The sequence below is a fragment of the Nerophis lumbriciformis genome, linkage group LG20 (assembly GCF_033978685.3).
Source record: "Nerophis lumbriciformis linkage group LG20, RoL_Nlum_v2.1, whole genome shotgun sequence".
In the NCBI taxonomy this organism is placed as follows: domain Eukaryota; kingdom Metazoa; phylum Chordata; class Actinopteri; order Syngnathiformes; family Syngnathidae; genus Nerophis; species Nerophis lumbriciformis.
This window is the reverse complement of record NC_084567.2, coordinates 1,596,995-1,669,083: the sequence shown is the minus strand read 5'-3', so window position 1 is coordinate 1,669,083 and position 72,089 is coordinate 1,596,995. Positions and strand designations below refer to the sequence as shown.

Below are 72,089 nucleotides of genomic sequence, written 5' to 3'. Positions count from 1 at the left end.
GTTAATATTTGCTTACATGTCCCTTGGCAAGTTTACCTGCAATAAGGCGCTTTTGGTAGTGTTGCGTTTTGGACCAGTTGTTCCTCCCAGGGAATTCAAGTCACAATTCGCCAGAGGTGGGACCAAGTCATTGTTTTGCAAGTCACAAGTAAGTCTCAAGTCTTTGCCCTCAAGTCCGAGTCAAGTCCCGAGTCAAGACAGGCAAGCCCCGAGTCAAGTCCAAAGTCAAGACTGGAAAGTCTCAAGTCAAGTCCTAAGTCCTGCATTTTGAGTTTCGAGTCCTTTCAAGTCCTTTTAACCACAGACTAATATATTAACACAGATTGTGTATGCTTTTCAAACGCTGTATTTATTTATTAAAACAAGTGCATTTGAAATTGCAGGAAAGAAAATTGTGCTGACATTGCACTTTATAATAGCACTATTAACCAGTCATTTGAAACATTAACTCATTCCTTTACAGAACAAACACATTGAAAAATAAAGTGCAAATGTACTTATTTGTACAAAAGTGTTAACATTGAAAAAACATGACATATACGTGAACATAACAAAAAAGTTGTACTTTTTATATGTCAGGGCCCTATGCTGCATTGCATTTGCAAAAGACCAAATTAGCCAAGAGTCTGTCAGTCATTTGTGCACGATGGGGGCGTAGTATGATGCCACCATGGCTGAAAACTCGCTCCACTGGAGCACTGGAGGCAGGCACTGCCAAGACTCTCATGGCCACTCGGAACAGTGAAGGAAGAGTCTTCATGTTCAATGCCCAGAACAAAAGGGGGGAGAGAGTTGTTTTGGGTTGGTGCACTACTTGTAAGTGTATCTTGTGTTTTTTATGTTGATTTAATTAAAAAATATATATATATATATTTCTTGTGCGGCCCGATACCAATCGATCCACGGACCAGTACCGGGCCGCGGCCCGGTGGTTGGGGACCACTGAGGTAAACAACCAACAGTATGTCAGAAAGCTAGCTAAAACGGTACACATATTCATAATATAGTATACATTTTAACTGACCTTTATTTTACTATTTTTGTCTTTTTTTTAGGTGGCTAAAATACGCGGTGCTGCTGACCGCCGTCTAACGTTACGTGTGATGTATTGACTAACGTAACCCTGCTTAAAAAAATCACTGAACAAAAAGTATGAATAAGGTAGTGAACTGCAACAGATTCCCGTGTTTGCAATAACGTTATAACGTTAGCAGTGAGTTTACAGCCTCACTGATTTAACTACACAGCAAATAAAAGTCACGTTACTTAGCCAATAAACGTTATCTTACATTCAAAACTTACCCTTCTTTGTGCAACTTCAAATGCCGGACGAAGTTGGAAGTTGTTGCCTCTCCATCAGTCATTTTGGAACCGCATGTGTTGCATACTGCAAACCGTTTTGTGTTGACCACCTCGTAATTTTTATACCCAAACAAAATTATTTTAGGTATCATTTTTTGTTCACTGGCGTGTGGTTTGGACATGTTTTCTTCGTTGGTTGTCCTGCAATTTGATTGGATGAATGCTGTGCGATGAAAACAAAGTAGATCTAATTTGATTGGCTGTTGTACTGAGAGCACACCAGCTGACACACGCAACGCTGATAGACAAGTACACAATGAAAAATACGGAGCGCTCCCGAATAACTTTTTCATCTTTGGGTTTTGGGGAAAGTAGCAAGTCATGTCAAGTCATGTCAATTCAAAAGGCTCAAGTCCAAGTGAAGTCACAAGTCATTGATGTTAAAGTCGAAGTCGAGTTGCAAGTCTTTTTGCATTTTGTCAAGTCGAGTCTAAAGTCATCAAATTCATGACTCGAGTCTGACTCGAGTCCAAGTCATGTGACTCGAGTCCACACCTCTGCAATTCGCTCCCAAGCTCTTTACGACACTTAAAGCTGAGTTGAAAAACCACCAGAGACAGAATAGGTATTTTGTTGTATATTTTCAAAGCTTTGCCAATATACATTTTGAGACCAGTCTAACCCTAGAACATTCTATTGCGCCTCCCAAAATGGTCTGTCTTCCCAACGCCAAAAACCCCTCTTTCCTTCCCCCTCCCTAGCCATAATACAAGCACAATGTCTCCCTAGTCATAATCCATTCCAAAGAACTCAAGGTTAACACACACAGTTTACTTGCTGACAGAGCATCAAGAGAAGAAATGGAAAACACGAGCTGTTTTCAAATATGACAAAGAAATGAAAGAAGTACAACTTAAATTCGGATATATGTAAATATCTGCCTCCGACAGTAGCCATCCACAAGCTTCTGCTTGACCACTTGACCACTAAATTGCTGCAGTTCAGCTAAATGTGTTGCTTTTAATAATAATAATAATACATTTTATTTAGTATAGCGCTTTTCAAAGCACTCAAAGATGCTTTACAGCATGGGTGTCAAACTGGCCCGCCGTGTAATTTCATTTGGCCCTTGAGATAAGAAAATTGAACTCATTAGAAAGGAGATTAAAGACAATGCATCGCAGCTACAACTGGGTTCTATTAACACAGATACGACTGTATCTACGACGGATACCGCCCTCCAAAATAGTTTCTCTCTCTTTGATGAACATTAGAGGAATTGTTAAGATGTGTTAAGGGGACAAAACAAACAACATGTTTACTTGACCCACTTCCTGGGAAACTTATCAAGGAGCTTTTTGTATTATTAGGTCCATCAGTGCTAAATATTATAAACGTATCACTTTCCTCTGGCACTGTTCCCCTAGCATTCAAAAAAGCGGTTATTCATCCTTTGCTCAAAAGACCTACCCTCGATCCTGACCTCATGGTAAACTCCCGGCCGGTGTCCCACCTTCCCTTTATCTCGAAAATCCTCGAAAAAATTGTCGCACAGCAGCTAAATGAACACTTAGTGTCTAACAATCTCTGTGAACCTTTTCAATCCGGTTTCAGGGCAAATCACTCTACGGAGACAGCCCTCGCAAAAATGACTAATGATCTACTGCTAACGATGGATTCTGATGCGTCATCTATGTTGCTGCTTCTTGATCTTAGCGCTGCTTTCCATACCGTCCATCATAATATTTTATTAGAGCGTATCAAAACACGTATTGGTATGTCAGACTTAGCTTTGTCGTGGTTTAACTCTTATCTTACTGACAGGATGCAATGCGTCTCCCATAACAATGTGACCTCGGATTATGTTAAGGTAACGTGCGGAGTTCCTCAGGGTTCGGTTCTTGGCCCTGCACTCTTTAGTATTTACATGCTGCCGCTAGGCGACATCATACGCAAATACGGTGTTAGCTTTCATTGTTATGCTGATGACAGCCAACTCTACATGCCCCTAAAGCTGACCAACACGCCGGATTGTAGTCAGCTGGAGGCGTGTCTTAATGAAATTAAACAATTGATGTCCGCTAACTTCTTGCAACTCAACGCCAAGAAAACGGAAATGCTGATTATCGGTCCTGCTAAACACCGACATTTATTTAATAATACCACCTTAACATTTGACAACCAAACAATTACACAAGGCGACTCAGTAAAGAATCTGGGTATTATCTTCCACCCAACTCTCTCCTTTGAGTCACACATTAAGAGTGTTACTAAAACGGCCTTCTTTCATCTCCGTAATATCGCTAAAATTCGTTCCATTTTGTCCACTAGCGACGCTGAGATCATTATTCATGCGTTCGTTACGTCTCGTCTCGACTACTGTAACGTATTATTTTGGGGTCTCCCTATGTCTAGCATTAAAAGACTACAATTGGTACAAAATGCGGCTGCTAGACTTTTGACAAGAACAAGAAAGTTTGATCATATTACGCCTATACTGTATATACCTTTATATACATATATACATATATATATACCTATACTGGCTCACCTGCACTGGCTTCCTGTGCACTTAAGATGTGACTTTAAGGTTTTACTACTTACGTATAAAATACTACACGGTCTAGCTCCGTCCTATCTTGTCGATTGCATTGTACCATATGTCCCGGCAAGAAATCTGCCTTCAAAGAACTCCGGCTTATTAGTGATTCCCAGAGCCCAAAAAAAGTCTGCGGGCTATAGAGCGTTTTCTATTGGGGCTCCAGTACTATGGAATGCCCTTCCGGTAACAATTAGAGATGCTACCTCAGTAGAAACATTTAAGTCCCATCTCAAAACTCATTTGTATACTCTAGCCTTTAAATAGCCCCCTCTTTTTTTTAGACCAGTTGATCTGCCGTTTGTTTTCTTTTCTCCATAGAGCAGGTCAGCAGCAGGAAGCATGAAGTGCTCTAAAACTTGCTGGTAGACGGCTGCGTTGACCCTGGATCTCAGGAAACAGAGTGGACCGACACCAGCAGATGACATGGCACCCCAAACCATCACTGATGGTGGAAACTTTACACTAGACTTCAGGCAACGTGGATCCTGTGCCTCTCCTGTCTTCCTCCAGACTCTGGGACCTCGATTTCCAAAGGAAATGCAAAATTTGCTTTCGTCAGAAAACATGACTTTGGACCACTCAGCAGCAGTCCAGCTGGTGTCGGTCCACTCTGTTTCCTGAGATGCAGGGTCAACGCAGCAGTCTACCAGCAAGTTTTAGAGCACTTCATGCTTCCTGCTGCTGACCTGCTCTATGGAGATGGAGATTTCAAGTTCCAACAGGACTTGGCGCCTGCACAAAGCGCAAAATCTACCCGTGCCTGGTTTACGGACCATGGTATTTCTGTTCTAAATTGGCCCGCCAACTCCCCTGACCTTAGCCCCATAGAAAATCTGTGGGGTATTGTGAAAAGGAAGATGCAGAATAGAATGCCAGACCCAAAAACGCAGAAGAGTTGAAGGCCACTATCAGAGCAACCTGGGCTCTCATAACACCTGAGCAGTGCCAGAAACTCATCGACTCCATGCCACGCCGCATTAACGCAGTAATTGAGGCAAAAGGAGCTCCAACCAAGTATTGAGTATTGTACATGCTCATATTTTTCATTTTCATACTTTTCAGTTGGCCAACATTTCTAAAAATCCCTTTTTTGTATTAGCCTTAAGTAATATTCTAATTTTGTGACACACGGAATTTTGGATTTTCATTTGTTGCCACTTCAAATCATCAAAATTAAATGAAATAAACATTTGAATGCATCAGTCTGTGTGCAATGAATAAATATAATGTACAAGTTACACCTTTTGAATGCAATTACTGAAATAAATCAAGTTTTTCAAAATATTCTAATTTACTGGCTTTTACCTGTACATTGAGACCAGTCCAGCATAGCACATTCAATCCCCCCGACAAAACCCTCTCCCCTCTTAAGTCTCTCTTCCTCCCCCCCTGGCAGTCATGTCTCTCCAGCCAAAACACATGCTTATTCTCTCTCTCTCTCTAACATTCCTCACTCAAGGTTAAGCACACAGTTTTGCAGACAACCAAAAGACCACATTTGGAAGAAAAACACTAGCTGTTCTGTAATATGATTATGAAATAAAAAGAAGTAACACTTAAATTCGGATATATGTAAATATCTGCCTCCGACAATTCCCCCTTCAGATCTTCTAAAAAGATCTTTATCGCTAGTACAACACTTCTAAAATACGCCCCTCTTTGAGCAAGCTAGTAAAAAATTAAAAGCATAGTTACATGGGGGATAAACGGAGGGAATCTATGTCAATGTCGTCACTGTCAGGGAAGGAAACGAGCATTTCTCGAAAGTCACCACTTTGCTTGACCCCCTTCAGTGACATAGCAAACCCAGAAACAGGGTGGGGTTGTCCTTCTACAGCTCTAACAATGATGCGGGTGCATCATTGTTAGATCGCCCTGCCCATGCTCACACCTGAACCCAATTTATGGAGGCTACCATGGTAACCGCACCATAGCAACAGTCCCCTCCCTGTCAACACTTCCTGGTGCTTAACGGGAAGTGGGCGGAGCAATCTGCCGAAAAGGAAATTAAACATGCTGAACCCCAACAATCAATTAAAGAAAATAAAATAAAAACAATATACCGTATTTTCCGCACCATAAGGCGCCCTGGGTTATAAGCCGCGCCTTCAATGAACGGCATATTTCAAAACTTTGTCCACCTATAAGCCGCCCCGTGTTGTAAGCCGCATCTAACTGCGCTAAAGGAATGTCAAAAAAACAGTCAAATAGGTCAGTCAAACTTTAATAATATATTAAAAACCAGCGTGATGTGGGCGCGCATGGAGTCGTATATCAACATGGACGGAGCTGCGTGAAAAAAGCCACCCGGCCTCTTCGCGTAAACTTAAACTTACCTTAACCACTCGCTCATCTTTTCTTCATCCATCCCTTCGAGTTAGCTTTTATGATGACGCCGGCTGGAAAGGTCTCTTTTGGCAAGGTCTTCCTTTTGAATATCACCATGGGTGGAAGTTTCTGGCCATTAGCATGGCAAGCTAGAACCACAGTGAAGGATGACTTCTCATTCCCTGTGGTGCGAATATTCACCGTACGTGCTCCCGTTGTATCCACAGTGCGGTTCACAGGAATATCAGTTGCTGTGAAATAGTCATCCGTGTGCGGATGGAGAGATTGCGTCTTTTCATGAACCGGATCCCTGTCGCTTTGTAGGAGCCATTTTGTGGTCTTTACAGATGTAAACACACAAAGGAAATGATAATATCCGCGCGCTTTTTCTTCTTCTACGTGGGCGGGTGGTTGCTTACAGTAGAAGAAGAAGCGCTTCCTGTTCTATGGGGGCGGGTGCTTACCTTGGCGGTTGCTTGCGTAGAAGACGAAGCGCTTCCTGTTCTACCGGGAAAAAAGATGGCGGCTGTTTACCGAAGTTGCGAGACCGAAACTTTATGAAAATGAATCTTAATATTTATCCATATATAAAGCGCACCGGGTTATAAGGCGCACTGTCAGCTTTTGAGAAAATTTGTGGTTTTTAGGTGCGCCTTATAGTGCGGAAAATACGGTAAACAAATAAGGAATTTTGGCTCCAACAACAATTACAAGACACAGAACACTAATCAGTTTTCTGACATGGACTTGTTTCTTCAGCATTGTCCACAGGTTTATAGTCAGGACTTTGGGAAGGCCATTCTAAAACCTTCATTCTAGCCTGATTTAGCCATTCCTTTACCACTTTTGAGGTGTGTTTGGGGTCACTGTCCTGTTGGAACACCCAACAGCGCCCAAGACCCAACCTCCGGGCTGATGATTTTAGCTTGTCCTGAACAATTTGGAGCTAATCCTCCTTTTTCATTGTCCCATTTAAAGCAGCAGTTCCATTGGCAGCAAAACAGGCCTCAGAGCATAATACTACCACCACCATGCTTGACGGTAGGATTAGTGTTCCTGGGATTAAAGGCCTCACCTTTTCTCCTCCAAACACATTGCTGGGTATTGTGGCCAAACAGCTAAATTTTTGTTTCATGTGTACGTAGACTTTTGACCAGGAGTGTGTGTGTGTGTGCGTGTGTGTGTGTGTGTGTGTGTGTGTGTGTGTGTGTGTGTGTGTGTGTGTGTGTGTGTGTGTGTGTGTGTGTGTGTGTGTGTGTGTGTGTGTGTGTGTGTGTACCTGAGGGACCACGTTGCTCAGGTAGAAGGTGTCTTCCATGGCTTTCTGGCTCCACTTGTGGTTGGCTGCTGCGGCCATGTGACCCCTGTCGAGGCCACTCCCCCTGTAGTCTGCGTTGGTGGCGCGGTGGTAGACGTGCAGGCTGCGGGGGACAAACGGCGGGGGGGCTCAGCGATCCGCCGCCACGCCACGCCACGTCCCGGGGACTCACCTGTCGTCCTCCTTGAAGTCGCAGAACTTCCTGTCCGCCGAGCCGCTGAGGGAGGTGCCGCTGAGCCGCTCGATGACCCACGACGGCGTTCTGGTCCGTGGGTCGTACGAGCTGACGTACGACTCCCTGGTCCTCACGTGGGTCAGCGACGGGAAGCCGTACTTCATCAGCGCGCCAGAAGAACCTGGACTCACCTGGACGGCACCAAAAAGTATTTTGAAGTATTTGTTCATACCTGAACCATGAATATACCTTATTATTACTCAATGTGTATTACTATTATTATTGTGTATTACTATTATTCAATGTGTATTAGGAACATATTCATGTTTAAAGAGAGAATTAAAGCGCTCTAATAATGAATAAAAGTCATCATCCACCTTGTGACAAAGCTATCTAGCAATATAAAATATATAATTTATCTTTTGACATAATACTACGTCAACACTAATGCGTGACGTCATCGAAGGCACGCACCGTCAGTTCGGCGGCGTGGACGCGCGGTACCGGTACCACCGGAACTTGCGCCAGGAGGCCGTCATCTCGGTGGTGCTGGTCGCCGGACGTGTGCGTCCACAGGCGGCTCGCCGACGCCCCGAGGACCGCTCCGAGCGACAAGGTCGCGGCGGTGCGCCACCAGCGTCTCATGGTGCTCGGGCGGGCGCGCGTAGATGACGTCACGAAAGGCGGCCACCGTTGATGACGTCAGGATTTCAAAATTGGGCGGCAATCGTCTTTTTAGCAAATGTAACTAGCTAGCAGCAATGTCGCCATGATTCATTTGATGAAGTATACTTAGAACTTCCCCAAATTAGTAACCGATTCCCAGCATGAATGTAAGTATTTTAATGAGTTTTCAGTCTCGTCTTAAGACTCACTTTTATTCTCTACGTGAGTTGTGTGGTCGTCTGTGTTTTTTAGGGACCGCAATGTCCCTTTGGGACAGAGGACCCTATTGTAATTGTAAGGTTTTATTATTATTCCACCGCCTCTTTGAGCTGTAATTTGACCCCCTTAACATGCTTCAAAACTCACCATATTTGACACACACATCAGGACTTGCAAAAAAACAACCCAAAACTCAAAATTGCGCTCTAGCGCCCCCTAGGAAAAAACACAGACAAAACTGCGTGAAACTTCCGGTAGCAATGTCGTAGAGACATGAAACTAGTGATGGGTTGATGAGGCGTCATGAAGCGTTTCGACACATTGCAAAACTGTATTGATACTGTGTCGATACTGTGTCACTAAATACTGACATCTGCTGGACATTAAAAATCCCTACAGGCAACCTATGGACCGACTCAACTGACACTGATTTGATGCCCTAGTACAGGGGTCACCAACCTTTTTGAAACCAAAAACTACTTCTTGGGTACTGATTAATGCCAAGGGCTACCAGTTTGATACACACTTAAATAAATAAATATATTGTCATTTGTAAGTTACACGTAAGTGTGATTTAAACAAGAATAGCTAAATAAATACATTTATATATATAAAAAATGGGTATTTGTCCGTCATTCCGTCGTACATTTTTTTTTCCTTTTACGGAAGGTTTTTTGTAGAGAATAAATGATGAAAAAAACACTTAATTGAACGGTTTAAAAGAGGAGAAAACATGAAAAAAATTTAAATAAGATTTTGAAATATAATTTATCTTCAATTTCGACTCTTTAAAATTCAAAATTCAACCGACAAAAAGAAGAGAAAAACTAGCTAATTTGAATCTTTTTGAAAAAATTCAAAAAATAATTTATGGAACATCATTAGTATTTTTTCCTGATTAAGATACATTTTAGAATTTTGATGACATGTTTTAAATTGGTTAAAATCCAATCTGCACTTTGTTAGAATATTTAACAAATTGGACCAAGCTATATTTCTAACAAAGACAAATCAGTATTTCTTCTAGATTTTCCAGAACAAAATTTTTAAAAGAAATTCAAAATACTTTGAAATAAGATTTAAATTTGATTCTACAGATTTTCTAGATTTGCCAGAATAATTTTTTGGAATTTTAATCATAGTAAGTTTGAAGAAATATTTCACAAATATTCTTCGTCGAAAAAACAGAAGCTAAAATATTTATTATTCTTTACAATGAAAAAAAAAAATTTTACTTGAACATTGATTTAAATTGTCAGGAAAGAAGAGGAAGACATTTAAAAGGTAAAAAGGTATATTTGTTTAAAAATCCTAAAATCATTTTTAAGGTTGTATTTTTTCTCTAAAATTGTATTTCTAAAAGTAATAAGAAGCAAAGTAAAAAAAAATAAATGAATTTATTTAAACAAGTGAAGACCAAGTCTTTAAAATATTTTCATGGATTTTCAAATTCTATTTGAGTTTTGTCTCTTTTAGAATTAAAAATGTCGAGCAAAGCGAGACCAGCTTGCTAATAAATAAATGACATTTGAAAAATAGAGGCAGCTCACTGGTAAGTGCTGCTCTTTGAGCTATTTTTAGAACAGGCCAGCGGGCGACTGATCTGGTCCTTACGGGCTACCTGGTGATCGCGGGCACCGCGTTGGTGACCCCTGCCCTAGTATATACAATAATATAAACCAAGTCATCGTATTTCATTTAGGATTATTTCATATCTTCATTTAAATAAAAATATATTTTTATCTTTTTTAGATACAGTCAATAAATAATGTGAACATGTATCATAACATGGAAATCTAAGAGAACGTGTTGTGGATGATTGTGGACTGGGAATTTTTTTTTTTCTTTTTTTTACACATTTTTATAAAAAAAATTTAAAAAAAGTTTTTCCGACGTATTACATTTTAGACGCTTTCTCTTCTTAGTTATTATTTCTCGGGCTGTAGAAAAGAGCCGCTCACAGGGCACAGAGGAGGCGTCAGTGCGACACAGTTGGCATATCGGTCACGTGACCGAAACAGCTCATGATCGGTCACGTGACTTTCTAAAAGCGGTACGCGCACCGACACAGGGTTTCGCTCTATGAGCTCGACGCATGCGCCGATGCATCGGTGTTGCCGGACCCATCACTACATGAAACGAAAACCTCTATGTAGGTCTGACTTAGACCTAGATTTCATACGTTGACATCCTTCAGCAAAAATCAACAAAAAGTTGGCAATTCTCCCTTCAAAACAAAAGTTTCGTAAAAACAGTCACTTTTGCCTCTTTGAGCTGTAATTTGACCCCCTTAACATGCTTCAAAACTCACCAAACTGGACACACACATCAGGACTGGCAAAAATTGCGATCTAATAAAAAAAAAAAAAAAAAAAAAACTCTAAATTGCGCTCTAGCACCCCTAGGAAGAAAACACAGACACAACTGCTCCCAGGAAGAAAACTCAGACAAAACTGCCTGTAACTTCCAGTAGGAATGTTGTAGAGACATGAAACAAAAACCTCTATGTAGGTATCATCTATACCTACATTTCATATCTTGACAACTCCCAGCAAAAATCAACAGGAAGCAGAGGTGTGGACTCGAGTCACATGACTTGGACTCGAGTCAGACTCGAGTCATGAATTTGATGACTTTAGACTCGACTTGACAAAATGTAAAAAGACTTGCAACTCGACTTCGACTTTAACATCAATGACTTGTGACTTCACTTGGACTTGAGCCTTTTGAATTGACATGACTTGACATGACTTGCTACTTTCCCCAAAACCCAAAGATGAAAAAGTTATTCGGGAGCGCTCCGTATTTTTCATTGTGTACTTGTCTATCAGCGTTGCGTGTGTCAGCTGGTGTGCTCTCAGTACAACAGCCAATCAAATTAGATCTACTTTGTTTTCATCACACAGCATTCATCCAATCAAATTGCAGGACAACCAACGAAGAAGACATGTCCAAACCACACGCCAGTGAACAAAAAATGATACCTAAAATAATTTTGTTTGGGTATAAAAATTACGAGGTGGTCAACACAAAACGGTTTGCAGTATGCAACACATGCGGTTCCAAAATGACTGATGGAGAGGCAACAACTTCCAACTTCGTCCGGCATTTGAAGTTGCACAAAGAAGGGTAAGTTTTGAATGTAAGATAACGTTTATTGGCTAAGTAACGTGACTTTTATTTGCTGTGTAGTTAAATCAGTGAGGCTGTAAACTTACTGCTAACGTTATAACGTTATTGCAAACACGGGAATCTGTTGCAGTTCACTACCTTATTCATACTTTTGGTTCAGTGATTTTTTTTAAGCAGGGTTACGTTAGTCAATATATCACACGTAACGTTAGACGGCGGTCAGCAGCACCGCGTATTTTAGACACCTAAAAAAAGACAAAAATAGTAAAATAAAGGTCAGTTAAAATGTATACTATATTATGAATATGTGTACCGTTTTAGCTAGCTTTCTGACATACTGTTGGTTGTTTACCTCAGTGGTCCCCAACCACCGGGCCACGGCCCGGTACTGGTCCGTGGATCGATTGGTATCGGGCCGCACAAGAAATAATTTTTTTTCTTTTTCTTTTTTTAATTAAATCAACATAAAAAAACACAAGATACACTTACAAGTAGTGCACCAACCCAAAACAACTCTCTCCCCCCTTTTGTTCTGGGCATTGAACATGAAGACTCTTCCTTCACTGTTCCGAGTGGCCATGAGAGTCTTGGCAGTGCCTGCCTCCAGTGCTCCAGTGGAGCGAGTTTTCAGCCATGGTGGCATCATACTACGCCCCCATCGTGCACAAATGACTGACAGACTTTTGGCTAATTTGGTCTTTTGCAAATGCAATGCAGCATAGGGCCCTGACATATGAAAAGTACAACTTTTTTGTTATGTTCACGTATATGTCATGTTTTTTCAATGTTAACACTTTTGTACAAATAAGTACATTTGCACTTTATTTTTCAATGTGTTTGTTCTGTAAAGGACGGCGCGTGTAGGGACGGCGTGGCGCAGTGGAAGAGTGGCCGTGCGCGACCCGAGGGTCCCTGGTTCAATCCCCACCTAGTACCAACCTCGTCATGTCCGTTGTGTCCTGAGCAAGACACTTCACCCTTGCTCCTGATGGGTGCTGGTAGCGCCTTGCATGGCAGCTCCCTCCATCAGTGTGTGAATGTGTGTGTGAATGGGTAAATGTGGAAGTAGTGTCAAAGCGCTTTGAGTACCTTGAAGGTAGAAAAGCGCTATACAAGTACAACCCATTTATCATTTATCATTTAAAGGAATGAGTTAATGTTTCAAATGACTGGTTAATAGTGCTATTATAAAGTGCAATGTCAGCACAATTTTCTTTCCTGCAATTTAAAATGCACCCAACCATGCAAATTTTGCATTTCCTTTGGAAATCGAGGTCCCAGAGTCTGGAGGAAGACAGGAGAGGCACAGGATCCACGTTGCCTGAAGTCTAGTGTAAAGTTTCCACCATCAGTGATGGTTTGGGGTGCCATGTCATCTGCTGGTGTCGGTCCACTCTGTTTCCTGAGATCCAGGGTCAACGCAGCCGTCTACCAGCAAGTTTTAGAGCACTTCATGCTTCCTGCTGCTGACCTGCTCTATGGAGATGGAGATTTCAAGTTCCAACAGGACTTGGCGCCTGCACACAGCGCAAAATCTACCCGTGCCTGGTTTACGGACCATGGTATTTCTGTTCTAAATTGGCCCGCCAACTCCCCTGACCTTAGCCCCATAGAAAATCTGTGGGGTATTGTGAAAAGGAAGATGCAGAATGCCAGACCCAAAAACGCAGAAGAGTTGAAGGCCACTATCAGAGCAACCTGGGCTCTCATAACACCTGAGCAGTGCCAGAAACTCATCGACTCCATGCCACGCCGCATTAACGCAGTAATTGAGGCAAAAGGAGCTCCAACCAAGTATTGAGTATTGTACATGCTCATATTTTTCATTTTCATACTTTTCAGTTGGCCAACATTTCTAAAAATTCCTTTTTTGTATTAGCCTTAAGTAATATTCTAATTTTGTGACACACGGAATTTTGGATTTTCATTTGTTGCCACTTCAAATCATCAAAATTCAATGAAATAAACATTTGAATGCATCAGTCTGTGTGCAATGAATAAATATAATGTACAAGTTACACCTTTTGAATGCAATTACTGAAATAAATCAAGTTTTTCAAAATATTCTAATTTACTGGCTTTTACCTGTATCTTGTCTTTGCAGTCTATTCAATTGAAAATAAGTTGAAAAGGATTTGTTGTATTCTCTTTTTATTGACCATTTACACAACTTCACTGCTTTTGGCTTTTGTATTTACATGTACATTTGGTACACTATAATAACAATATTGTGTTACAGAGAAATGTTTGATGTGATCAAAATGTCAACAGACACACTTTGACATAATACAGGATATACTTTATTTATACCACAATGTAGATGTGGTTGCAGTGCAGATAGAAAAACGCCACAAAAATGAAGGTTAAAACGTGAAAACAAGATGGATAACATCAAAGAACACAAATGACATTTAAAAAAAACCCGAGCTGACGCAATTTCAGCGATGCCATTACTTCATACAGCTACAAATGTAAAACACATTGAAACCCCCCCCCAAAAAATTGCAAATAATAATAGGTATTATTGCACCATGCATAGAGAAAACACAAACACCATTTCAACACCTACATAGACCACGGTGGTCTCTGCACTGCTCTACGCCATCCTCTGCTGGGGCGGGGGCTTGCACGGCACAGGAACACACCCAACAAAGCAACCAAGAGAGCCGACTCCGTCCTAGGCTGCCCACGAGCCCAGCAGTGGCACTCCTGCAACCAGCAGCCACTACGCATGTGCCATCTTAGAAAAACGATAAGCATAATAATATATATAAAGTATATTTTTATACATCAATGACATGCTAGTAACAGTAGTAGTGTCTGTACTTTGTGGAGAATGCATATATGTTTAAGACTTCTTTCTTTATTCATAGTCATGTTTGGAATATATAGTACTTTTCCATTGTATACTCTGTATACCAGTTCTCTTTGTCTGCAGAGGTCTGTTTAGTGTTTTAGACTTTGGAATGTGAAGAGGATACATCCCCCTTCTTGCCTTATCAGTGTTGGGGAAAGGGGGGGACTGCTTTCCTTTTCAAGAAGTATTTTTTTTTTCCGTTTGAATGTTAGACCAATTTGAGATGTATTGGTCTGGGCTGGTCTCCTGAAGCTTTAGTAAAACTTGATAATATTCCTATTCTGTCTTGATGGTCCTTCTTTTACTCAGCATATATGTCATTGAAAGAACTTGGGATTGACCAGTGACTTTAATTCCCTGGGAGGAAAAGCTGGTCAACTTCCATGCTGTAAACAACTGAATTTGTTTTGTCGGAGGCAGATATTTACATATAGCCGTATTTAAGTGTTACTTCTTTAATTTCATAATCATATTACAAAACAGCTAGTGTTTTTCTTCCAATTGTGGTCTTTTGGTTGTCTGCAAATACTGTGTGCTAACCTTGAGTGTGGAATGTAAGAAAGAGAGATACTCCTTCCTCTTATCTATTCTTATGTCCAGGTGCGGAGGACAATGGGCATGTGTTTGGGCTGGAGGGACAAGACTGCGAGGGTGGGAGGGAGAGAGACTTGATAGAGGAGAGGGTTTTTCATTGGGGGGGGGGGGGGGGGGGGGGCAGACCATCTTGGCAGCGCGATTGAATGTTCTATGCTGGACTGGTCTCAGTATATTTACAAAGCTTTGCAAATATATTACAAAATACCTATTCTGTCTCTGGTGGTTTTTCTACTCAGCTTTAAGTGTCGTAAAGAGCTTGGGAGCGACCTGCGACCTGAATTCCCTGGGAGGAACAACTGGTCCAAAACGCAACAATTTGGGGGCTCGTCCGGGATCGTTTGCGTCACCGCACTGGGAAGTAACAAAATTAAAATTTCATATCTCATTTACTGTCACCAGAATTATCACAGTTATCATTATTATCGCGGTATTGTTGAATGTGCTCAAAAAGTACTTCTACACACTGTGACATCTTTTGACCAAAATAATTAACATGCACTGATTGCGTTTTAGTCTTATAGTGCTTTACCTGTTTTAATGGCTATGCTTTTATTGTTTTAAATATTGGTTTGAGCAAGAAGGGATATCTCCGCCAGAAACTTTGTGTGAATATCGTGACAACTAGGATATTATTATATAAGTCACGAAGAGCAGGCAGCAGCTCACACATTCTCATACTTTCTGTAAAATCCAGGAAGAAGTGATGTCGGCCGTCTTGAAAAATGTCTCATCTACAATCTACGTGAAGGAGGCCACGATTGATTGTTTTAAATGTTCGCGATATTTCGGGAAACATAACATCCCCAAATTGTATAAAATTGAGTAGATGGTGAGTTATTGTGATGTAAAGAAATGTCATATTTTAACCAGTTTTCCCATGTAAATGTTGATGCTCCTCTTAGAGCAGAGCTGGGCAAATATTTTGACCTTGGTGGCCACATTCCATCCATCCATCCATCCATCTTCTTCCGCTTATCCGAGGTCGGGTCGCGGGGGCAGCAGCCTAAGCAGGGAAGCCCAGACTTCCCTCTCCCCAGCCACTTCGTCCAGCTCCTCCCGGGGGATCCCGAGGCGTTCCCAGGCCAGCCGGGAGACATAGTCTTCCCAACGTGTCCTGGGTCTCCTACCGGTCGGACGTGCCCTAAACACCTCCCGAGGGAGGCGATCGGGTGGCATCCTGACCAGATGCCCGAACCACCTCATCTGGCTCCTCTCCATGTGGAGGAGCAGCGGCTTTACTTTGAGCTCCCCCCGGATGACAGAGCTTCTCACCCTATCTCTAAGGGAGAGCCCCGCCACCCGGCGGAGGAAACTCATTTCGGCCGCTTGTACCCGTGATCTTGTCCTTTCGGTCATAACCCAAAGCTCATGACCATAGGTGAGGATGGGAACGTAGATCGACCGGTAAATTGAGAGCTTTGCCTTCCGGCTCAGCTCCTTCTTCACCACAACGGATCGATACAGCGTCCGCATTACTGAAGACACCGCACCGATCCGCCTGTCGATCTCACGATCCACTCTTCCCTCACTCGTGAACAAGACTCCGAGGTACTTGAACTCCTCCACTTGGGGCAGGGTCTCCTCCCCAACCCGGAGATGGCACTCCACCCTTTTCCCGGCGAGAACCATGGACTCGGACTTGGAGGTGCTGATTCTCATCCCAGTCGCTTCACACTCGGCTGCGAACCGATCCAGCGAGAGCTGAAGATCCTGGCCAGATGAAGCCATCAGGACCACATCATCTGCAAAAAGCAGAGACCTAATCCTGCAGCCACCAAACCGGATCCCCTCAACGCCTTGACTGCGCCTAGAATTCTGTCCATAAAAGTTATGAACAGAATCGGAGACAAAGGGCAGCCTTGGCGGAGTCCAACCCTCACTGGAAACGTGTCCGACTTACTGCCGGCAATGCGGACCAAGCTCTGACACTGATCATACAGGGAGCGAACCGCCGAAATCAGACAGTTCGATACCCCATACTCTCTGAGCACTCCCCACAGGACTTCCCCTAGGGACACGGTCGAATGCCTTCTCCAAGTCCACAAAGCACATGTAGACTGGTTGGGCAAACTCCCATGCACCCTCAAGGACCCTGCCGAGAGTATAGAGCTGGTCCACAGTTCCACGACCAGGACGAAAACCACACTGTTCCTCCTGAATCCGAGGTTGGACTATCCGGCGTAGCCTCCTCTCCAGTACACCTGAATAGACCTTACCGGGAAGGCTGAGGAGTGTGATCCCACCATAGTTAGAACACACCCTCCGGTTCCCCTTCTTAAAGAGAGGAACCACCACCCCGGTCTGCCAATCCAGAGGTACCGCCCCCGATGTCCACGCGATGCTGCAGAGTCTTGTCAACCAAGACAACCCCACAGCATCCAGAGCTTTAAGGAACTCCGGGCGGATCTCATCCACAATATTAACTATGAAGAATAAAACACTGAATATTAACAACATATTTTATTTCTGAGACCAGCTCCTCCATAGTTGTGTGTCTTTTACAATCAAGCAAAACACAACAAAAATGTAACAAACAGCAAAATATGAAGGCAAAGGGTAATAAACACCTACAATATGATATATTATCACGTAATAATCTGCTTCCACATCTGTGTCTGACACGTGTGTTTGGGGCTGGCTGCTCTGAAAACAAGCCACGCCCACTCTGCTTTGTTCCAGGTCTGAGCTGCTGTGACCTAGATTACTGTAATAACTCCTCTAACACCCAAAAGCGCACATTTCGACCATTGAAATACTTTGTATAGTTCAAGACTTCCGGTCATTTCAAAACAGCACTGCACATCATAATGGCGGCGACAGTTTTGATGTCAAAGATGTAAAAAAAAATGATGTCGAACGTTCGGCGGGCCGGATTGAAAATCATAACGGGACACATTTTGCCCAGGTCCGTCTTAGACACGTAATAAAAGTGTTTGTGAAATCCCCTGATAGTTTTGATGCTAACCTGCTTCGACCTTTCCTAAAAATATGTTAAAGAAAAACAACTTAAAGCCTTGTCCAATTGTTTACTGAAAACAACAATCCATGTTTAAATAACTTTTCCTGCAAATTAATAAAATCTCCAAATATCGTTGATCGGCCTCCTTGACTTCTAATAATCTGTCATGTCTGTGTAATCATGTTTTGTCTTAGTCATGTTTAGTTTAGTTATTGGACTCTTTAGTTTCTGGCTTTTCACTCCCTTGTCTTGTTTCCATGATTACCCATTAGTTTCACCTGTTCCACGTTTGGACTCATTGTGCACTCTTGTTTATCACCATAGCAACCCATTAGTTTTCACCTGTCACGTCAGGCACCTGTTTCACGTTTTGAGTCACACACCTGTTTTCGTTAATCATGTCTGTAGTATTTAAGTTCAGTGTTTTCAGTTTGTCTTGCTGGTGACATCTCCACATTTATGCTTCTGCACATTTCTGACTCTTTTTTCATGTCCATCGTTCACGCTGCTCCTTTTTGTCCATGCCAATGTTTAAATAAAAATGTACCTGCATTCCCGTCTCGGCCGAGCCAACTTTCCGTTGCCTTCGAGAAAAACTAAACCCCAGGACCAAGTCATGACATAATCTGTGTTGGCCCTGAAAAACTCATATCAGTCGATGTCTAGTTTGTACCGTAGCACTTTAAGATTTATTTTCACTGACAAGTGTGTCGCAAATCAAATCTAATATTATTATTTCTGCCGGGTGTTGTGTCCTACGCTGTCCAGCGATTCTTGAACGCACCATACAAGTCCGCCTTCGTTTCTCCGTGTATAGAACTATCACTGTTTTAAGAGAGCGCAGCCTTTAGGTTCAATGTGTCACGGCGCATGCGCAATCCCAGAAGCGCGCCGGGACACACCCCTGCTCGCTATGCCCGCATCGCGGCCACGCACCTGCACGGCTGCAGGCCATCATCAATCAGTGCACCTGGGTCTGATGAGGGCAGACAGCATAAAGACCAACGAACCCGAAGATGCAGTGCCGGAACGTAGTTCACTCCCTGTAGTAAGCATTCCTCTCTGGCTTCCCTTCGCGTACTTGCTCTCTCTGTGCTTTTCCTCTGCCCTCGTCCTATGTCCTCTGTGTTCCCCGCAGTGTTCCCTCTCTTTCCCGTGATCGACCGGACTTTGGACTGCTTTCTCGATCCTCGACCCCTGCTTGAACACGGACATCGTCGCCTCTCTCCAGCCCCCGAACCCGAAGATGCAGTGCCGGAACGTAGTTCACTCCCTGTAGTAAGCATCCCGTCCCTGGCTTCCCTTCGCGTACTTGCTCTCTCTGTGCTTTCCCTCTGCCCTCGTCCTATGTCCTCTGTGTTCCCCGCAGTGTTCCCTCTCTTTCCCGTGATCGACCGGACTTTGGACTGCTTTATCGATCCTCGACCCCTGCTTGAACACGGACATCGTCGCCTCTCTCCAGCCCCCGAACCCGAAGATGCAGTGCCGGAACGTAGTTTACTCCCTGTAGTAAGCATCCCGTCTCTGGCTTCCCTTCGCGTACTTGCTCTCTCTGTGCTTTTCCTCTGCCCTCGTCCTATGTCCTCTGTGTTCCCCGCAGTGTTCCCTCTCTTTCCCGTGATCGACCGGACTTTGGACTGCTTTCTCGATCCTCGACCCCTGCTTGAACACGGACATCGTCGCCTCTCTCCAGCCCCCGACCTCTCGCTTGCCCATGGACTGTCTTCTTGCCTTGCCCCTCTGGTCTGTCGAAGGACTCATCCAACACGCACACACAACAACCTCTGGTAACATTCACATTGTTAATTCCTCACATCGTCTTGCGCCATCCACATAGAGTAGCATACACACCCCAACGCTTCAATAAACCTATTGAACTGATTCCTGCCGTTGCGCCGTCTCCTTCCCCCGCCGTACGTAACACAATGTGCACAATTTAATATCTTACTTGCTCAGACAGCAATGTGTCTCTACAAGTTTAGATTGGGGAACGTCATTAATGTCTCTTGTTTTCATGTTAGCATTTAAGCTAGCCAGCTGGCGCCAGTCAGTCTGTGAGTTTATTAAAGGGCAGTTATCAATCACAGTTTTTCGATCATTTTAATTTAAAACAGTAATACTATCATTATTGCCACTTACCTGTACACCCATAGGGCTGGGCCGATCAATAAATATGGCGGTAGACACATCATGCATAAATACACACATTCGACAACCCTTGTTCCCAACACAATGACTAAGAGACCCGTTCATATTTTATTGTTTGTTTGTTTTTCTTATCACCTCTGCAGTCAACTTACGTTCCTGTAACCGTGGTTACGCAGCATCGCCGGGTTACTACATCCTCAACGGTGGGCGGGTCATGAAAAGGCAAAGACCAGCAGGCCGAGGCTCAGCACCATGAGCCGTGAGGTCGCGGGCGAGGCGGAGCTCCCGTCGTCGCCGAGGCAAGTGTTCTTCTTCAAGCAGACGTTCTGCTCACAGTACGTACCTGCGTGCGGTCACACCACGTCACCACCGCGCCGTCGCTCCACCATCATCGTGTGCGTGTTTACCTTCAAAGTCTTTGGTGCACTCGCAGCGCACAAAGTCCACGCAGGTCCCGGCGTTCTGGCAGGTCCGAGTCTCGTCGCATACGTTGACTGTTTAGGGTTGATTGGTATTAATTGCGATGTGAATTAGGCCCCTCCCCCTTCCGCACCTACCTGTGCATCCAACTCCGGCCCCTCTCCGCGTGTACCCGGGCAGACAAGAGTCGCAGCGCCTCCCGGCGGCGCCGTCTTTGCACTGGCACGATCCCGACTGAGAGCAGTGTGGAGACAAGCTGCCACTGGCGTCGCACTCGCACTCTGACCATGACACAAATGTTAGATCCGCAAGCCCCGCCCCCACCTCTGAACGCTGAGTGTTTGGTACTGACCCACACACACGTTCTGGTCCTCCAGAGCCAGCGATGCGTTTCTGTAGTAACCCAGTCGACAGTACTGGCACCTGTTTCCTCGCGTGTTGTGTTTACAGCTCACGCACGTCACCACGTTCAGGAAGTCGATGAAGCTGCAGCGGTTGGAGTGTGCGTTACACTCGCAGTCTGGCACACACACACACACACACGGCATCAGCAACGACGCTAACACGTTTGCTAACTCATTAACCTCCTGATTAGCTGGCAATCAGTAACGTGAACCACTACACACAACTTAGGACCTTGTCGTGACATCTTTCTAGGGGGTCAGAACCACTGGGGAGGGGTCTAATTGTCGAAGGGGAGGAGTTGTGGTTGGAAAGGGTGATGACGGTCTTACCCTGGAAGGTGACATAGGCAATTTTGGACAGTTGACTGGTCTTTGGTCCTCCCGGAATCAGAATCTTTTGAGTCGCTTGAGACGCAAAACAAGATGGTAACCATGGCGATGTGTCAGCAGGACTGCTATTTCTATAACTCATGCTAATGCTACGTTTTGTGTTACCTTTTTTCTCATATTCTTTTTCATCTTTCTCTTTTTTCTTTGAAGCTCCTTTGCGTTTGGACTCGGCAGCTGTTAAAAGAATGAATCCAGTCTGTCCACTCATCGTGATGACATTTCATGGTATGTCTCAGGAAAATAACTTTATGTAAATAATGTGTCACCTTTTTTGTCTGTTTGCTCCTCTGTCCTCCGTTTGTCTTTGTCTTCTTCCTTCTTTTGATCTGGTGAAGAATCTAATTTTGGTTCATTGACTGTTGGAGGAGAATCAGGGCTTGAACCCAGCTCTTCTTTCTTCTGACCTGGTGAAGAATCTAATCTTGGTTCATTGACTGTTGGAGAAGAATCAGGGCTGGGATCAAGCTCTTCTTTCTTCTGACCTGGTGAAGAATCTAATCTTGGTTCATTGACTGTTGGAGGAGAATCAGGGCTGGGATCAAGCTCTTCTTTCTTCTGACCTGGTGAAGAATCTAATCTTGGTTCATCGACTGTTGGAGGAGAATCAGGGCTTGAACCCAGCTCTTCTTTCTTCTGACCTGGTGAAGAATCTAATCTTGATTCATTGACTGTTGGAGGAGAATCAGGGCTGGGATCAAGCTCTTCTTTCTTCGGACCTGGTGAAGAATCTAATCTTGGTTCATTGACTGTTGGAGGAGAATCAGGGCTGGGATCAAGCTCTTCTTTCTTCTGACCTGGTGAAGAATTTAATCTTTGTTCAGTCACAGTTGGAGGAGAATCAGGGCTTGAACCCAGATCTTCTTTCTTCTGACCTGGTGAAGAATCTAATCTTGGTTCATTGACTGTTGGAGGAGAATCAGGGCTGGGAGCCAACTCAGGAGCTTCAGGATTTATTTCCAAAGAGTCTGGTCCAGGCAACCCAGGTCTTCCCTTATCTGTTTGACTTGTTTCTCCTTCTGCTAAGTCTGAATCCGAGCTACTGTCAACTGACTCAGAAGCAGGATTTGGATCGGAATCCTCTGTTCCAGGAGGTGTATCAGGGCCAGTCAAATCCAGTTCCTCTGGAAAAGGGAAGGTGAAGTCGACTGGAGCCAGGTCACCAGCCGGCTCAGACCAATCTGGACCAACCTGTGCAACTTCTCCAAATTTAAAAGTAGATATGTTCATAGGTACATCAGGAGCTTGGGGGAGCACTTCAAGAGGAGATACTTCAGATGGGAGTCTAGCAGAAGGAGAAATATCAGAAGGGGAATTTTCTTCAGGAGATCTGCCAACAGCAATTTCATCACGAGTATCTCCTTCAAGCGGTGTTTCATTCTCACTAGGAGGTTGCATGGTGGTAGGTCTTTCAGGTGGACCATTTATCTTGGTGGACTGAGTATCACGGGTGACATTAAGAGAGGCTGAATCAGGCGTTGGTAACTTAAGAAGTGTTTCATTGGTGGAGGGTACATCAGCGGGTCCATCAGGAAGGAACCCATCAGGAGAAGGAGCAACAGCAGGAGGTACATTAGCAAGAGAAACATCAGGAGCTTCAATGGGGAGCAGGTCATCAGGAAGATATCCATCAGGAGGAGGTCCGTTAAAAGTTGGAACATCAGAAGTAGGTGGAGCATCTCCATCAGGAGAAGATAATTCAGTAGTTGCAATATCTCCAGAGAGAACCATGTTATCAGACTTAGTTACTTCCCATGCCAATGTCGTGACTGGTGGAGCTCCACTAGAACGTAGAACTGTACGTACGATGCTGGATGTACCAGTCTCTGAGGGGACAAAGTCTGTGCTTTGCGGTGACAAGTTGGAGTTAGGGGAAGTCACTTGGTCAGAAATGACCTCAGAGTCAGTACTGCTCTTTGGACTGGTGTTGCTGTTTGTGGTACCGGAGGTACCGATCGTGGTCCTTAGAGCCAGGGTTTCTGCTAGAATAGAAAATGGATTGTCTGTCCTCAGTCCTGCGACACTGCCAAGGTCAAAAAGCCTATCAAGACCTGGGGTGCTAACTGTACTACTGACAGCACTAATGACAGGAGGTGCGCCCCCGGTTGTCCAAGAAGCAAAGTCACCAGAAACTTCCAAAGTAGTCGCTGACTTTGAATTATCAGAGTCCACAAGAAATGTAGTCTGCAAGCTAGAGCTAGAAGACTTTGTTGTAGTACTTCCCTCCTTTGTCATCATAGTGCTAGCGTCAGTTGAAGAACTGTCAATAATAGGACTGTCAGTCATAGAATTGTAAGCATTTGAAGTAGAATCACCTGTAGTCCAGCTAGAAAACATGTCACTAGTAGAAGTCATCAAAGTATCAGTAGTGTCCTTGTTGGCAACAGTAGAAATCTTTAAAGTGTCAGTTGTGTCCTCAGCGGTAATTAAAGTATTAGTAGCGTCCGTAGGGATACTTGTAGAAGTCATTAAAATATCAGTAGTGTATATCTTGGTAATAATAGAAGTCATTAAAGTATCAGTAGTGTCCGCAGCAGTCATAGTAGAAGTCATCGAAGTATCAGTAGTGTCCGCAGCAGTAATAGTAGAAGTCATCAAAGTATCAATAGTGTCCTCATCAGTAATAGTAGAAGTAGAAGCAGTGTCAGTGGTGTCAGTAGTCCAAGTATCAGTCATGACGACAGTAACAGTAGTAGAAGCGTCAGTGATTCCACGTGATGAAGCAGAAGTTCTATCAGAGTTTGAGTCATCAGCCGCTGTCAGAGAAGAACATGTGCGTCTTTTTAGTCAATTTGTCTTTTCTGCAAAATGCACAAATAAAACACACAAAAAAACAAGATAAAATACACACAATTCCAAACAGAAAAATAAAACTAGATGTTTTTTTCTGTACGATAAACACTAAGAGTTCATGTTGGGTTTTCAACGAGAAACTACAGCTTTTTGCAAAAGTACAACCTCAAGTTGAAACTTGTTTTTGCTAAAACTCACCACCACATTAAACACTTCACCAAAGCTCCTTCACAACCTCTCGCATGACCTGGAACATCTTTTAGAACCTCTTACATTAACCCGAAACTTCTTTTAGAACCTTGAACATCCTTTGGAATCTCATATAAAATCTTATAAATTATTGAGACCATCCATTTCAATATCTTACATAACCTGGGATATCATTTTAAAACACATATGTGACCTGGAACACTTAGAACCTCACTCATGACCTGGTAACTTCCTTTAGAACCTCATGCATGACCGTGAACATCCTTTCGAACTTCATAAACACATAAACTACATACATGAATGAGAACATCCTTTAGAACCACATTCATGACCAGGACCTCATTTGGAACCCTATGCACAACCACATATATGTCTGGGAACATCCTTTTGAACCAGATACAAGACCTGGGACCTCTTTTAGAACCATATACACAACCACATACAGGAACTGAAGCAACCATTTAGAACCTAATACATGATCTGGAACCTCCTTTAGAACATTGTATAAAACCTTACAATTTATCCAGACTATACATTTGAACCTCATGAAATATCATTTTGAAACATATATGTGACCTGGAACACTTAGAACCTTGTGCATGACCTGGTAACATCCTTTAGAACCTAATGAATGACAGTAAACATCCTTTGGATCTTCATACACAACCACATACATGACTGGGAACAACCCTTCAGAACCTAATACACGACCTGAAAGATCCCTTAGAACCTCATATACAACCACATATTTAACAACCCTTGAGAACCTTATACATGACCTGGAATCTCATTCAGAACCACATACATTACTGTGGACATCCTTTAGAACCTTATAAACTATCCCATACATGACCTGGTACAACTCTTTAGAGCCTAATACATGATCTGCAACCTTCTTTAGTATATAGTGTATAAAATCAAGCACTTAGGCATGGACTGTTTTGGGCCGCTCTCAGTGATTTCCAGCATGGAACTGTCATAGGATGCCACCTGTGCAACAAATCCAGTCGTGAAATTTCCTCGCTCCTAAATATTCCACAATCAACTGTCGGCTTTGTTGTCAGAAAATGGAAGAGTTTGGGAACAACAGCAAGTCAGCCACAAAGTGGTAGGCCACGTAAACTGACATAGAGAGGGGTCAGCGGCTGCTGAAGCGCATAGTGCAAAGACTTTCTGCACAGTCAGTTGCTACAGAGCTCCAAACTTCGTGTGACCTTCCAATTAGCCCACGTACAGTACGCAGAGAGCTTCATGGAATGGGTTTCCATGGCCAAGCAGCTGCATCTAAGCAAGTCCAATGCAAAGCGTGGAATGCGGTGGAGACGCCTTCTCTGGAGTGATGAATCACTCTTTTCCATCTGGCAATCTGATGGACCAGTCTGGGTTTTCGGACTGTGTGAAATTTGGCGGAGGAGGAATTATGGTGTGGGGTTGTTTTTCAGGAGTTGGGCTTGGCCCCTTAGTTCCAGTGAAAGGAACTTTGAATGCTCCAGGATACCAAAACATTTTGGACAATTCCATGCTCCCCAACCTTGTGGGAACAGTTTGGAGCGGGCCCCTTATTCTTCCAACATGACTGTGCACCAGTGCACAAAACATGATCCATAAAGACATGGATGACATTGTGGATGAACTTGACTGGCCTGCACAGAGTCCTGACCTGAACCCGATAGAACCCCTTTGGGATGAATTAGAACGGAGACTGAGAGCCTGTCACACCGCGGTGAGGGAAGTCTTGTCTTGGTTTTTTCTGTCTTGTGATTTACATGTTTTATTTTGAAAAGCAACTCCTCTTGTTTCAGATCACGGGTCCTTCCTCTTGTGTCACCAGTCTGACGTCATTCCTGACCCTTGATTGTTTCCACCTGTTTCCCATTACCCTCATGTTCTTTATAAGCCCAAGCCTCCCCTTGTTCTGTGCCAGATTGTCTCGAGCTTTCGTGCCTGTCTTGCGTTCCATGTCCCTGTTCATGTCCATGCCTTGCCTTGTCTCACGTCTACGTCCTTGCTCCCAGAATATCCCACGCTGTAATTTTGAATTTACTTTTTTCCTCCCTCAGAGCGACTTTTGTTATCCTACCTTTTTCTACCGCAGTGGTGAGTTATTATTTTTCCTTAAAGATTTTTTCCTCAAAGTTTGTTGAGTGATTTTTTTGTTTACATTGATTAGAGTAGTTAAGTTTTATAGTCTTTATTTTCTTCCTCCTGTTTGGAGCGTTTTTTGTTAAAGTTTTTGATAACAGATACGGTGCTAATTATATCGTCCTTATTTTTGTATTCCTCCTTTTTTTTGGAGTGATTTTCGGTTTTTCCCTTTTGGAACATTTTGTCAATAGTATTTTTGTAATTCATAGTAATTGAATTTACTCGGCTCTGGAGGCTTAAAGAGTATTTCAAAATAAAAGCTTTATTTGGAATCACCTCTCTGCATCTGAGTCCCTTCCTCCGTCCAAGCCTGACAGAGCCAGGCCTCCTCGACAAAAATCACCAATGCGCTTTTGGAAGAATGGTGGAAAATTCCTATAAACACACTCCGCAACCTTGTGGACAGCCTTCCCAGAAGAGTTGAAGCTGTAATAGCTGCAAAAGGTCATATAGAACCCTATGGGTTAGGAATGGGATGGCACTTCAACTTCATATGTGAGTCAAGGCAGGTGGCCAAGGTAGATCACCTCCACTTGGTCATTTGAACAGTAGCTTGCCTGCTGAAAAAGTGTGGGCACCCCTGATCTAGAACATCCTTTCGAAGCTAGTACGTGACCTTTAGAACAGGATGTCAAACATCCGGCCCGCGAGATGAGTTTGCTAAGTGTAAAATTGAGCTGCATTTTTCAATGAAAAAACGTCTGTTCTAAATGTGTCCACTGGGTGTCGCAATAGCTCTACCGGGGCGATCAAGTACACCAAGTAAGAGGTACACCAAGTAAGAGGTACACAGTAACGTGGGGCTGCGGCTCCTCCCTATCGACATGATGTAGAACAAACAGGAGTAAAATAAACAATAATTCATGAGACACTGCACATTGATGTAGTTCTGTGACAATTATTGTCGTCTGTGCAGATTTAGAGAAAGTGAACAGTGTGAGATTTACTGCAAAACTGTCACTTCTTTTAAGTTTTTATTTTTGCTTTGTTGAAATTGTTGACACATCGCACAGCTTTTATTGTTCTATGGATGCACAGTGATGCCTCGAAGGCAGGGAGTAACTCAACCCTCTTCAACAGTTTCTACCTCAGTCTTTCTGGTTAGTTGAGTTAGCACAGGATTATTATGTGGAAATGACAAATGAGGTAGAAGAGTTTTTATTTATGCTTTATTTGTTTTTTTGGTCAATCCTAGATGGGCTGTGACTTCAAGTGTAACTGCTTTGTAGATACTGAGATGAAGTCTAAATTCATTGTGTTCTTCATGGTGTTTTTCAAACTGCACCATTTTTTTCCTCAGAATTTTCAACTAACTTGAAGTGTTTTGTCAAGAGAACTATTTGTGATTTGTACATTTTCGTGATGTTCTTGTTCTATTTTGGGCCAAAGTAAAACAAGGAAAACAATCTGAAGTCGTCATAGTTGTGTTTTTATGTTATCATGCCATGATTTTACCCATCCGGCCCACATGGGAATAGATTTTCTTCCATGCGGCCCCTGAACTAAAATTAGTTTGACACCTCTGCTATAGGATTGAGGAGGTCTCAGCCTTCCCGGTAAGGTCTATTCAGGTGTACTGGAGAGGAGGCTACGCCGGATAGTCGAACCTCGGATTCAGGAGGAACAGTGCGGTTTTCGTCCTGGTCGTGGAACTGTGGACCAGCTCTATACTCTGGGCAGGGTCCTTGAGGGTGCATGGGAGTTTGCCCAACCAGTCTACATGTGCTTTGTGGACTTGGAGAAGGCATTCGACCGTGTACCCCGGGAAGTCCTGTGGGGAGTGCTCAGAGAGTATGGGGTAACGGACTGTCTTATTGTGGCAGTTCGCTCCCTGTATAATCAGTGTCAAGAGCCTGGTCCGCATTGCCGGCAGTAAGTCGGACACGTTTCCAGTGAGGGTTGGACTCCGCCAAGGCTGCCCTTTGTCACCGATTCTGTTCATAACCTTTATGGACAGAATTTCTAGGCGCAGTCAGGGCGTTGAGGGTATCTGGTTTGGTGGCTGCAGGATTAGGTCTCTGCTATTTGCAGATGATGTGGTCCTGATGGCTTCCTCCGGCCAAGATCTTCAGCTCTCACTGGATCGGTTCGCAGCCGAGTGTGAAGCGACTGGGATGGGAATCAGCACCTCCAAGTCCGAGTCCATGGTTCTCTCCCGGAAAAGGGTGGAGTGCCATCTCCGGGTTGGGGAGGAGATCTTGCCCCAAGTGGAGGAGTTCAAGTACCTCGGAGTCTTGTTCACGAGTGGGGGAGGAGTGGATTGTGAGATCGACAGGCAGATCGGTGTGGCGTCTTCAGTAATGCGGACGTTGTATCGATCCGTTGTGGTGAAGAAGGAGCTGAGCCGGAAGGCAAAGCTCTCGATTTACCGGTCGATCTACGTTCCCATCCTCACCTATGGTCATGAGCTTTGGGTCATGACCGAAAGGACAAGATCACGGGTACAAGCGGCTGAAATTAGTTTCCTCCGCCGAGTGGCGGGGCTCTCAATTAGAGATAGGGTGAGAAGCTCTGTCATCCGGGGGGAGCTCAAAGTAAAGCCGCTGCTCCTCCACATCGAGAGGAGCCAGATGAGGTGGTTCGGGCATCTGGTCAGGATGCCACCCGAACGCCTCCCTAGGAAGGTGTTTCGGGCACGTCCGACCGGTAGGAGGCCACGGGGAAGACCCAGGACACGTTGGGAAGACTATCTCTCCCGGCTGGCCTGGGAACGCCTCGGGATCCCCCGGGAGGAGCTGGACGAAATGGCTGGGGAGAGGGAAGTCTGGGCTTCCCTGCTTAAGCTGCTGCCCCCGCGACCCGACCTCGGATAAGCGGAAGAAGATGGATGGATGGATGGACCTCTGCTATAGAACATTATGCATGGTCTGGGACATCTTTTAGAACCCTTAACCATGGAACATCCATTAGATCCACATACATGATCTGGAACATCCATTAGAACCACATACATGATCTGGAACATCCTTCAGAAGCTCATACATCACATGGAACATTCTTTAGGACATCCTACATGGTCTGGAAGTTATTGTAGAACCCCTGAGCTGGAAAATCTATTGGAACCTCACATACAACCTCATGCATGACTTGGAACATCAATTAGAACCTTATACACAACCACAACAAACTGGAATCTCATTCAGAACCACATACACATAAGTGTGGACATCCTTTAGAATATTATACACAGCCTGGAACATCCTTTAGAACTCCACATATGACCTGGAACACCCTTTAGAACTCCACATTTGACTTGAAACATCAATGAGAACTCCAAAGATGAACTACAATATCCTTTAAAACCTTATACATTTCTTGGAATTTCATAAAGAACCACATGTATGACTGGGAACATCCTTTAGAACCACAAACATGACCTGGAACATCCCTCATATACAACCACATATAGAACAACCCTTAGTTAAGAACTTCATGCATGACCTGGAACATCATTTAGAACCTTATACACAACCACAACAAACTGGAATCTCATTCAGAACCACATACACCTAAGTGTGGACATCTTTTAGAATATTATACACAATCAAATACATGACCTGGAACATCTTTTAGAACCTCCTACACAACCTGGAACATCCTTTAAAACTCCACATATGACCTGGAACTCCCTTTAGAACCTCCTACACAACCTGGAACATCCTTTAAAACTCCACCTATGACCTGGAACTCCCTTTAGAACCTCCTACAAAACCTGGAACATCCTTTAAAACTCCACATATGACCTGGAACTCCCTTTAGAACCTCCTACACAACCTGGAACATCCTTTAGAACCTCCTACACAACCTGGAACATCCTTTAAAACTCCACATATGACCTGGAACTCCCTTTAGAACCTCATACACAACCTGGAACATCCTTTAAAACTCCACATATGACCTGGAACTCCCTTTAGAACCTCCTACACAACCTGGAACATCCTTTAAAACTCCACATATGACCTGGAACTCCCTTTAAAACCTCCTACACAACCTGGAACATCCTTTAAAACTCCACATATGACCTGGAACTCCCTTTAGAACCTCCTACACAACCTGGAACATCCTTTAAAACTCCACATATGACCTGGAACTCCCTTTAAAACCTCCTACACAACCTGGAACATCCTTTAAAACTCCACATATGACCTGGAACTCCCTTTAGAACCTCCTACACAACCTGGAACATCCTTTAAAACTCCACATATGACCTGGAACTCCCTTTAGAACCTCCTACACAACCTGGAACATCCTTTAAAACTCCACATATGACCTGGAACATCCTTTAGAACTTCACATTTGACCTGAAACATCCTTTAGAACTCCAAATATGAACCAGAACATCTTTTATAACCTTATACATTTCTTGGAACCTCCAAAAGAACCAGATACATGAGACCTGGGGCGTACTTTAGAACAGCTAAATGACCTGTTGTGTCTTCTCATCGCAAGATACCAGACTGTTGATTTGGATCAGTCATTGTTACAAATGTTTGTAGGACGTAAGATGAGATCACACTTGAAGTCCTGTGTGTGCGTGTGTGACATCTTTAAGCAGACTAACACAGATTAAACACAGACTCACGCCACCTGTCACTGACTTAAGATTTCTCCCTTAATGCACTTGGCCACGCCCACTTCCAACAATATAATGAGCTCCACCTCCCTTTCTAGAACGTACACACGCTCACAAATGTAAATACTTACTACTGGCTGTTGTCTGTGCCGCTTCACCTAAAAAGCAAACATCAAATGTCATTTAATAAACAAATATACAGGTAAAAGCCAGTAAATTAGAATATTTTGAAAAACTTGATTTATTTCAGTAATTGCATTCAAAAGGTGTAACTTGTACATTATATTTATTCATTGCACACAGACTGATGCATTCAAATGTTTATTTCATTTAATTTTGATGATTTGAAGTGGCAACAAATGAAAATCCAAAATTCCGTGTGTCACAAAATTAGAATATTACTTAAGGCTAATACAAAAAAGGGATTTTTAGAAATGTTGGCCAACTGAAAAGTATGAAAATGAAAAATATGAGCATGTACAATACTCAATACTTGGTTGGAGCTCCTTTTGCCTCAATTACTGCGTTAATGCGGCGTGGCATGGAGTCGATGAGTTTCTGGCACTGCTCAGGTGTTATGAGAGCCCAGGTTGCTCTGATAGTGGCCTTCAACTCTTCTGCGTTTTTGGGTCTGGCATTCCGCATCTTCCTTTTCACAATACCCCACAGATTTTCTATGGGTCTAAGGTCAGGGGAGTTGGCGGGCCAATTTAGAACAGAAATACCATGGTCCGTAAACCAGGCACGGGTAGATTTTGCGCTGTGTGCAGGCGCCAAGTCCTGTTGGAACTTGAAATCTCCATCTACAGGTCAGCAGCAGGAAGCATGAAGTGCTCTAAAACTTGCTGGTAGACGGCTGCGTTGACCCTGGATCTCAGGAAACAGAGTGGACCGACACCAGCAGATGACATGGCACCCCAAACCATCACTGATGGTGGAAACTTTACACTAGACTTCAGGCAACGTGGATCCTGTGCCTCTCCTGTCTTCCTCCAGACTCTGGGACCTCGATTTCCAAAGGAAATGCAAAATTTGCATGGTTGGGTGATGGTTTGGGGTGCCATGGCATCTGCTGGTGTCGGTCCACTCTGTTTCCTGAGATCCAGGGTCAACGCAGCCGTCTACCAGCAAGTTTTAGAGCACTTCATGCTTCCTGCTGCTGACCTGCTCTATGGAGATGGAGATTTCAAGTTCCAACAGGACTTGGCGCCTGCACACAGCGCAAAATCTACCCGTGCCTGGTTTACGGACCATGGTATTTCTGTTCTAAATTGGCCCGCCAACTCCCCTGACCTTAGCCCCATAGAAAATCTGTGGGGTATTGTGAAAAGGAAGATGCAGAATGCCAGACCCAAAAACGCAGAAGAGTTGAAGGCCACTATCAGAGCAACCTGGGCTCTCATAACACCTGAGCAGTGCCAGAAACTCATCGACTCCATGCCACGCCGCATTAACGCAGTAATTGAGGCAAAAGGAGCTCCAACCAAGTATTGAGTATTGTACATGCTCATATTTTTCATTTTCATACTTTTCAGTTGGCCAACATTTCTAAAAATCCCTTTTTTGTATTAGCCTTAAGTAATATTCTAATTTTGTGACACACGGAATTTGGGATTTTCATTTGTTGCCACTTCAAATCATCAAAATTAAATGAAATAAACATTTGAATGCATCAGTCTGTGTGCAATGAATAAATATAATGTACAAGTTACACCTTTTGAATGCAATTACTGAAATAAATCACGTTTTTCAAAATATTCTAATTTACTGGCTTTTACCTGTATATATTGATCTGTTATAAAATGTTACGTACAAGCGTTGGCCATGCCCTTGGGCAGGGGCAGGAAGGTTCCGGGCCTCCAACTGCTGGGAGTGAACTCGGAATTGCAGCGCTCGCAGTCCTGTCCACCGGTGTTGTGTTCACAGTCGCACATGAGTGTGGCGTCGCGCAGTGAACAACTCGACGCGTGCAGGTTACATTGACACCTGTTACCATGGAAACAGACAAACATGACGGACGTGGTGTGTGCGCGGGTGAGGGCGGCGAAGACTCGGCTGACCTGGCGGGTATGTCTATGTTGGAGATGGCGTAGAAGTACTTGAGCAGGTTGTCCCGCTGGACGTAGGTCCCGCCGAGCGCCGGGCGGAGGAGTCGCAGGCGGATGTTGGTGAAGGTGAAAAAATCTCTCAGACCTTTGGTGGTTTCCATGCGGGTGTACAGGGCGTCCATGTTGATCAGCTTTGGCCCCGTAAACACTTGGAAGCGAGCTCGCACCTCAAACACCACCGTCTTCTCCTCCTGCCGGGTCAAACGGACGTGAGCGCCTCGGCTCCAGCTAACAAATACTAACTATCAAGTGATAGGAATAACGGCGTTACAGTTTGTTAGTAACGAGTACTCTAATTGGAACATTATCACCAGACCTATGTAAGCGTCAATATATACCTTGATGTTGCAGAAAAAAGACCATATATTTTTTTAACCCATTTCCGAACTCTAAATGGGTGAATTTTGGCGAATTAAACGCCTTTCTAATATTCGCTCTCGGATTGTGACGTCACATCGGGAAGCAATCCGCCATTTTCTCAAACACCGAGTCAAATCAGCTCTGTTATTTTCCGTTTTTTCGACTGTTTTCCGTACCTTGGAGACATCATGCCTCGTCGGTGTGTTGTTGGAGGGTGTAACAACACCAACAGGGACGGATTCAAGTTGCACCAGTAGCCCAAAGATGCCAAAGTGGCAAGAAATTGGACGTTTGTTCCGCACACTTTACCCACGAAAGCTATGCTACGACAGAGATGGCATGTAAATGATCAAAAAACTTTCCGTTCCCGGAGTTCCCAATGAACAGACAAGAGGCTGTTTTTGTTGCACCAAGCAAAGGCTTGGAAAATTCCATTGTGTACGATGGGAGGAGACGGGACCAGCCCAAGCCCGAGGCATCTTTTTCTTTTGTGTTAAAGGGGAACATTATCAGCAGACCTATGTAAGCGTCAATATATACCTTGATGTTGCAGAAAAAGACCATATCTTTTTTTAACCGATTTCCGAACTCTAAATGGGTGAATTTTGGCGAATTAAACGCCTTTCTATTATTCTCGGAGCGATGACGTCACAACGTGACGTCACATCGGGAAGCAATCCGCCATTTCCTCACTTTCGTCGGTGTGTTGTCGGAGGGTGTAACAACACGAACAGGGACGGGATTCAAGTTGCACCAGTGGCCCAAAGATGCCAAAGTGGCAAGAAATTGGACGTTTGTTCCGCACACTTTACCGACGAAAGCTATGCTACGACAGAGATGGCAAGAATGTGTGGATATCCTGCGACACTCAAAGCAGATGCATTTCCAACCATAAAGTCAAAGAAATCTGCCGCCAGACCAGGCCCGGCCCTAACCAATCTGGCGCTCTAGGCAAGATTTTAGGTGGCGCCCCCCCCCCACATCGGCAGTGAAGTGTACAAGAAACCGAATAGCTTTGTCTTTGACCTTTTTTTTTTACTTACAACTATACCTGATATATAAAGGGGTGGAAAAGTGACTATTACCTGCAGGGCAAACATTAGCTAACCAGAAGGCAATAACAATGTAAACAAAAAACACCTGCTTAAAAGATCTAATACAAATGTCCCTGAGGAATGTAAGGTGGGAGTACTGTAATTACCTAACGTTACATTATTATTTTCCATAACAATTTAGCCCCCTCCACAATATTAACCCGACGTTAAAACAGAACTAGCTATTTATTGATTAGCAATTGCCGACTAATGTAACATTAGCTTAATGCTAAAAAGCCAGGTTACTATCACATTCTGTAAAAGACAAATAATTTCATGTAGGCTAACGTTACCTACCTGCTACCTCTGTCTTTTCTCGTTCCTCCTCCTCTTCTTTTCTCTTATTTCTTCCCTGGGCACCTGACAGTTTTGGCCGTTTTGACATCTTGTGTTGATTTTTTGATGTGGTGACGTCCAAAAAGAGTCATGATACGGGAAGGGAGGGGGCGCACCGTGCGGGGGGGGGGGGGGGGATGTTGTAACAAATAATATTTCTATTAAATAGGCTTTACTTTGCATTTTAATTAACGTGGGATTATTTTTTGTATTTAGAAATAATAGTACCACCTTTTTTTCTCTTTTTTTTTTTTTTTTTCTCTCCAACATTTGTGGCACTTGCGTGGCGCCCCCTGATGGACGGCGCCCTTAGCATTTGCCTATACGGCCTATGCCACGGGCCGGCCCTGCGCCAGACCCCCATTGAATCTGCCGGAGTGTGTGAGCAATTCAGGGACAAAGGACCTCGCTAGCACGGCGAGCAATGGCGGCAGTTTGTTCCCGCAGACGAGCGAGCTAAACCCCCTGGATGTCTTGGCTCACACCGTCCCGAAGATGATCAAGAGAAGAATATCCACCCTAGCTTCCCTGGCCTGCTGACATGAGGGTATGTCTACAGAATATATTAATTGATGAAAATTGGGCTGTCTGCACTCTCAAAGTGCATGTTGTTGCCAAATGTATTTCATATGCTGTAAACCTAGTTCATAGTTGTTAGTTTCCTTTAATGCCAAACAAACACATACCAATCGTTGGTTAGAAGGCGATCGCCGAATTCGTCCTCGCTTTCTCCCGTGTCACTGGCTGTCGTGTCGTTTTCCTCGGTTTTTCGCTTGCATACGGTTCAAACCGATATGGCTCAATAGCTTCAGTTTCTTCTTCAATTTGGTTTTCGCTACCTGCCTCCACACTACAACCATCCGTTTCAATACATGCGTAATCTGTTGAATCGCTTAAGCCGCTGAAATCCGAGTCTGAATCCGAGCTAATGTCGCTATAGCTTGCTGTTCTTTCCGCCATGTTTGTTTGTGTTGGCATCACTATGTGACGTCACAGGAAAATGGACGGGTGTTGAGAAACGATGGTTAAAATCAGGCACTTTGAAGCTTTTTTTAGGGGTATTGCGTGATGGGTAAAATTTTGAAAAAAACTTCGAAAAATATAATAAGCCACTGGGAACTGATTTTTAATGGTTTTAACCATTCTGAAATTGTGATAATGTTCCCCTTTAACCATAGGGCCGCTGGAGGGCCCCCTAAAAATAGCCGTTTCTCAGCTATGGGCCGCAGCGGTATTCAGTTGTAGTACACTTTTCCACCACTTGTGGCAGTAATGACCATATCAAACAAACAGATAAAGTCGGACAAGATTCTTAAGCGCAAAAATGACGACTAAAGTGGTGAAGCTGCGCTTTCACTTGACAGGAAATTTAAGAAACATTCATTTTGAATTGTGTTTATTTATTCAGGCACAACATAATTGTATGTACATTTACTTTTGTTCATATTTGAGCGGGCCCCGGACCCCTCTGTGGTGGAAAAGTCCCTGAGGTCAAAAAGGTTAAGAACCCAATGCTCTGATTAAATACTTGTACTCGCTCTAATTAAATACTTGTACTTGCTCTAATTAAATACTTGTACTTGCTCTAATTAAATACTTGTACTTGCTCTAATTAAATACTTGTACTCGCTCTAATTAAATACTTGTACTTGCTCTAATTAAATACTTGTACTTGCTCTAATTAAATACTTGTACTTGCTCTAATTAAATACTTGTACTCGCTCTAATTAAATACTTGTACTTGCTCTAATTAAATACTTGTACTTGCTCTAATTAAATACTTGTACTCGCTCTAATTAAATACTTGTACTTGCTCTAATTAAATACTTGTACTTGCTCTAATTAAATACTTGTACTTGCTCTAATTAAATACTTGTACTCGCTCTAATTAAATACTTGTACTTGCTCTAATTAAATACTTGTACTTAGTCTAATTAAATACTTGTACTCGCTCTAATTAAATACTTGTACTCGCTCTAATTAAATACATGTACTCGCTCTAATTAAATACTTGTACTCGCTCTAATTAAATACTTGTACTCGCTCTAATTAAATACTTGTACTCGCTCTAATTAAATACTTGTACTCGCTCTAATTAAATACTTGTACTCGCTCTAATTAAATATTTGTACTTGCTCTGATTAAATACTTGTACTCGCTCTGATTAAATACTTGTACTCGCTCTGATTAAATACTTGTACTCGCTCTAATTAAATACTTGTACTCGCTCTAATTAAATACTTGTACTCGCTCTAATTAAATACTTGTACTCGCTCTAATTAAATACTTGTACTCGCTCTAATTAAATACTTGTACTCGCTCTAATTAAATACTTGTACTCGCTCTAATTAAATACTTGTACTTGCTCTAATTAAATACTTGTACTTGCTCTAATTTAATACTTGTACTTGCTCTAATTAAATACTTGTACTCGCTCTAATTAAATACTTGTACTTGCTCTAATTAATACTTGTACTTGCTCTAATTAAATACTTGTACTTGCTCTAATTAATACTTGTACTCGCTCTAATTAAATCCTTGTACTCGCTCTAATTAAATACTTGTACTTGCTCTAATTAAATACTTGTACTCGCTCTAATTAAATACTTGTACTTGCTCTAATTAAATACTTGTACTTGCTCTAATTAAATACTTATACTTGCTCTAATTAAATACTTGTACTCGCTCTAATTAAATACTTGTACTCGCTCTAATTAAATACTTGTACTTGCTCTAATTAGATACTTGTACTCGCTCTAATTAAATACTTGTACTTGCTCTAATTAAATACTTGTACTCGCTCTAATTAAATACTTGTACTCGCTCTAATTAAATACTTGTACTCGCTTTAATTAAATACTTGTACTTGCTCTAATTAAATACTTGTACTTGCTCTAATTAAATACTTGTCCTTGACAACATGCTTACCTTCACTATTATGGCGATCTTTAACCAACAAGAGATGGTCAGAGGTTGTCCAAAGTGTGGCCCCGGGGCCATTTACGACCAGTTGCTATTTTCTTAACGTTAGCTTTCTAATATTAGCATGCTAGCTTCTTTGGTAATTTTACAAGTATACACTTCAAATATATTCTTCCTCGACGAATAATACCTGTTGGCATGTGAATGTTAGTTTGCTAGCTTTTTTTTTTTTAAAGCTAATTTTGTAGGTATACACTCCAGTCATATTTTGGTTGTTGATGCACGCTAAAGTTAGTACTTAAGCATTTTAAACAATTTTATTTGGTGCTTAACTCATGTTATAGGTATTTTAGCATGTTAGATTTTTGTAGCTAATTTAGCAGTTATTCACCTCCAGTGTCATATTTTGGTATTTTACCAATGCTAACTGTAAGCATGCTATTGTTAGCATGTTAGCACAGTACTGTTAGCATGCTAGCTTTTTTAGCTCATTCTTTTGTTACTTTACGCAATCTGGCCCGTGTGCTAACTGTTAGCATTTAAGTACGACTTTGGCTCGTCAGCATACACACAAAATATCTACCGAAATTGCATTTTGTACTTATTTTAAAAACATTTTTTAATTGTGCTTGTTTTGACGGAGAAAACTACCAAAATGGCCCCCGCATTAGTCTGTGGCCCTCAGTGGAAACAGTTTGGGCACTCCTAGACTGTCATGTCTGTGTGACAATGTTTTGTATTAGTCATGTTTTGTTTTGTTTAGTTATTGGACTCTTTAGTTTCTGGCTTTTCACTCCCTTACCCATTAGTTTCACCTGTTCCACGTTTGAACTCATTGTGCACTCTTGTTTGTCACCATAGCAACCCATTAGTTTTCACCTGTCACGTCACGCACCTGTTTCACGTCTTGAGTCACGCACCCGTTTTCGTTAATCATGTCTGTAGTATTTAAGTTCATTGTTTTCAGTTTGTCTTCCTGGCGACATCCCGCATTTATGCTCTTCATACCCCTGTCATACTCGGTTAACCTCTGCGCACTTCATGCCATGTCCAAGTAAGATTTCTTTATTCATGCCATAGTTTGCAAGTTTTGTTTAATTGTTCATAGTTTCTGCCTTTGTGCAAGTTTTGTGTTTATAGTCAAGTTTTGTACTTCCGCCCTTGTGCGCGCCTTTAGTTTGTTCCTTTTGATATATAGTGTTAAAATAAATCATGTATTCACCTTCACGCCACATCTGGTCCAAATCTCTTGCTAGTGATGGGTTGATGAGGCGTCATGAAGCGTTTCGACACATTGCAAAACTGTATTGATACTGTGTCACTAAATACTGACATCTGCTGGACATTAAAAATCCCTACAGGCAACCTATGGACCGACTCAACTGACACTGATTTGATGCCCTAGTACAGGGGTCACCAACCTTTTTGAAACCAAAAACTACTTCTTGGGTACTGATTAATGCGAAGGGCTACCAGTTTGATACACACTTAAATAAATAAATATATTGTCATTTGTAAGTTACACGTAAGTGTGATTTAAACAAGAATAGCTAAATAAATACATTTATATATATAAAAAAATGGGTATTTCTGTCTGTCATTCCATCGTACATTTTTTTTTTTCCTTTTACAGAAGGTTTTTTGTAGAGAATAAATGATGAAAAAAACACTTAATTGAACGGTTTAAAAGAGGAGAAAACAAGAAAAAAATTAAAATAAAATTTTGAAACATAGTGTATCTTCAATTTCGACTCTTTAAAATTCAAAATTCAACCGACAAAAAGAAGAGAAAAATTAGCTTATTTGAATCTTTTTGAAAAAATTTAAAAAATAATTTATGGGACATCATTAGTAATTTTTCCTGATTAAGATACATTTTAGAATTTTGATGACATGTTTTAAATTGGTTAAAATCCAATCTGCACTTTGTTAGAATATTTAACAAATTGGACCAAGCTATATTTCTAACAAAGACAAATCAGTATTTCTTCTAGATTTTCCAGAACAAAAATTTTAAAAGAAATTCAAAATACTTTGAAATAAGATTTAAATTTGATTCTACAGATTTTCTAGATTTGCCAGAATAATTTTTTTGAATTTTAATCATAGTAAGTTTAAAGAAATATTTCACAAATATTCTTCGTCGAAAAAACAGAAGCTAAAATATTTATTATTCTTTACAATAAAAAATAAATAAATTTACTTGAACATTGATTTAAATTGTCAGGAAAGAAGAGGAAGAAATTTAAAAGGTAAAAAGGTATATTTGTTTAAAAATCCTAAAATCATTTTTAAGGTTGTATTTTTTTCTCTAAAATTGTATTTCTAAAAGTAATAAGAAGCAAAGTAAAAAATAAATGAATTTATTTAAACAAGTGAAGACCCATCCATCCATCCATTTTCTACCGCTTATTCCAAGTGAAGACCAAGTCTTTAAAATATTTTCTTGGATTTTCAAATTCTATTTGAGTTTTGTCTCTTTTAGAATTAAAAATGTCGAGCAAAGCGAGACCAGCTTGCTAGTAAATAAATACAATTTAAAAAATAGAGGCAGCTCACTGGTAAGTGCTGCTCTTTGAGCTATTTTTAGAACAGACTGATCTGGTCCTTACGGGCTACCTGGTGACCGCGGGCACCGCGTTGGTGACCCCTGCCCTAGTATATACAATAATATAAACCAAGTCATTGTATTTCATTTAGGATTATTTCATATCTTCATTTAAATAAAAATATATTTTTATCTTTTTTAGATACAGTCAATAAATAATGTGAACATGTATCATAACATGGAAATCTAAGAGAACGTGTTGTGGATGATTGTGGACTGGGAATTGTTTTAATTTTATTTTTTACACATTTTTATTAAAAAAAAAAAAAAAAAGTTTTTCCGACGTATTACATTTTAGACGATTTCTCTTCTTAGTTATTATTTCTCCGGCTGTAGAAAAGAGCCGCTCACAGGGCACAGAGGAGGCGTCAGTGCGACACAGTTGGCGTATCGGTCACGTGACCGAAACAGCTCATGATCGGTCACGTGACTTTCTAAAAGCGGTACGCGCACCGGCACAGGGTTTTGCTCTATGAGCTCGACGCATGCGCCGATGCATCGGTGTTGCCGGACCCAGGGCCGGCCCGTGGCATAGGCCGTATAGGCAAATGCTAAGGGCCCCGTCCATCAGGGGGCGCCATGCCAGTGCCACAAATGTTGGAGAAAAAAAAAAAAGAAAAAAAAGGTGTTACTATTATTTCTAAATACAAAAAATAATCCCACGTTAATTAAAATGCAAAGTAAAGCCTATTTAATAGAAATATTATTTGTTACAACATTACGCCCCCCCCTCCTCCCCACGCACGGTGCGCCCCCTCCCTTCCCGTATCATGACTCTTTTTGGACGTCACCACATCAAAAAATCAACACAAGATGTCAAAACGGCCAAAACTGTCAGGTGCCCAGGGAAGAAAAAAGAGAAAAGAAGAGGAGGAGAAACGAGAAAAAGACAGAGGTAGCAGGTAGGTAACGTTAGCCTACATGAAATTATTTGTCTGTTACAGAATGTGATAGTAACCTGGCTTTTTAGCATTAAGCTAATGTTACATGATTCGGCAATTGCTAATCAATAAATAGCTAGTTCTGTTTTAGCGTCGGGTTAATATTGTGGAGGGGGCTAAATTGTTATGGAAAATAATAATGTAACGTTAGGTAATTACAGTACTCCCACCTTACATTCCTCAGGGACATTTGTATTAGATCTTTTAAGCAGGTGTTTTTTGTTTACATTGTTATTGCCTTCTGGTTAGCTAATGTTTGCCCTGCAGGTAATAGTCACTTTTCCACCCCTTTTATATATTAGGTATAGTTGTAAGTAAAAAAAAAAGGTCAAAGACAAAGCTATTCGGGTTCTTGTGAGTATATACACTTCACTGCCGATGTGGGGGGGCGGCACCTAAAATCTTGCCTAGGGCGCCAGATTGATTAGGGCCGGGCCTGGCCGGACCCATCACTATCTCTTGCACCTCGGGAGAACAAACCAAGCCATAGTCCAAGTCGTGACACTACACCAGAGCTTTGCTTTGAGAAATATGCTACTCGATAGTGCGAGCTAGCAACGGCTAACTCCACACCTGAAACCAACTTGACAATGCAGGACGTCATCATAACGACCCACGCCAAATACTTTGAAAGATTTTCCAAAAGTAACGCAATAATGACTTTCCCTGGTAACTAATTACATTTGGTAAACAGTAGTTCTGTTGGTAATTCAAAAGTAATCATGACAAATGACTTTTCAAAGAAACCTGGACTTAGTTAAGCCAGTGGTCCGTTTAGCTAACTACTTGAAGTCCTATGATTTTGATTTTGATGAAGAATTGTCACCTTGGCCCCGACCCATCGGGAGTACTGCTCGGTACAGATGACCCGGGTCACGTTGCTGGGCGCCAAATCCGACACCCGTTTCGGTGGCATGCCGAACGTGTCCATGCAGTCGTCGGCATAGAACTGGTACGGCTGCCATGTGGCACCTGGCACAGGTAGTACAAGAAACCTGTGACTCCGCCCCCATGTACTTTCGCGTCACATGACCTCACCTTTGTCCAGTGACTTCTCCAGGACCATGCTGGTGGGGCGGCCATATTCAAAGGTCACCACCAGGTCATCAACGACCTCCAGACTCTTGTTCCACGATAGCGTGATATTGGCCAATAGTGGCTCCGGATACTTGGACCATGTGACCGTCTGCCAGTAGGTGATGAGCCCTCCTCTTTCCCGGTCCCCCATCAGCTGAGGGGGGTGAGACAGGTCGGGACTGGACGCGTCGCACTCATCGCTGCAGAGGTAGGGGTTCTCCTACATGGACGGTGAAGACATGAGGACAACAGCCGGGGGGGGGCACACTGGCACGTACTCACCAGGGTACAGAAGCGTTCAGGGGGGTTTCCACAGGTGACTCCGGGTGGATCCACCCTGATCTGCATCGCCTCTTTCATGTTTGTGGGCGGGGGCTGACAGGCGGCGAACTCCCATCTTGACTCCGCCTCCAAGTCTCCAAAAGTACGGCACGTGTCGTACTGACACTGACCCATCGCCACCAGCAGGAGGAGGAGTGGGAGGGGCTTTAGGCGCTCCATGGACGGGTCAGGTAGATGTCAGTCCATAGGGTCTACGGGGGGCAGGGAGTCGTTCCTCAAGGACCCTGGCTACCATGGTTCCCTGCTGACTACCATGGTATTTGAACGGTTGTCATGGTTACCAGCTCCACCGGTCTCGTCGTAACTTCTGTCAATCAACACACACGGCACTCAACTGGTTAAGTCGTAGACACAATAATCCAAGTTGAAAGTTTTGGAAGGATCCAATCACAGTCACAATATGTCTGATTCATACTTTATCATAATAATACACATTTAAAATCTTTGTCTAGCACTTTAAAAATCATTAGTTTAATCAATAGTTTTGGTTAGAAGTGATTACATAAACATGCACATGCCCCTTCTATGATCCGCGTCAGACCTTGGTCCACATTGCCGGCAGTAAGTCGGACCCGTTTCCAGTGAGGGTTGGACTCCGCCAAGGCTGCCCTTTGTCACCCATTCTGTTCATAACTTTTATGTACAGACTTTCTAGGCGCACTCAGGGTGTTGCGGGGATCCGGTTTTGTGGCTGCAGGATACTGGTACTGGTGCATTTGTGGCAGCTTAAAAAACCAGGCCGGGCCCGGGCCGAAAGCCGACTGCATGCAATGTAACTACAGGTAAAAGCCAGTAAATTAGAATATTTTGAAAAACTTGATTTATTTCAGTAATTGCATTCAAAAGGTGTAACTTGTACATTATATTTATTCATTGCACACAGACTGATGCATTCAAATGTTTATTTCATTTAATTTTGATGATTTGAAGTGGCAACAAATGAAAATCCAAAATTCCGTGTGTCACAAAATTAGAATATTACTTAAGGCTAATACAAAAAAGGGATTTTTAGAAATGTTGGCCAACTGAAAAGTATGAAAATGAAAAATATGAGCATGTACAATACTCAATACTTGGTTGGAGCTCCTTTTGCCTCAATTACTGCGTTAATGCGGCGTGGCATGGAGTCGATGAGTTTCTGGCACTGCTCAGGTGTTATGAGAGCCCAGGTTGCTCTGATAGTGGCCTTCAACTCTTCTGCGTTTTTGGGTCTGGCATTCTGCATCTTCCTTTTCACAATACCCCACAGATTTTCTATGGGGCTAAGGTCAGGGGAGTTGGCGGGCCAATTTAGAACAGAAATACCATGGTCCGTAAACCAGGCACGGGTAGATTTTGCGCTGTGTGCAGGCGCCAAGTCCTGTTGGAACTTGAAATCTCCATCTCCATAGAGCAGGTCAGCAGCAGGAAGCATGAAGTGCTCTAAAACTTGCTGGTAGACGGCTGCGTTGACCCTGGATCTCAGGAAACAGAGTGGACCGACACCAGCAGATGACATGGCACCCCAAACCATCACTGATGGTGGAAACTTTACACTAGACTTCAGGCAACGTGGATCCTGTGCCTCTCCTGTCTTCCTCCAGACTCTGGGACCTCGATTTCCAAAGGAAATGCAAAATTTGCATGGTTGGGTGATGGTTTGGGGTGCCATGTCATCTGCTGGTGTCGGTCCACTCTGTTTCCTGAGATCCAGGGTCAACGCAGCCGTCTACCAGCAAGTTTTAGAGCACTTCATGCTTCCTGCTGCTGACCTGCTCTATGGAGATGGAGATTTCAAGTTCCAACAGGACTTGGCGCCTGCACACAGCGCAAAATCTACCCGTGCCTGGTTTACGGACCATGGTATTTCTGTTCTAAATTGGCCCGCCAACTCCCCTGACCTTAGCCCCATAGAAAATCTGTGGGGTATTGTGAAAAGGAAGATGCAGAATGCCAGACCCAAAAACGCAGAAGAGTTGAAGGCCACTATCAGAGCAACCTGGGCTCTCATAACACCTGAGCAGTGCCAGAAACTCATCGACTCCATGCCACGCCGCATTAACGCAGTAATTGAGGCAAAAGGAGCTCCGACCAAGTATTGAGTATTGTACATGCTCATATTTTTCATTTTCATACTTTTCAGTTGGCCAACATTTCTAAAAATCCCTTTTTTGTATTAGCCTTAAGTAATATTCTAATTTTGTGACGCACGGAATTTTGGATTTTCATTTGTTGCCACTTCAAATCATCAAAATTAAATGAAATAAACATTTGAATGCATCAGTCTGTGTGCAATGAATAAATATAATGTACAAGTTACACCTTTTGAATGCAATTACTGAAATAAATCAAGTTTTTCAAAATATTCTAATTTACTGGCTTTTACCTGTGTATATATATATATATATTTATTTATTTATTTATTTATTTATTTATTTATTTATTTATTTTTTTAATTAATCAACAAAATAATACCATAATAATACAATTCCAAAACCAAACCCAACCCAGCAACATTCAGAATAGCAACCAACAGAGCAATTGAGAGGGCACACTAACATGACACAAAAGCCATCAAACAAAAAATGAATAATATGAACAACAGTATTAATATTAATAACAATTCAACATAGCAGTGATTACAAATCCCTCATTGACATTATCATCACAGCCATTTATAACAAAAATGAACGAACAATAGTGTGATAGTGACTTACACTTGCATCACATCTCATAAGCTTGACAACACACTGTGTCCAATATTTTACACAAAGATACAATAAGTCATATTTTAGGTTAATTTAATAGTTAAAACAAATTTAAATACTGGATCCCATATTCCAATATATGACTCATTATAATCTCAACTAAATGCAGTTTTTTCTCCTGATATCATCTCCATGGCTGAGTTGGACGATCGACATCTATCCGTGTTTGTTATGATGCATATTGAAAGAAATGCATTTGCACTCTTTGATGACACGTTAGTAAATTGATGCAGATCACCAAGAATACAAAGAAATGGGAAGTGACCTGCAGTGTGAAGGAGGCCGTAGTGTCATACTTGCAAATGTGACACTAAGACAAGATATGCAGTTATGATTGGCATTGAAAAATCCAAAACAATGACTATTTATTAACGTACACAAAGCGTAGCAAAAATTGGTATTGTTGAACACCGGTGTCGACTCCCAAATGGTACACATCCCTAACCATCAACAACAACAACAGTATTGAAACAACTTAATGATGATGATGATCAAGCGTAATGTAACTTTAGGTGCTCCTCTGATCACTAATCTTACCTTCTCTTTGGTCCCCAGGTTAACCAGCTAATCAAATTCTTTTTCTTCCATCCAACTCTCTTTTTTTTTTTCTACACTGCTCCTCCTTTTCTTCTTTTGGACTTTTTGGTTCTCCTAATCTCCTTCTGTCTCATCCTCTTTACTGCTCCTCGTCTTGGTCTTAACCTTCTTCTGGTGATTCTGTCTCTTCTTACCTCGGCCCCGCCCCCCAAACACTTCATCGCCACAGGAGAGCTCCTCTGATTGGAGGCCGTCCACTGCCAGTTCATGAGGAACCCTTCTGAGGTCTGTGTTTTAATTAAAGACACACACACACACACACACACACACACACACACACCTGTTAAAGCTCTTTATGTTAATCTTCCTTTTTCGCACTTTGCTCCAATGTTTGGAGTAACTTCTTAAAGTGACAGGCCACGCCCCTTGCTGTGGGTGTCAAACTGATCAAGACACGATACAATATTCATTCATATTCCTTTATTATTATTCATTTGGTGCAACAAAGGGATATTGATACTGTCAGGTTCAAATACAGGACATCTGTTACACAAGACAAAAGGCAAAGAATCAAACAGAGACAGAATTCAATTTGGACTCAATTGAGGAGAGACGGCTTCAACCTGTAACCTCTTACAGTGTCTTAGCACGCTCTGACGAAGAAGGTTCTCGTCTCCTCTTTTAATTCAGATGTTCCATGTTCACGCACCAACATATGTCACAATAGGAATGGGGAGGTATGTAAAACAGTCATTGTTTTCAGTCGCTTTGAAGTCCAAGAAGAGGACTTCTCGGGCTTGGCTCTTCCTGGATCCAGCTGGGGCAGGTGTTGGAGGACAATGGACAACCCCTCCCGTCTCCTGTCCACAGTGACTTCAAGAGGGCAGCGTGTCGTAAATAGCGTTGACCAAATAGTTGGAAGAAAGTTTGTGAATTACTTCAAAGAGAGTTCGTTTAACACTTCAAAGAGAGTTCCTCCAGGAGTTGAGCACATCCTGCCATCTGTCCGTGCTGAAATCACAGTGGCATTTCACGAGCCTTCATCCTTTTGTTAGGCCTCGAAATACAGCATTCATAATACAACATTTCTTTTGTGATAACTTACAAACAATTATTCCAACAGATACCTAAAAAGCATGATGCTTTCCAGCAGGGCCGGCCCGTGGCATAGGCCGTATAGGCAAATGCTAAGGGCGCCGTCCATCAGGGGGCGCCACGCCAGTGCCACAAATGTTGGAGAAAAAAAAAAAAAAAAAATGTTGGTACTATTATTTCTAAATACAAAAAATAATCTCACGTTAATTAAAATGCAAAGTAAAGCCTATTTAATAGAAATATTATTTGTTACAACATTACGCCCCCCCTCCTCCCCCCGCACGGTGCGCCCCCTCCCTTCCCGTATCATGACTCTTTTTGGATGTCACCACATCAAAAAATCAACACAAGATGTCAAAACGGCCAAAACTGTCAGGTGCCCAGGGAAGAAAAAAGAGAAAAGAAGAGGAGAAACGAGAAAAAGACAGAGGTAGCAGGTAGGTAACGTTAGCCTACATGAAATTATTTGTCTGTTACAGAATGTGATAGTAACCTGGCTTTTTAGCATTAAGCTAATGTTACATGATTCGGCAATTGCTAATCAATAAATAGCTAGTTCTGTTTTAACGTCGGGTTAATATTGTGGAGGGGGCTAAATTGTTATGGAAAATAATAATGTAACGTTAGGTAATTACAGTACTCCCACCTTACATTCCTCAGGGACATTTGTATTAGATCTTTTAAGCAGGTGTTTTTTGTTTACATTATTGCCTTCTGGTTAGCTAATGTTTGCCCTGCAGGTAATAGTCACTTTTCCACCCCTTTATATATTAGGTATAGTTGTAAGTAAAAAAAAAAAGGTCAAAGACAAAGCTATTCGGTTTCTTGTGAGTATATACACTTCACTGCCGATGTGGGGGGGGGCGCCACCTAAAATCTTGCCTAGGGCGCCAGATTGGTTAGGGCTGGGCCTGCTTTCCAGTCTAATTATAATTTTTTACCCTGAAAAGACAATTAGTCAAATCTTTTAGGACATATCTTCACTATGGACAGAATTGAATAAATAATACATCTTTAAATATTGATTTAAATGTGTTATTATTCATTCAAGTTTAAATTAAATATTAGGGATGTCCGATAATGGCTTTTTGCCAATATCCGATATTCCTGTATTGTCCAATTCTTTAATTACCGATACCGATATCAACCGATACCGATGTATACAGTCGTGGAATTAACACATTATTATGCCTAATTTGGACAACCAGGCATGGTGAAGATAAGGTACTTTTTTTTTTTAATTAATAAAATAAGATAAATAAATTAAAAACATTTTCTTGAATAAAAAATAAAGTAAAACAATAGAAACTAGTAATGAATGAAAATGAGTAAAATGAAGTGTTAAAGGTTAGTACTATTAGTGGACCAGCAGCACGCACAATCATGTGTGCTTACGGACTGTATCCCTTGCAGACTGTATTGATATATATTGATATATAATGTAGGAACCTACCAGAATATTAATAACAGAAAGAAACAACCCTTTTGTGTGAATGAGTGTAAATGGGGGAGGGAGGTTTTTTGGGTTGGTGCACTAATTAGGGACCGCAATGTCCCTTTGGGACAGAGGACCCTATTGTATTTTGTGCGTTTTATTATTATTATTATTATTCCGCCGCCTCTTTGAGCTCTAATTTGACCCCCTTAACATGCTTCAAAACTCACCATATTTGACACACACATCAGGACTAGCAAAAATTGCCATCTAATAAAAAACCAAACCCCAAAATTCAAAATTGCGCTCTAGTGCCCCCTAGGAAAAAACACAGACAAAACTGCCTGTAACTTCCAGTAGGAATGTCGTAGAGACATGAAACAAAAACCTCTATGTAGGTCTGACTTAGACCTAGATTTCATACATTGACATCCTTCAGCAAAAATCAACAGGAAGTTGGCAATTCCCCCTTCAAAACAAAATTTTAGTAAAAACAGTCACTTTTGCCTCTTTGACCTGTAATTCGACCCCCTTAACATGCTTCAAAACTCACCATATTTGACACACACATCAGGACTAGCAAAAATTGCCATCTAATAAAAAAAAAAAAACCAAAATTCAAAATTGCGCTCTAGCGCCCCCCTAGGAAAAAACACAGACAAAACTGCCTGTAACTTCCAGTAGGAATGTTGTAGAGACATGAAACAAAAACCTCTATGTAGGTCTCACTTAGACCTACATTTCATATATTGACAACCCCCAGCAAAAATCAACAGGAAGTTTGCAATTCCCCCTTCAAAACAAAATTTTAGTAAAAACAGTCACTTTTGCCTCTTTGACCTGTAATTCGACCCTCTTAACATGCTTCAAAACTCACCATATTTGACACACACATCAGGACTAGCAAAAATTGCCATCTAATAAAAAACCAAACCCCAAAATTCAAAATTGCGCTCTAGCGCCCCCTAGGAAAAAACACAGACAAAACTGCCTGTAACTTCCAGTAGGAATGTCGTAGAGACATGAAACAAAAACCTCTATGTAGGTCTGACTTAGACCTAGATTTCATACCTTGACATCCTTCAGCAAAAATCAACAGGAAGTTGGCAATTCCCTCTTCAAAACAAAATTTTAGTAAAAACAGTCACTTTTGCCTCTTTGACCTGTAATTCGACCCCCTTAACATGCTTCAAAACTCACCATATTTGACACACACATCAGGACTAGCAAAAATTGCCATCTAATAAAAAAACCAAACCCCAAAATTCAAAATTGCGCTCTAGCGCCCCCTAGGAAAGAACACAGACAAAACTGTCTGTAACTTCCAGTAGGAATGTCGTAGAGACATGAAACAAAAACCTCTATGTAGGTCTGACTTAGACCTAGATTTCATACATTGACATCCTTCAGCAAAAATCAACAGGAAGTTGGCAATTCCCCCTTCAAAACAAAATTTTAGTAAAAACAGTCACTTTTGCCTCTTTGACCTGTAATTCGACCCCCTTAACATGCTTCAAAACTCACCATATTTGACACACACATCAGGACTAGCAAAAATTGCCATCTAATAAAAAAACCAAACCCCAAAATTCAAAATTGCGCTCTAGCGCCCCCTAGGAAAAAACACAGACAAAACTGCCTGTAACTTCCAGTAGGAATGTCGTAGAGACATGAAACAAAAACCTCTATGTAGGTCTCACTTAGACCTACATTTCATATATTGACAACCCCCAGCAAAAATCAACAGGAAGTTTGCAATTCCCCCTTCAAAACAAAAGTTTTGTAAAAACCGGTCACCTTTTTTCAAACATTATCTCCTCTGAGTGCGTTTGTCGTGTCGGCTTCAAACTAGCACAGGAGAGAGATTGAACCCTTCTGATTAAAACTTGACCAAAGAGTTTTAATTACTGTTTCGGTTTGGATTTTGTGCCGTCAAAGTCGGTCCCGTCCATCGCTGCTTGCAGCTTTAATTGTAAGTGTATCTTGTGGGGGTTTTTTTGTTTTGTTTTTTGTTTTTGTTTTTTTGTTGATTTAATAAAATACAAAAAAAAAAAAAAAAACGATACCAATAATAGAAAAAACGATACCGATAATTTCCGATATTGCATTTTAACGCATTTATCGGACGAAAATATCGGCAGGCCGATATTATCGGACATCTCTATTAAATATTCAAATGTGTCATTAATTAATTTAATGTCATTGTGGTTTTTTGTTTTGTTTTGTTTTTTGTTTTTGTTTTTTTGTTGATTTAATAAAATACAAAAAAAAAAAAAAACGATACCAATAATAGAAAAAACGATACCGATAATTTCCGATATTGCATTTTAACGCATTTATCGGACGAAAATATCGGCAGGCCGATATTATCGGACATCTCTATTAAATATTCAAATGTGTCATTAATTAATTTAATGTCATTGTGGTTTTTTGTTTTGTTTTGTTTTTTGTTTTTGTTTTTTTGTTGATTTAATAAAGTACAAAAAAAAAAAAACATACCGATAATAGAAAAAACGATACCGATAATTTCCGATATTACATTTTAACGCATTTATCGGATATTATCGGACATCTCTATTAAATATTCAAATGTGTCATTAATTAATTTAATGTCATTGTATTCTATAATTAACAATGCAATTAATCATTTCAAAACGTGATTATATATTCACTGCTACTTTTTGACGGCAGTGTGGCCCCAAATGAGTTTGACTCCCCTGAACTACAAGTAAATATGGAATTTATTGGAGTTATTTCCGCACTTTCGCACCAAAATATAGACCGATATTCATCCACTTCTCTGACGGCTCATTTTGCCAGGTGAAATAAATCCATGAAATGCTGCAACACAGTTTCATGAAAGAAAGAAATGATTAAAAATAAAGGAGAGGTCCAATCCGAGAGTCATGACCTCAGAGATTCAGCTGTCTTTCAGAAAGCAAACATAAGAAGGAGCTTAAAAAGTAGATGTGTTTGTGTCAGGGGGGTTCAGCTTGGATGATTCCTTCAAATGTTCCAGTTCCATTCACACATTTAAAAAACACTTTAAGACCAATGTCTTGGAATCAACACAGTAGTTAATACTATGATCAATGTTAATTACAAACTAAATGTGGGCTATAAATAATAATGGAAGTGTTTGTATATAGTATATAATTGGTACGTGTACAAGGATATTTCACATGCCTTTACTGTGTATATAATTGAACAGTGTTTATGTTGTGTACAAAGTGTATTTATAATATGTTGTGCAAAGGAAATTTCATCATTTTTGGAAGCTCATCTTGTATTTGACATATTGTTTCTAGGGTTAGGCACAATAAGTGTTCAACTTCAGCCTAAAGCCTAAATTTATGGATGTACAACTGTTTGTTTATGTAAAACTGTTTGTTTATTTTGTTGACCACTGACCGAAAAAATAATAATAATAATTTAAAGTGAAATAATTAATAACAATTACACACGTGTATACATTGTGAAATAGTTAAATTAATATGTATAATTGACATTGAATTAATTATAGACACATTTGGGGGTTTATTTTACAATGTTGATTAAATGCAGAGGTGGGTAGAGTAGCCAGAAATTGTACTCAAGTAAGAGTACTGTTACTTTAGAGATGTATTACTCAAGTAAAAGTAAGGAGTAGTCACCCAAATATTTACTTGAGTAAAAGTAAAAAGTATGTTGTGGAAAAACTACTCAAGTACTGAGTAACTGATGAGTAACATACACACTCGTATCATACATATATATATATATATATATATATATATATATATATATATATATATATATAACAACTAACATTGGACACAAATTCCTCAATCTGATTGACAAACACTTTCCCAAAGACAACACCCTAAGAAAAGTATTCAACAAGAACAACATTAAATTGAGCTACAGCTGTATGAACAATATACGACAAATCATCTCAAACCACAACAAAACAATTGCAAATGAGCCGTCGGCCCCCGGACAGAGCGACTCCAAAACCAACAAAGGTTGCAACTGTCGAAAGAAACCTGATTGCCCTCTCAACGGGGGGTGCTTACAAACATCAGTTGTCTAACCAATCTAAGGTAACACGCAAGGACATTAACACATCCGACACATATGTAGGATTAACTGAAGGAGAGTTCAAAACCAGATGGAACAATCACAAGGCTTCTTTCAGGAACCAAAACCTGCGGAATACCACAGAACTCAGCAAACACATTTGGGACCTCAAAGACAATAATGTTGAATATTCAATAACATGGCAAATTCTTGCATCCAGCACACCTTACAAAAGTGGTAATAAAAGATGCAACCTATGCTTGAAAGAGAAACTGTTTATTATTTACCGTCCAGACCTGTCATCCCTCAACAAGCGCAGCGAAATTGTAACAGCATGCCGCCACAGACGGAAACACCTCCTAGGTAACACATGAGCCAATCACCACGCCCCTACACCAGCCTGTACCCACCCACTCTGTGCCCTATATAATCCATGGTATGTGAATGCTCCCATTAAAATCTCCTGATGATTGAGGAAACCCCCCTCATGAAACAGGCCTGTAGAGATGAAATAGTCTTCTGATTTTTTTTCCCACACATACATATATATATATATATATATATATATATACTGTGTATATATATATATATATATATATATATATATATATATATATATATATATATATATATATACATACATACGTATACATTGATATATACAGTATATAATTTATATTTATTTTATTTGCTGTTTTTGTTTACATGTTAAAGGTGTTTTAATGAATATACAAGCATGTTTAACATATAGATTCCTTTCTTTCATGAAGACTAGAATATAAGTTGGTGTATTACCTGATTCTGATGACTTGCGTTGATTGTAATCAGACAGTAGTGATGATAACGTCCACGTTTTCAAATGGAGGAGAAGAAAATTTCCTCCTTCCTGTCTAATACCACATGAAAGTGGTTGGTTTTTGGCATCTTATTTGTACAGCTTCCATATTCGTTTTTATACACTTTACAAAAAATATATTGGCGTCAAACTCCGTAGCTTGCTAGCTTGTTTGCGCTGGCTTTCGGAGACTCTTGTTTTGAAAGCGCAGGCGCGATGGAGCGGCACTTTTATTGTGAAGACAGGAAGGTCCTCATGTGCGGTCAGTCTTTAGGCTTTTGACGGGATGTACGGTTGAAATAAAAAAAGTATCTTTTTTCCTTCACACTTTTGATTGATTGATTGGAACTTTTATTATTAGATTGCACAGTACAGTACACATTCCGTACAATTGACCACTAAATGGTAACACCCCAATAAGTTTTTCAACTTGTTTAAGTCAGGTCATGTGACCACCTGGCTCTGTTTGATTGGTCCAACGTCACCAGTGACTGCATCTGATTGGTGGAACGAAGTGAAACGTCACCAGTAAGGCAGGCACTTTGAAGGTCTGTCTGACAGACCAAAACAAACAAAGCGTGCATTAACAGATCGATAAAAATTAGTAGCGAGTAGCGAGCTGAATGTAGATAAAAGTAGTGGAGTAAAAGTAGCGTTCCTTCTCTATAAATATACTTAAGTAAAAGTAAAAGTATGTTGCATTAAAACTACTCTTAGAAGTACAATTTATCACAAAAGTTACTCAAGTAGATGTAACGGAGTAAATGTAGCGCGTTACTACCCACCTCTGATTAAATGACGACACATGTAAGTAATTATTTAAAGACGTGTTTATTTAACAAAAGCAAACTTTCCCACCAGGACTTGAACGCAGCACCAGTGTGCCGGCTGATGACGTCACCGGCCCGCGCCGAAGAAGAAGAAGAAGGCAACATGGCGGACGTGGTGAGTGTCGAAGTCAACCTGGACGCTTTCTCGCACGCTATCAGCGGGATTCAGGCGCTCCGCTCCAGCGTGAGCCGCGTCTTCGAGTCCCTGAAGGATGGCATGAAGAACCGGGATACCTTAGAAAACCGGGAGAAACAATTTATAGCCGAATTCCAGGACAATCTGCAGGCGGTCAACAGAGACCTGAAGTGAGTTTCCTCGCAAGACTCTTCTTTGTTTTTATTACAAACACTCAACTACGTTAACCTTTCCCTCTTAGTCTTTATATTCAATCAATAATCTTAACATATTTTCCAAATTAATTTTGAAGACTGAAGACCGCATTGATAAATCATCTCTGAATTGTAGTTCGCGGCAAATAATGTTTCAATAGAAATCCAATTAATCTACTCAAACTGTTTTATTGGCAAATATTATAGTTTTATATCTATTTAAAAAATTCTAAATGCATTTAAATGACATTATCCGTGTGCATGTGGAGGGAATAGGCGAGGGCGGACCTACGTCACTTCCGCCTGCCAATCCCCTAGCAACCGGTCGCCATATTGAATTCGTTGAAAACAAACCAGCTCACAGCGAACACAGCATTGACAGAAAAGGCATTTAACGAGGTTTCACGGCATTTTAAAGTGTTCTAAATGGCGTATGATTATGTAAATAGTCTTTCCAGTGAGGCTAGGTTAAGATACGAGTTAAAATGTTCTGTAGTTGGATTAAACGACTGCCCTTACCGCCTTCCAGCAGATGCGTGGACTGATAATCCAAAACAATGGCCGGACATGGAATTTGGAAATCTTTATGTCTACCTCACAAGCGCACCAGGTCGGTTGTTAGCTTCGGTTGTTATATAACGAATAAATCACATAAAAATTGTTAAATCACCCAAAGTTTGTTGATAAATGATAATAAGGATGACACGGTGGATACCAGTATCTGTATATTTATTATATCTGTAGAGAGCTCATTCAAATTCAGTTCAGTATTATGATTTATTATTTGCTGAATTACTGTTCCTTTTTTTAACTGAATTATTTATTTAAAATTACAGGCGTTTTTGCAGCAGGCTCAATGTTTTCACACTCATTTGTCCTTTCCGTTAGATCACTGAAAGGTAGTCGTTTCCCACAGTGTTTCTTTGTACTTTTTGAGTTCTCTGCTGCCGATTCACGCTTTGAAGTTGTCAGTTGATGTCGCTCGTAACTGTCCATCCTATGGGATGCCTTCTTTCCACTCTGTGGCAGGTGAGGTAAGATGGATGGTGCATAATCAGGGTGCATGGGATTCTTTACAGGTCGAACTGAGAGGGGGAAAAAATTAAAAAATATTGAGAGATTTGAGGGCTACAACTACAAGTAATGTTTGATTACAACAAAGGAGACTCGCAGACAGCATTTTACGACTGTCTTGAAAAGTTGATTAAATGGCAACATGAAAATTATAGGGTTTATTGGTTTTTAAAAACCCGACCGTTAAGTGCAAATTTAAATGAAACCGCTTTTCGAAAATAGCCTTTATACCGTATGTTATTGTTGTGCAACAACAACAACTTCAGCTGTCGAACGTTATTCAGTAAAAATTCAACGGGTTCAACATTAGCATGGACGGTATAGCCAAGTTGTGGTTAAGAAGGTGGATTTTTGTTCCTTATATTTACCAGAAACGAAGTGATCCGAACACACGACCCGGGATTTTGGGGGACTCCAGTGAGAACCGTCCTCGTTTTCCCGGTGTAAAGCTGCGAGCCATTTGTCTCGTCTCTGTGGGCTTTTAGCACGCTTTGGCAGAACAAAATACGACCTTTGTTTTCCCTGTTTCCAGTTGTGGTTTGCACAACCAAAAACAACACAGTTTTTGGGCATTTTGGAGGCAGAATGACGGGTTTAATCAGCACAGGTCGACAGGTTAAAGAGTAATGGCGACGGTTTGTTTTCAACGCCAGTCAGGTTGCTATGGCTCGAAGAACCCGTATGTAGCTCAGTTGCCCGGATGTCGGCCCTGCCCTATAGGCTGCAACGGTCAATCGATTCATTCCATTAGAAAAAAAGCTTATATTTAAATTGTTTCTATTTATTGAGTAACTAATAAGAATTGATATTGAGGTTTGTACACGCAAACCTGGTTTTATTTTATTAATGTTGAAAATGTCATTTCTATGTTAAACGATTAGGTAAAGAATAAAACACTGAGTCGTCTTAATGTCTATTTTAGGTAAAACTCTTTAAATAAATAAAACAATTCTGCATGCCATAACTTTTATTCGTTTTTTGTACCGTATTTTCCGCACTATAAGGCGCACCGGATTATTAGCCGCACCTTCTATGAATTACATATTTCATAATTTTGTCCACCAATAAGCCGCCCCGGACTATAAGCCGCGCCTACGCTGCGCTAAAGTGAATGTCAAAAAAACGCTGCGCTAAAGTGAATGTCAAAAAAACAGTCAGATAGTTCAGTCAAACTTTAATAATATATTGAAAACCAGCGTTCTAACAACTCTGTCCCAAAATGTACGCAAATGTGCAATCACAAACATAGTAAAATTCAAAATGGTGTAGAGCAATAAATAGCAACATAATGTTGCTCGAACGTTAATGTCACAACACACAAAATAAACATAGCGCTCACCTTCTGAAGTTATTCTTCATTCGTAAATCCTTCGAATTCTTCGTCTTCGGTGTCCGAATTGAAAAGTTGCGCAAGCGTGGGATCCAAAAATGGCCGGCTCCGTCTCGTCGAAGTCATCGGATTCAGTGTCGCTGTTGTTGTGCAGCAGTTCTGTGAATCCTGCCTTCCGGAAAGCTCGGACCACAGTTGTGACCGAAATATCTGCCCAGGCATTTACGATCCACTGGCAGATGTTGGCGTATGTCGTCCGGCGCTGTCTGCCCGTCTTAGTGAAGGTGTGTTCGCCTTCGGAGCTGTGTGAAAAAAGCCACCCGGCCTCTTCGCGTAAACTTCCCTTAACCACTCGCTCATCTTTTCTTCATCCATCCATCCCTTCGAGTTAGCTTTTATGATGACGCCGGCTGGAAAGGTCTCTTTTGGCAAGGTCTTCCTTTTGAATATCACCATGGGTGGAAGTTTCTGGCCATTAGCATGGCAAGCTAGAACCACAGTGAAGGATGACTTCTCATTCCCTGTGGTGCGAATATTCACCGTACGTGCTCCCGTTCCACAGTGCGGTTCACAGGAATATCAGTTGCTGTGAAATACGGTAGTAATCCGTGTGCGGATGGAGAGATTGCGTCTTTTTATGAACCGGATCCTTGTCGCGTAGTAGGAGCCATTTTGTGGTCTTTACAGATGTAAACAGGAAATGAAACGTACGGTGATATCCGCGCGTTTTTTCTTCTTCTTCCGGGGGCGGGTGGTTGCTTACAGTAGAAGAAGAAGCGCTTCCTGTTCTATGGGGGCGGGTGCTTTCCTTGGCGGTTGCTTGCGTAGAAGAAGAAGCGCTTCCTGTTCTACCGGGAAAAAAGATGGCGGCTGTTTACCGAAGTTGCGAGACCGAAACTTTATGAAAATGAATCGTAATAAAGCGCACCGGGTTATAAGGCGCACTGTCAGCTTTTGAGAAAAATTGTGGTTTTTAGGTGCGCCTTATAGTGCGGAAAATACGGTAATCATTGCAGATGTTTCCATCAAGCAGGGGTGTCAAGAAATCACGGCACGATAACGTCAAAATAAAGACAACTTCAGATTGTTTTCTTTGTTTAAAAATAGAACAAGCACATTCTGAAAATGTACAAATCTTAATGTTGTTGAGGTTATTTTTTTACACTTACATGTTGCGGTTAATAGTATTCTATCTTTATTTGTCGTTATTTATACTTTCTGAATAAACTATGTAATAATGTTTATCAGTCAACTCATTGGTGTTCATTTTCAATCTATCAAGATTAAAAAAAATTATATCAAAATTAGGGATGTCCCGATCCGATATTTGGATCGGATCGGCTGCCGATATTTGCCAAAAATTGCGCATCGGCAAGGCATGGGAAAATGCCGATCCAGTTTTTAAAAAAAACTCCGGTCCGTGTTTTCCAACGCACGATTTAAATAATACATTCCACTTTTCTGCTGCTCCCTAACTTCCGTTCCACATTTTCCAGCACACCTTCAACACATCCACAGGTCTGTGAATTCTCACGCAGTTGCTTTTAGCTGCTGGCATTACACGACAGGCTCTTCTCACTCTTTCCTGTGTCTCCCTCTCACAGACAGCAAGTGCACCTTCTTACACACGTCACATACTGTCACGTCATACGTCACATATTGTCACGTGTCACGTCACACGTCGCATACTGACACGTCATACGTCACATACTGTCACGTCACATACTGTCACGTCATACGTCACATACGTATACGTCCTCCCCGAGCAGAGAGGTAGCAGCATGGCTAACGTTAGCTGTGCCACTTTGGACATTTTGGGTAGAATGCCAGCACTAAGTGACAGGTTTATACAGTGACAGAGAGGATTTATGATCACATTTGCTATGGCTTTCAAGATTTTGCTACATATCCCGTCCACTCCAGCTGTATGTGATGACTTTAGGTCCGTAATGATCGTATAAAGCTCATTGATGTCGGTTGGCTGCATGAAAAAGGAGCTAGGGTAGCTGCCTGATAAAAATTCTTTAAAGGAATACCCTGGAGGTTGACCTATTTTACTGGATAGGTTTTCCCCAATAGAAGCAAAAAAGGTATTAAAACTAGAACAGTATTCAACACGAAACATTCTTTATGCAACTTCATCATCACAAGTTAACAATGTGTCCTCAACAACTTGATCATATCACACTTGTGTGTCTTGTCAGCGAGTTGGAGCGCCTCAGTGGTCTTGTTGGTCGACCATCCGAGTCTCATCCGCTCCACAACAGTGGACTTCTTAGTCTGGACCCGGTTCAGGACAAAACTCCTCTTTACTCTCAGCTGCTGCAGGCCTACAAATGGTCCAACAAGGTAATGCTAAAGGCTAGGATTAGCTCTATTGACTTCTTTATTCCTATAATTGTTAACTCTGTACTTGTGTGTGTGTGTGTAGTTGCAGTACCACGCCGGCCTGGCCTCCGGTTTGTTGAACCAGCAGTCACTCAAGCGGTCAGCCAATCAGATGGGAGCTTCAGCCAAAAGACGGCCTAAGGTCCAGCCCAGCACGCTGGTCCTTCCCCCTCAGTGAGTGACTCCGCCCCCTGGCCCTGTATGAGCCCCGCCCACTATTGTTTGTTATTCAGGTATGTGGACGACGTCATCTCTCGGATCGGAAGGATGTTTCCCGACATGACAATTGAACTGTTCCGACCTAATGGAACGTCTGCCGTGCTGCTGGTAGTTGTGTACACACACACACACACACACACACACACACTCTTGTATTTGTTACTTTCTTGAGCCCTGTGAAAAATGCCTACCTCTTTAGGACCAGACTTTCTAGATATATAAAGAAGTGTATTTACAACATTAATAATATATACATACTATGCACATTTAAAAAAGCTTGTTGTGTGAAATGAGTTGGAATTTCACAAGAAAAACTTTTGTCAATATTATAATAAAAGTCGTAATTGTACTCAACGTAAGTCAAAATTTTACAAGAAAAACTTCATATTTGTGCAATATCATGACAAAGGTTGGAATTTTACTCCGTAAAAGTCGCAATTTTACAAGAAAAGCGTAACGTTTTGGCAATTTTCTGAAGAGTCGTCATTTTACTCGACAAAAGTCACGATTTTGTAAGAAAACCTTAACTTTTGGAAATATAATAATAATAATAAATGTAATTTTACTCAAAAAATGTCACTATTTTACAAGAACATCCCAAAAAATTGGCAATATTGTGATAAAAGTCCGATTTTTTTATGACAAAAATGTCACCATTTTGCATTAAAAAGTAATTTTACATAAAAAATCAATTTTATGAGGAAAATATTGCAATATTACAGAAAACAGAAAGAATTAGAAATTGTTCCCAATTTATAAGAAAAAAGTCGACACACTGTGAGAAAAAGACTGCTTTTAGTTGATTTAGATTTTTTTTTGTTTGTAATTATTTTTTAATCTCCTCTATTTACTTGAAGTTATTACAGTATGTCCCTAAATACTTTTTTTTTTTTTAAATTAATTTTGGCCAAAGGGGGCGCATTTCAATTTCTTCCATACACTTGTTATTTCATATGTTGACCAGAGGGGGAGCACTTCAAATTTTTACACACACTTGTTATTTCATATGTTGACCAGAGGGCGAGCACTTTTAAAAGTGACACACAGTCAATGTGAAAAATCCCTCTTTTTTGGGAGCACCCTCATGTTGATAGATGTCACCACAAATGAGACATTGTCTATTAGATGCAATGTTATTGATTTATGTCATCACTTGTTCACACCTCCTCATATGGAAGATACTTTTCCTTCTTCATGTCTCAAGAAGGCACACACACACACTCTCTTGTATTTGTTACCTTCTTGAGACCTGTGAAAAATGCCTACCTCTTTAGGACCAGCCTTTCTAGATATATAAAGATTTATATTTACAACATTAATAATATATACATACTATGCAAATGAAGTTGGAATTTCACAAGAAAAACTTACTATTTTGGCAGTATTATATTATTTTGGCAGTATTATAATAAAAGTCATAATTGTACTCAACGTAAGTCAAAATTTTACAAGAAAAACTTCATATTTGTGCAATATCATGACAAAGGTTGGAATTTTACTCTGTAAAAGTCGCAATTTTACAAGAAAATCTTAACGTTTTGGCAATTTTATGAAAAGAGTCGTCATTTTACTCGACAAAAGTCACGATTTTGAAGAAAACCTTAACTTTTGGAAATATGATAATAATAATACCGGTAAATGTAATTTTACTCAAAAAATGTCACTATTTTACAAGAACATCCCAAAAAATTGGCAATATTGTGATAAAAGTCAGATTTTTTTATGACAAAAATGTCACCGTTTTGCATTAAAAAGTAATTTTACATAAAAAATCAATTTTATGAGGAAAATATTGCAATATTACGGAAAACAGAAAGAATTAGAAATTGTTCCCAATTTATAAGAAAAAAGTCGACACACTGTGAGAAAAAGACTGCTTTTAGTTGATTTAGATTTTTTTTTTTTGTAATTATTTTATAATCTCTATTTACTTGAAGTTATTACAGTATGTCCCTAAATACATTTTTTGTTTAAATTAATTTTGGCCAAAGGGGGCGCATTTCAATTTCTTCCACACACTTGTTATTTCATATGTTGACCAGAGGGGGAGCACTTCAAATTTTTACACACACTTGTTATTTCATATGTTGACCAGAGGGGGAGCACTTTTAAAAGCGACACACAGTCAATGTGAAAAATCCCTCTTGTTGATAGATGTCACCACAAATGAGACATTGTCTATTAAATGCAATGTTATTGATTTATGTCATCACTTGTTCACACCTCCTCATATGGAAGATACTTTTCCTTCTCCATGTCTCAAGAAGGCTAGAAATACAAGAACACACACACACTCTCTCTTGTATTTGTTACTTTCTTGAGCCCTGTGAAAAATGCCTACCTCTTTAGGACCAGCCTTTCTAGATATATAAAGATTTATATTTACAACATTAATAATATATACATACTATGCAAATGTAGTTGTGACAGAGTTGGAATTTCACAAGAAAAACTTACTATTTTGGCAGTATTATATTATTTTGGCAGTATTATAATAAAAGTCATAATTGTACTCAACGCAAGTCAAAATTTTACAAGAAAAACTTAATATTTGTGCAATATCATGATAAAGGTTGGAATTTTACTCTGTAAAAGTCGCAATTTTACAAGAAAAGCTTAACGTTTTGGCAATTTTATGAAAAGAGTCGTCATTTTACTCGACAAAAGTCACGATTTTGTAAGAAAACCTTAACTTTTGGAAATATAATAATAATAATAATAATTGTAATTTTACTCAGAAAATGTCACTATTTTACAAGAACATCCCAAAAAATTGGCAATATTGTGATAAAAGTCAGATTTTTTTATGACAAAAATGTCACCATTTTGCATTAAAAAGTAATTTTACATAAAAAATCAATTTTATGAGGAAAATATTGCAATATTACAGAAAACAGAAAGAATTAGAAATTGTTCCCAATTTATAAGAAAAAAGTCGACACACTGTGAGAAAAAGACTGCTTTTAGTTGATTTAGATTTTTTTTTTTTTTGTAATTATTTTTTAATCTCCTCTATTTACTTGAAGTTATTAGAGTATGTCCCTAAATACATTTTTTTTTTTTAAATTAATTTTGGCCAAAGGGGGCGCATTTCAATTTCTTCCACACACTTGTTATTTCATATGTTGACCAGAGGGGGAGCACTTTTAAAAGCGACACACAGTCAATGTGAAAAATCCCTCCTTTTTGGGACCACCCTCATGTTGATAGATGTCACCACAAATGAGACATTGTCTATTAGATGCAATGTTATTGATTTATGTCATCACTTGTTCACACCTCCTCATATGGAAGATACTTTTCCTTCTCCATGTCTCAAGAAGGCTAGAAATACAAGAACACACACACACACACACACTCTCTCTTGTATTTGTTACTTTCTTGAGCCCTGTGAAAAATGCCTACCTCTTTAGGACCAGCCTTTCTAGATATATAAAGATTTATATTTACAACATTAATAATATATACATACTATGCAAATGTAGTTGGAATTTCACAAGAAAAACTTACTATTTTGGCAGTATTATATTATTTTGGCAGTATTATAATAAAAGTCATAATTGTACTCAACGCAAGTCAAAATTTTACAAGAAAAACTTAATATTTGTGCAATGTTATGATAAAAGTTGGAATTTTACTCAGTAAAGGTCACAATTTTACAAGAAAAGCTTAACATTTTGACAATTTTATGAAGAGTCGTACTTTTAGTCGACAAAAGTCACAATTTTATAAGAAAACCATCAACTTTTGGCAATATTATAATAATAATCGGAATTTTACTTGGCAAAATGATGACAAAAGTCATAATTTTACTCAAAAAATGTCACCATTTTAGAAGAACAACCCCAAAAAAGTGGCAATATTGTGATAAAAGTCAGAATTTTTTTATGACAAATGTCACCATTTTACATTAAAAAGTAATTTTAAGAGAAAATATTGCAGTATTACAGTAACAGAAAGAATATGAGAAATTGTTCCCAATTTTATAAGAAAAAAGTCAACACTGTGAGAAAGACTTTTAGTTGATTTAGATTTTTTTGGTTTGTAATTATTTTTTAATCTTCATTATTTACTTCAAGTTATTACAGTATGTCTCTAAATACATATTTATTTATTTAAAAAATAATAATTTTGGCCAAAGGGGGCGCATTTCAATTTCTTCCACACACTTGTTATTTCATATGTTGACCAGAGGGGAGCACTTTTAAAAAAGTGACACACAGTCAATGTGAAAAATCCCCCTCATGTTGATAGATGTCACCACAAATGAGACATTGTCTATTAGATGCAATGTTATTGATTTATGTCATCACTTGTTCACACCTCCTCATATGGAAGATACTTTTCCTTCATGTCTCAAGATGGCACACACACACACACACACTCTCTTGTATTTGTTACCTTCTTGAGACCTGCGAAAAATGCCTACCTCTTTAGGACCAGCCTTTCTAGATATATAAAGATTTATATTTACAACATTAATAATATATACATACTATGCAAATGTAGTTGGAGGAATTTCACAAGAAAAACTTGCTATTTTGTCAGTATTATAATAAAAGTCATAATTGTACTCAACGCAAGTCAAAATTTTACAAGAAAAACTTAATATTTGTGCAATATTATGATAAAAGTTGGAATTTTACTCCGTAAAGGTCACAATTTTACAAGAAAAGCTTAACATTTTGACAATTTTACGAAGAGTCGTACTTTTAGTCGACAAAAGTCACAATTTTATAAGAAAACCATCAACTTTTGGCAATATTATAATAATAATCGGAATTTTACTTGGCAAAATGATGACAAAAGTCATAATTTTACTCAAAAAATGTCACCATTTTAGAACAGCCCCAAAAAAGTGGCAATATTGTGATAAAAGTCAGAATTTTTTATGACAAATGTCACCATTTTGCATTAAAAAGTAATTTTAAGAGAAAATATTGCAGTATTACAGTAACAGAAAGAATATGAGAAATTGTTCCCAATTTTATAAGAAAAAAGTCAACACTGTGAGAAAGACTTTTAGTTGATTTAGATTTTTTTTGGTTTGTAATTATTTTTTAATCTTCATTATTTCCTTCAAGTTATTACAGTATGTCTCTAAATACATATTTATTTATTTAAAAAAAATTAATTTTGGCCAAAGGGGGCGCATTTCAATTTCTTCCACACACTTGTTATTTCATATGTTGGCCAGAGGGGGAGCACTTTTAAAAAAGTGACACAGTCAATGTGAAAAATCCCCCTCATGTTGATAGTCACCACAAATGAGACATTGTCTATTAGATGCAATGTTATTGATTTATGTCATCACCTCCTCATATGGAAGATACTTTTCCTTCTTCATGTGTCAAGAAGGCTAGAAATACAAGAACACACACGTGTGCTGACGTGTCACTTCCTGTCAGGTGACCCTGGGCAAGGTGCTGAAAGCGATCGTTGTGATGCGTTCACTGTTCATAGACAGAACCTTGGTCCGAGGCTTCAGCGAGAACGTTTACAACGATGACGGAAAGGTCAGGGGTCGTCGCCGACGTCACGTCGACTTCGCCGTTTCCGTGGTAACGTGTCCTTATTGTGTGTCCCTCTCAGCTGGACATCTGGACCAAGTCCCAGCACCAGGTCTTCCAGAAGGTGAGTCCCGCTTGAGGAGCGTCCCAACGACAGCGCTGTGATTGGCTCTGTGGTTGCTAGGTAACGGACCACGCCACCACCGCACTGCTGCACTACCAGCTGCCCCAGATGCCCGAGGTGGTGGTACGCTCCTTCATGGTGAGGCTTCTTCTTCTTCTTCGCCTTGTGGCGTGTGGTCATGGTGACGCTTGCTGTGTGTTGTCCAGACTTGGCTGAGGAGCTACATCAAACTCTTCCAGTCTCCCTGTCAGCGATGTGGTCACTTCCTGCAGGACGGACTTCCTCCAACGTGGAGGGACTTTAGGACCCTGGAGGCCTTCCACGACACCTGCCGCATGTGACTCTCTTTTCTTGCAATAAACTTAGACTATTTTTCTACACAAGGCGTTGTTTGGTCACGCAGGATAGTCACATGACAGAGAAAAGGACTCTTGTATGGTGGAGTTGCCAGACGGAAGCCATTCTTAAGTCAAAAGTTTGAGAAAATGCACCTGAAAGACTCTCAGACCGTGAGAAACTAAACTCTCTGGTCTGATGAGACAAAGATTGAAGTCTTTGGCGTCACGTTTGGAGGAAACCAGACATCGATACCATCCCTACAGTGAAGCATGGTGGTGGCAGCATCATGATGTGGGGATGGTTTTCAGCAGCAGGAACTGGGAGACTATTCAGGATAGAGGGAAAGATGAATGCAGCAATGTACAGACACATCCTGGATGAAAACCTCCCCATTGAACCTGATGGAGCTTGAGAGGTGCTGCCCAAAGATACAGTGGGGCAAAAAAGTATTTAGTCAGCCACCGATTGTGCAAGTTCTCCCACTTAAAATGATGACAGAGGTCTGTAATTTTCATCATAGGTACACTTCAACTGTGAGAGACAGAATGTGAAAAAAAAATCCAGGAATTCACATTGTAGGGTTTTTAAAGAATTTATTTGTAAATTATGGTGGAAAATAAGTATTTGGTCACTTCAAACAAGGAAGATCTCTGGCTCTCACAGACCTGTAACTTCTTCTTTAAGAAGCTCTTCTGTCCTCCACTCGTTACCTGTATTAATGGCACCTGTTTGAACTGGTTATCTGTATAAAAGACACCTGTCCACAGCCTCAAACAGTCAGACTCCAAACTCCACTATGGCCAAGACCAAAGAGCTGTCGAAGGACACCAGGAGAAGAATTGTAGACCTGCACCAGACTGTGAAGAGTGAATCTACAATAGGCAAGCAGCTTGGTGTGAAAAAATCAACTGTGGGAGCAATTATCAGAAAATGGAAGACATACAAGAGCACTGATAATCTCCCTCGATCTGGGGCTCCACGCAAGATCTCATCCCGTGGGGTCAAAATGATCATGAGAACGGTGAGCAAAAATCCCAGAACCACACGGGGGGACCTGGTGAATGACCTGCAGAGAGCTGGGACCAAAGTAACAAAGGTTACCATCAGTAACACACTACGCCAACAGGGAATCAAATCCTGCAGTGCCAGACGTGTCCCCCTGCTTAAGCCAGTGCATGTCCAGGCCCGTCTGAAGTTTGCCAGAGAGCACATGGATGATACAGCAGAGGATTGGGAGAATGTCATGTGGTCAGATGAAACCAAAATAGAACTTTTTGGTATAAACTCAACTCGTCGTGTTTGGAGGAAGAAGAATACTGAGTTGCATCCCAAGAACACCATACCTACTGTGAAGCATGGGGGTGGAAACATCATGCTTTGGGGCTGTTTTTCTGCTAAGGGGACAGGCCGACTGATCCGTGTTAAGGAAAGAATGAATGGGGCCATGTATCGTGAGATTTTGAGCCAAAACCTCCTTCCATCAGTGAGAGCTTTGAAGATGAAACGTGGCTGGGTCTTCCAGCATGACAATGATCCCAAACACACCGCCAGGGCAACGAAGGAGTGGCTCCGTAAGAAGCATTTGAAAGTCCTGGAGTGGCCTAGCCAGTCTCCAGACCTCAACCCCATAGAAAATCTGTGGAGGGAGTTGAAAGTCTGTGTTGCTCGGCGACAGCCCCAAAACATCACTGCTCTCGAGAAGATCTGCATGGAGGAATGGGCCAAAATACCAGCTACTGTGTGTGCAAACCTGGTAAAGACCTATAGTAATCGTTTGACCTCTGTTATATAACCTTTGTTGGCAATAACAAAGTATTGAGTTGAATTTTTGTTATTGACCAAATACTTATTTTCCACCATAATTTACAAATAAATTCTTTAAAAATCCTACAATGTGAATTCCTGGATTTTTTTTCACATTCTGTCTCTCACAGTTGAAGTGTACCTATGATGAAAATTACAGACCTCTGTCATCATTTTAAGTGGGAGAACTTGCACAATCGGTGGCTGACTAAATACTTTTTTGCCCCACTGTAGGTGTGCCAAGGTTGTGGCGTCGTGTTCATGTAGTGGCTGCCAAAGGTGCATCAACTACAAACCCCGTTTCCATATGAGTTGGGAAATTGTGTTAGATGTAAATATAAATGGAATACAATGATTTGCAAATCATTTTCAACCCATATTCAATTGAATATGCTACAAAGACAACATATTTGATGTTCAAACTCATAAACATTTTTTTTTTTTTTTGCAAATAATCATTAACTTTAGAATTTGATGGCAGCAACACGTGACCAAGAAGTTGGGAAAGGTGGCAATAAATACTGATAAAGTTGAGGAATGCTCATCAAACACTTATTTGGAACATCCCACAGGTGTGCAGGCTAATTGGGAACAGGTGGGTGCCATGATTGGGTATAAAAGTAGATGCCATGAAATGCTCAGTCATTCACAAACAAGGATGGGGCGAGGGTCACCACTTTGTCAACAAATGCGCGAGCAAATTGTTGAACAGTTTAAGAAAAACCTTTCTCAAGCAGCTATTGCAAGGAATTTAGGGATTTCACCATCTACGCTCCGTAATATCATCAAAGGGTTCAGAGAATCTGGAGAAATCACTGCACGTAAGCGGCTAAGCCCGTGACCTTCCATCCCTCAGGCTGTACTGCATCAACAAGCGACATCAGTGTGTAAAGGATATCACCACATGGGCTCAGGAACACTTCAGAAATCCTCTGTCAGTAAATACAGTTGGTCGCTACATCTGTAAGTGCAAGTTAAAACTCTCCTATGCAAGGCGAAAACCGTTTATCAACAACACCCAGAAACGCCGTCGGCTTCGCTGGGCCTGAGCTCATCTAAGATGGACTGATACAAAGTGGAAAAGTGTTCTGTGGTCGGACGAGTCCACATTTCAAATTGTTTTTGGAAACTGTGGACGTCGTGTCCTCCGGACCAAAGAGGAAAAGAACCATCCGGATTGTTCTAGGCGCAAAGTGTAAAAGCCAGCATGTGTGATAATTTATATACATTTATTTTGCCGTTTTTGTTGACGTTAAAGGTGTTTTAATGAATATACAAGCACGTTTAACATTCCTTTCTTTCATGAAGACAAGAATATAAGTTGGTGTGATTGTGATGACTTGCATTGATAGGAATCAGACAGTAGTGATGATAAATCAGACAGTAGTGATGATAAATCAGACAGTAGTGATGATAAATCAGACAGTAGTGATGATAACCTCCACATTTTACAATGGGAGGAGTTCGGGGAAGCCATGGAAAACGACTTCCGGACGGCTTCGAAGCGATTCTGGACCACCATCCGCCGCCTCAGGAAGGGGAAGCAGTGCACTACCAACACCGTGTATGGTGCGGATGGTGTTCTGCTGACCTCGACTGCGGAAGTTGTGGATCGGTGGAGGGAATACTTCGAAGACCTCCTCAATCCCACCAACACGTCTTCCTATGAGGAAGCAGTGCCTGGGGAATCTGTGGTGGGCTCTCCTATTTCTGGGGCTGAGGTTGCTGAGGTAGTTAAAAAGCTCCTCGGTGGCAAGGCCCCGGGGGTGGATGAGATCCGCCCGGAGTTCCTTAAGGCTCTGGATGCTGTAGGGCTGTCTTGGTTGACAAGACTCTGCAGCATCGCGTGGACATCGGGGGCAGTACCTCTGGATTGGCAGACCGGGGTGGTGGTTCCTCTCTTTAAAAAGGGGAACCGGAGGGTGTGTTCTAACTATCGTGGAATCACACTCCTCAGCCTTCCCGGTAAGGTCTATTCAGGTGCACTGGAGAGGAGGCTACGCCGGATAGTCGAACCTCGGATTCAGGAGGAACAGTGTGGTTTTCGTCCTGGTTGTGGAACTGTGGACCAGCTCTATACTCTCGGCAGGGTCCTTGAGGGTGCATGGGAGTTTGCCCAACCAGTCTACATGTGCTTTGTGGACTTGGAGAAGGCATTCGACCGTGTCCCTCGGGAAGTCCTGTGGGGAGTGCTCAGAGAGTATGGGGTTTCGGAGTGTCTGATTGTGGCGGTCCGCTCCCTGTATGATCAGTGTCAGAGCTTGGTTCGCATTGCCAGCAGTAAGTCGGACACGTTTCCAGTGAGGGTTGGACTCCGCCAAGGCTGCCCTTTGTCACCGATTCTGTTCATAACTTTTATGGACAGAATTTCTAGGCGCAGTCAAGGCGTTGAGGGGATCTGGTTTGGTGGCTGCAGGATTAGGTCTCTGCTTTTTGCAGATGATTTGGTCCTGATGGCTTCATCTGGCCAGGATCTTCAGCTCTCACTGGATCGGTTCGCAGCTGAGTGTGAAGTGACTGGGATGAGAATCAGCACCTCCAAGTCCGAGTCCATGGTTCTCGCCCGGAAAAGGGTGGAGTGCCATCTCCGGGTTGGGGAGGAGATCTTGCCCCAAGTGGAGGAGTTCAAGTACCTCGGAGTCTTGTTCACGAGTGAGGGAAGAGTGGATTGTGAGATCGACAGACGGATCGGTGCGGCGTCTTCAGTAATGCGGACGCTGTATCGATCCGTTGTGGTGAAGAAGGAGCTGAGCCGGAAGGCAAAGCTCTCAATTTACCGGTCGATCTACGTTCCCATCCTCACCTATGGTCATGAGCTTTGGGTTATGACCGAAAGGACAAGATCACGGGTACAAGCGGCCCAAATGAGTTTCCTCCGCCGGGTGGCGGGGCTCTCCCTTAGAGATAGGGTGAGAAGCTCTGTCATCCGGGAGGAACTCAAAGTAAAGCCGCTGCTCCTCCACATCGAGAGGAGCCAGATGAGGTGGTTCGGGCATCTGGTCAGGATGCCACCCGAGCGCCTCCCTAAGGAGGTGTTTAGGGCACGTCCGACCGGTAGGAGGCCACGGGGAAGACCCAGGACACGTTGGGAAGACTATGTCTCCCGGCTGGCCTGGGAACGCCTCGGGATCCCCCGGGAGGAGCTGGACGAAGACGGCTGCGTTGACCCTGGATCTCAGGAAACAGAGTGGACCGACACCAGCAGATGACATGGCACCCCAAACCATCACCCAACCATGCAAATTTTGCATTTCCTTTGGAAATCGAGGTCCCAGAGTCTGGAGGAAGACAGGAGAGGCACAGGATCCACGTTGCCTGAAGTCTAGTGTAAAGTTTCCACCATCAGTGATGGTTTGGGGTGCCATGTCATCTGCTGGTGTCGGTCCACTCTGTTTCCTGAGATCCAGGGTCAACGCAGCCGTCTACCAGCAAGTTTTAGAGCACTTCATGCTTCCTGCTGCTGACCTGCTCTATGGAGATGGAGATTTCAAGTTCCAACAGGACTTGGCGCCTGCACACAGCGCAAAATCTACCCGTGCCTGGTTTACGGACCATGGTATTTCTGTTCTAAATTGGCCCGCCAACTCCCCTGACCTTAGCCCCATAGAAAATCTGTGGGGTATTGTGAAAAGGAAGATGCAGAATGCCAGACCCAAAAACGCAGAAGAGTTGAAGGCCACTATCAGAGCAACCTGGGCTCTCATAACACCTGAGCAGTGCCAGAAACTCATCGACTCCATGCCACGCCGCATTAACGCAGTAATTGAGGCAAAAGGAGCTCCAACCAAGTATTGAGTATTGTACATGCTCATATTTTTCTTTTTCATACTTTTCAGTTGGCCAACATTTCTAAAAATCCTTTTTTTGTATTAGCCTTAAGTAATATTCTAATTTTGTGACACACGGAATTTTGGATTTTCATTTGTTGCCACTTCAAATCATCAAAATTAAATGAAATAAACATTTGAATGCATCAGTCTGTGTGCAATGAATAAATATAATGTACAAGTTACACCTTTTGAATGCAATTACTGAAATAAATCACGTTTTTCAAAATATTCTAATTTACTGGCTTTTACCTGTATTTGACGAAACGTGCAGAAGTTGCCGTAGATTCCTAGAAAACATTTCTACGTGGATGAGTCACATGACGTTGAAAAGAGAAGAGTCACATGACGTAACGCACTAATGTTTACGTAGTAACTATTGTTCAGTTTTAACCAAACAGGTTTTAGACTTTGGATCTGTCAGCCCGCTAATGAAGAGCAGCGTTGGCGGCGGGTGGCCAACATGGCGCATCTCTAGACACCATCATCATCATCATTAACCTTCATCACTTATAGATGATGCCCAATTAGACTGCACCATGCTGTCTGGGGCCTTAGACCCTTGGTCCCTCAAGGACCCCTCA

The 72,089-nt window shown here is 41.4% G+C and overlaps 3 protein-coding genes across 5 annotated transcripts in view; 1 reads left to right on the top strand and 2 right to left on the bottom strand.

Annotated features, from left to right (window-relative positions):
• Nucleotides 1-8,399, bottom strand: part of endog (endonuclease G) — a 9,262-nt gene extending 863 nt beyond the window's left edge. Inside the window, exons 1-3 of the mRNA XM_061980053.2 lie at nucleotides 8,200-8,399; nucleotides 7,723-7,916; nucleotides 7,512-7,653 (exon numbers count right to left, since the gene is read on the bottom strand). Of these exons, the coding sequence (XP_061836037.2) occupies nucleotides 7,512-7,653; nucleotides 7,723-7,916; nucleotides 8,200-8,370 (507 nt within the window). The 5' untranslated portion in view covers nucleotides 8,371-8,399. The remainder of the gene's footprint in view (nucleotides 1-7,511; nucleotides 7,654-7,722; nucleotides 7,917-8,199) is intronic.
• Nucleotides 8,400-13,913: 5,514 nt separating this feature from the next.
• ntng2a (netrin g2a) lies at nucleotides 13,914-46,466 on the bottom strand. Of its 3 annotated transcripts, XR_012051013.1 has the most exons (14): nucleotides 46,308-46,466; nucleotides 42,964-43,330; nucleotides 42,643-42,901; nucleotides 42,431-42,576; nucleotides 33,296-33,534; nucleotides 33,049-33,221; nucleotides 31,367-31,393; nucleotides 21,784-23,496; nucleotides 21,458-21,691; nucleotides 21,076-21,243; nucleotides 20,861-21,004; nucleotides 20,711-20,797; nucleotides 20,456-20,646; nucleotides 13,914-14,482 (listed from the first exon to the last, which is right to left on the bottom strand). XR_012051013.1 is itself a non-coding variant. In XM_072915316.1 (13 exons), the coding sequence occupies exons 2-13, from the start codon at nucleotides 43,180-43,182 to the stop codon at nucleotides 20,516-20,518; spliced, it is 3,540 nt and encodes a 1,179-aa protein (XP_072771417.1). In that variant the 5' UTR covers nucleotides 43,183-43,330; nucleotides 46,308-46,466; the 3' UTR covers nucleotides 18,783-20,515. The 3 variants fall into 3 exon arrangements, 2 of the variants coding, with proteins under 2 accessions (XP_072771417.1, XP_072771418.1); XM_072915316.1 differs by lacking the exon at nucleotides 13,914-14,482 and having other exon boundaries at nucleotides 18,783-20,646; XM_072915317.1 differs by lacking the exon at nucleotides 13,914-14,482 and having other exon boundaries at nucleotides 18,783-20,646; nucleotides 21,784-23,493.
• An 8,167-nt stretch (nucleotides 46,467-54,633) lies between these two features.
• Nucleotides 54,634-66,297, top strand: med27 (mediator complex subunit 27). The gene is made up of 8 exons (XM_061980973.2): nucleotides 54,634-54,867; nucleotides 59,500-59,644; nucleotides 59,727-59,857; nucleotides 59,917-60,010; nucleotides 65,311-65,418; nucleotides 65,495-65,536; nucleotides 65,597-65,674; nucleotides 65,743-66,297. The coding sequence occupies exons 1-8, from the start codon at nucleotides 54,665-54,667 to the stop codon at nucleotides 65,875-65,877; spliced, it is 936 nt and encodes a 311-aa protein (XP_061836957.2). The 5' UTR covers nucleotides 54,634-54,664; the 3' UTR covers nucleotides 65,878-66,297.
• The last annotated feature ends 5,792 nt before the right edge of the window (nucleotides 66,298-72,089 follow it).

What these genes read in the sequence shown, in the direction of transcription:
- ntng2a (XM_072915316.1), bottom strand. Translation starts at nt 43,182, where the DNA reads ATGGAGCGCCTAAAGCCCCTCCCACTCCTCCTCCTGCTGGTGGCGATG. An exon ending in GGCACAGACAACAGCCAGTA is followed by an intron (nt 23,497 to 31,366) that starts GTAAGTATTTAC and finishes TTTCTATTCTAG; the next exon opens with CAGAAACCCTGGCTCTAAGG. An exon ending in GGAGCAAACAGACAAAAAAG is followed by an intron (nt 21,692 to 21,783) that starts GTGACACATTAT and finishes TTCTTTTAACAG; the next exon opens with CTGCCGAGTCCAAACGCAAA.
- med27 (XM_061980973.2), top strand. Translation starts at nt 54,665, where the DNA reads ATGGCGGACGTGGTGAGTGTCGAAGTCAACCTGGACGCTTTCTCGCAC. An exon ending in TTTACAACGATGACGGAAAG is followed by an intron (nt 65,419 to 65,494) that starts GTCAGGGGTCGT and finishes TGTCCCTCTCAG; the next exon opens with CTGGACATCTGGACCAAGTC. An exon ending in TGGTGGTACGCTCCTTCATG is followed by an intron (nt 65,675 to 65,742) that starts GTGAGGCTTCTT and finishes TGTGTTGTCCAG; the next exon opens with ACTTGGCTGAGGAGCTACAT.